Raw genomic sequence first — 72089 nt, forward strand, 5'->3', positions numbered from 1 at the left:
ATGTAGTAAACATGAGTGTGGGCAATCACTTTAAATGGAAAAAACAAGCAATATCATGCAGGCAGGATTTAAACTGCAAAGGGAATGACTGAAAAATACTTCCTAAAAATGAAAAAAATGTTTAAAAGAAATACCATCTCTGACTATGGGTAATTCAGAATGATAACACAAAATTCTACTTAATTTATCTATATTAGGGACTCACTTCCTACTCCACTGAACTATTTTTCCAGCTTGTGTACACTTATGTGAGGAAAGCATATTCTTTTGTTCACATCACTTGATGCAACACCTTGTCTAACAATAGCCCTAGATTTACTGGGCTACAGGTGTTTGCTTCCTCCTAGAGCACAAAGGCCTACCTGTTGGCCCGGGACTTAGCCTAACGGTCTCAAGTTTTTCACTGATTGAAAAGAAGGGGTCTCAGATCATCCCACAAGGCACACACATGTGCTCACACATGATGGACACCCACACATATACCCACATTCACAAATATATAAATATATAGTGGAAGTATATAGCGGCACTATATTTACATTCCTTATTGTATATTCAAGGGATGAGAGCTTACTTCCTTTAAGCAAGAACAACTTGTGGGGATAAATCTGAAACATGTTAGATGGCAAGGGAAGTTCAATCTCATGATAAAAGAATATCCTAAATGAACTCAGTAAATTGTTGAATGTCCTTCTTGTTCAAGGTTGAACAATATTCGCTTGTGTGCATACATATTTTCTTTATCCAGTCATCCATCAACACTTAGGTTGTTCCCACACCCACAGCTATCATGAATGATGCTGCCATTGAACATGGGAGTATAGATACTTCTTCAAAATGGTGATTTCATTTCAATTGGACACATGCCCAAAACTGGATTGCTGGATCATAATAGTGGCTCTATTTTTAATTTCTTAAGGAAACTCTATACTGTTTTCCATAGTGGTGGTGCTATTTAACTTTCACATTAGCATTGTACAAGGGTTCCCATTTCTCCATTTATTCTCACCAGTCTTTGCCATCTCTTTTTTCTTTGATAATAGGTATCCTGATAGGTGTGAGGTCGTGTCTCACATGTGGTCTTGATTTCTATTTCCTAATAATTAATGATGTAGAACACCCTTTCATATAGCTGTGGTCATTTCTATGCCTTCTTTGGAAAACTATCTTTTCACATTCCTTGCTTATTTTTAACTGAGTGATTTATTTATTGTTATTGAGTTATTTGAGTTCCTTGTGTATTTTGGATATTGGCCTCTTATCAGGTATGTGATTTGTAAATATTTTCTTCCATTTCATAGGTTATCTTTCCATTCTGTTGATGGTTTCCTTTGCTGTGCAAAAGCTTTGTACTTTGACATAGGTTCACTTGTTTATTTTCTGCAGGATGGGCAGAAGGAGAAGCTGACCCACCGTGCAGGGGTATCTGAGGCTCAGACACCTTAGACCAGACTCCGAGTTGATGGCCTTTCCAAATGAAGGCAGGAGTCCCCTTGTACCATCATTGGTCACTGTGTATTATTTTTCTAAGGGAGATTTAATAAATGTCATTTTGAAATGCTAACCTTTATTTAAAAGAAACATTCAAGGTGTATTGATGATGATTTCCCATCTTGTGTTCTAGATATAAAGTATTCTTTAAGAAAAATACACATGATTAGGAGATGATTTGAACTGTTATTTTTTTAGCTCTTTGTCATCATTTGTTAGATGTTTTTCTGTCACTAAGACTTTTGGGGTTCAGCTGCACCTTCTGGTCCTTCTCTTTCCTCTCTGTGGCTCCTTGCAGTTCATTTCCCTGGGGACAGCACTGGTACCTCCACTGTATTTACCAGTGGAGAGGACTCCTTGACAGTTTCCCTGCACAAAATGAGCAGCTCTCTTGTCAGGAGGCTGTTTGATCCTCTCACAGCCTGGCCATCTGTTGAATAAACACAGGCTACCGACAGTTCAAAGTATAAACATACGTGACAAAGCGCAGGACTTCTCTGTGTGGACCCCTGTGAAGCAAATGGCTCTTGAATAATATTACACCATTTGGAAACATCTTATTAGGCATGAAGTTTAGCAAACAAGGTATTTTAAAGTTTGCTTTTCTGATTATTTTCTCTGAAAAGTAATAAGCATAATATTTTTGGCAAAAACTCCCACTATTTCCCTTTCATTTTTCCTTATCTTTTCTGTACCCTCTCTCTCTCAATGAAGGCTGTATCCACATACCTTCCTTCTCCTGGGGAGGTAGGTGTATGAGAAAGAAGGAAGATAGGAAGGAATTTTAGGAGTTTGGTCTCCAATGCCAGTCTTCAAATCTAAAATAGACATGTAGGTCCCATTCCTTGAGTATAAAACTGATTTCTTGGTTTCTTGATTTTTTTCCTCTACTGTTTCAAAATCATAATTTCTTTTAAAATATATATATTTTTTCTTTTTAGTTTTTGGCCATGCCACTTGCCATGTGGGATCTTAGTTCCCCAACCATGGCCCATGGCCCCTGCATTGGAAACACAGAGTCTTAACCACTGGACCATCAGGGAGGTCCCCAAAGCCACATTTTCTGTGTACCCACAATAATGATCTTTTTGAGAGAAGCTAAACACTGCTTATGGAACACAGGAGCCCAGGAGACTAATTTTAGCAAAATCTCATTAATACTTCCAGTTCTCTATGTCAGATTCACTTAGACTAAGTTTTATCCTAAAGATGCAACATTAACTAATCCTCTTGCCCTTTTCCTTCCTGTGTTATCAATGTCAATAGCAAACGATGAATCAAGTGTAAGATGAAAGCCCAAGTAATCACATCAGAACAGGTTGTCTCCGTGGTTAAGATCCTCTTGCTTCCCAACTTCTTGCCTTAATTTTCCAAGCATTTTCCTTATATGACTTGTGAACCAAGAGCAAAGTATTTTAAGTCCAGTAATACAGACCAGTAACTATATCCAGTATCCGTCTTAATTTTCTGAGACTTGGCCTTTGAGTTGTTACTTTATATTTGTATTCATGAAAGTGAAAGTAAAGTCACTCAGTCGTGTTCGACTCTTTGTGACCCCATGGACTATAGCCTGCACCAGGCTTCTCCGTCCATGGGATTTTCCAGACAAGAGGACTGGAGTTACATGTAAAACATAACAGAAAATTTTGTTGACTATTTTAATACCCCTGGCAATCAGATACAGTGTTTGGTATAATAAAAGCACAGAACATTTTGTGATTACTCCTCTATGCCAGGCACTATTTTAAGCATTTTATATCCATTAAATCACTTAATTATCACAATTTATGAGGTGGGTAATAATATTAAACCAAGGCACAAAGAGATAACTTACTTGCCTCAGGCTACACACCTAATAAATGGTAGCATCAGAATTAGAATATAGACTATCCAATAGAGATAGGGGATTTATTATTTTTCCTCCCCCAGAACATACTTTAAGTGTTGTTGGTAAAGGCCATTGCATCTTTCCGCTTCACCATGCTTTCCATCATAGTTGCCCTAATGTCAGCCTGCTTTGAAGTCACCCTGCACATCAGGGGGAACTGTCTAAGGAGGAGCTGAATTACAGATACATTAAATTTGGGGTTTTAGTGATATGTTTACATGGTTTGAAGTTACTGTTAAGTGTCTACTAGCTCTCCTGGTTTAGAAATGAGCTCTAGAAATAACCTTACTGTCCACTCTGCCAATTCACTTGTCACTGTAGCACAAAGGATGTAGGTCAGCATGCACCAGAACAGGCCCACCAGAGCCCAGGGTGCAAACTCTAAAGTAGGTCACATGTACAAGAAACAGATTTGAAATGTACACGGACAGAAGCTTGTCTTCCAAACCTTGCAGCTCATAAATTAAATAAACTCAGTAGAGTTTTTCCTAAACTTGACAGCAATCCTAAAAATTTACTTTACATTACCATTAGCAAGTTGTGAAGCTGAAATATAAGCTTTTTCTAAACAGTGAGAAATAAGAAGCACATTTTGATCAACTCTGCCAGGAGGAAGACTAATTTATCTTTCTACACTCTAATAGAAAATGCTATGGAAATAGAAATCAGCAATCAAAGGATATACAGCCAAAAACATATGGGGGGAAATTAATATGACAATGTTTCAATTAAAAAATAGAAACATACTGCTTTTCTAGATTTTTCTGTTCATAAGCTTTCATCAGTGTGTAACCTGTAGTCATTTCTTTTTACATTTTAAATTAGTATTGACTATTATACCTACTTTTGAAGTCTTAATTCTGTGTGTACTTTTTAAAGAGACCCTTTTTCTGTAGTAGCTTCAGGTTAATAGGGTGAAAACTATATTTGCTGGAAGGACCAAAGTTTACTCAGATACATATGTTTTATAGCTCATGACACAGGATAATTATTCACTTTTGGAACTCTCTTCTTTCAAGATATTACTTAGTGACATAATGGAGTTCTTGAACTCCATTGGAACTAGTCAATGAGACTAGAGAACCAAAAAGAAATTCTTTCAATGTGAATCTTTTGAAGTAAACAAAATATAATTTCCTGGTTACCTAATAAAACATGATAATCCTGTGTCATGCTTTTAGTAAGATTTCTGGGATTTAGAGGTATTGCAGAGTGATACCACAAGAAGACGAGAATCCAAATATGGGGGGCTATGGTCTACAAACAAATATTCAATAGGTCCCCATCATGGTTAAACTGCTTAGTAATCTGTTTAGAGAAGACTTTATTAAATCTTATTATCTTTTTCTTGGTTTTGTCATTGTTGTTGTTCAATCACTAAGTTGTGTCTGATTCTTTGCAACCCCATGGACTGCTGCACTCCAGGCTTCCCTGTCCATCACTATCTCCCAGAGTTTGCTCAGACTCATGTCTATTGTGTCAATGATTCCATCCAACCATTTCATCCTCTTTCTTGGTTTATCTATCTGAATAGGCTCAGGATTGGTTCAGAATTATAGGAATGGTCTGGAATAATATTTATTCATTTAAATAATTATTATGTGCCAGCTGTGTATAAACATTGTCCCAGGTGCTGGTGATGCACCAGTGAAAAATCACATGGGTGTCTTCTGCCCTGGAGCTTATATTCTATGGAAGAAGATAGGCAATCAAGAAGGATCCCTTACATGAGGATCAGGACAGGATTCTGGTTCCAAGGACTCAAAGCTCCTCAAGTACTACCTATCTGAAACACCCTCAGATGGCCATCCATGCAAGAAGCAAAAACTGAGGGAGCCACACTTGAAGGATGTTCAAATGCAAATACACACAGTTGGTCATCAGGATCAGTATTGCAAACACAGAATCTTGCCTGGGTCAGTGAAGAAAACCGTGCTGTGAATTTTATATCTTTATTCCACCTGACTTCCTCTCAGGATCCTTTCTACCTTTGAAGTTACTTGTGGATTCACAGTGTTATGTTTAAGATGTGTCAGATCTTATACAAAATTTCAGTTTTATCTCTACAATTCAAAAATAAATGAGACTCACACCCTGTATCTCTCTCACTTTGTCATTTTTCTCTGAAAGATCTTATAGGAAAACTGAGATAGGATAGCATCCATTTTAAGACTAAGATGAGCTACAAAGAGAGGATTCTGATATCCAAAATATCAAGATAGCATTACCACAAATTGAGAAAACACAGTCTGTTGTTTTATGCTAGCCTCCATCCTGCTCAAGCGATACTCATTGATGGTAGAGAATGTGCCCTCTGCCATGGCTTCTCTGAGTAAACTCAGAAAGTGTAGTCATCATAAGAAAATTGCCTGACATCATTCACAGTGAAGCAAAGTGAGAGATATAGGATAAATCTAAGTTGTTTATTTGAATTGCAGATATATATCATCCACTCTCTTGTTATGTATTATTCCACTGATGATATTATTAGTAGAAGTGTATGTGCAACATTGGTGAATCAGTGAGGATGTAGAATATAATTCTTTCCAAAATTTCAGTTCTTAATGACAAAGTAATTCTCAAAAGGCTTCCCTGGCAGCTCAGTGATAAAGAATCCACCTGCAATGCAGAAGACACAGGTTTGATCCCTGGGTCAGGAAGATCCCCTGGAGAAGGAAATGGCAACCCACTCCAGTATTTTTGCCTGGGAAATCCCATGGACAAAGGAGCCTGGCGGGCTACAGTCCATGGGGTCACAAAACAATCAGACATGACTTAAAGACTAAACAATGAACCAAACAACTCTCAAAAGCAATACAAATGGAAAGAGAGAAAGAAAGAAAGAAATGGAAAGAAGAAAGAAAGAAAAAAAGGGAGAGAGGGAAAGCAAATAAGCAAGCAAGATAGAAAAGAGCCTAATAGATAATTATGACATGCAATTTAAACAATAACAACATACCATGTTCTACATTTCAAATTGTTAAAGAATTTAAGCCACATACACAATGTTCTCATCAGCTATTGCCTATAAAAATCAACCCCCAAATTTAGTGGCATAAAGGAACCATCATTTTATTATGTTCATGGATTTTGTGGGTTGGGAATTCAGAAAAAGCCACAATGGACACAACTTGTTTCTGCTCCCCAGTGTCTGGGAGCTCAGCTTGGAAAACTCATGGTTCACAAGTTGACCTCAGATTGAATGTCAACTGAATATCTCAAGATGACCTCTTCATGTGACTGAGTTCCTCACAATGAGGAGGCTAATTTCCCAAAGCAAGTGTCTAAGAGAAGTCAGATGGAAATTCTCTATTTTATGACCTGGCCTTGGAAATCACATTGCATCACTTTTGCCAGTCAAGATTCCACCCATATCCAGAGAGGGAACAAAGACTTTATTTCTCAAGGGGAGGAGTGTCAAAGGCACATTGTAAGAAGATTAGAGGTGAGAGGAGACATTTTCCAGGCATTTTTGGAAAATACAATTGGCCACCACACTAGTAACCAATTTTTAAGAGGATTTAGGAAAATGAGAGTTTAGTGGTCCCTGAACACCATGGGGAATTGGCTCCAGGACCCCCCATAAAACCAAAATCTGGGGATATTCAAGTCCCTTATAGAAAAAGTCATAATATTTGCATATAACCTACACACATCCTCTGTATACTGTAAATCATCTCTAGATTTCTTGCAATATTTAACACAATGTAAGTACTATGTAAATAGGATTTGGTGAGTGGCAAAGTCAATTTATGCTTTACTGTAACTCTTTGAGATGTCTTCTTTTCTGAATATTTTTGATCTGCTAATGGCTGAATCCACAGATTCTAAGGAACCATAAGGTTTACAAATTAAACTTAGTGTTTTCTTTAGTCATTTGTCTCTGTACTTCCTATAGTCTCTTAAGCGCTGCCTTCCAACTGAGCAATTTATTATACACTTTCTTGAATTCCTTTCTGTTTTATAAACACTAGCCTTGATTCTTCTACCAAACTCAAAACTCACTGAGGGTGAGACCCACATCAGAATACTTATATTCATGAATATAAATACACAATATATTCTTTTTTTTGATGTGAACCATTTTCAAAGTCTTCATTGAATTTATTACAATATTGCTTCTATCTTACACTTTGTTTTTTGGCTATGAGCGAGTCATATGGGATGTTATTTCCCTGACCAGGGTCTGTACATATACCCACTGCATTGGAAGGTGAAGCCAACCACGGGACCACCAGGGCAGTCCCTACAACATATTCTTGTAGGTAATTTGATAAAATCTATCATTCTAGGCACTGGTTAGATATTCTGGGGGAGTGTTGTTCTGGTTGTTGGCAAAGCTGATTTAGAACAAGTCAGCCAGTCCTACAAAACTCTTTGGAAAAGGTCAATTTTTATTCCCCAAAAGAAAGAGAGAGTAAAATAAGTCTTTATATATATATGTTATCATCCAAATCTGCCTGCATTACATTTTTCAACCCAGGAGTTTCTCAAGATAAAAACAGCGCCATGGATCCTGTTCCTTCCGTGGGGAAAAAACCCAAGTGCCAAGCTCTCGGTGGGTTCCAGTCCTACCTCTTTCTGATGTCACCATGATTTGCACGCCAAAGGGAAGCCTGCGGGGCAGACTGGTCCTCTCTGTGGGTGGGCGCAGGCCAGAGCTGGAGACTGACACCGCCTGGTCAAGGTGCAGAGAAAGGCTTGCAGGGTGAGCAGTCCTGACACCTTCACTAGGGCTCCTTGGAAGCGGCTGGATCCCGAGAGTGAGCTGAGGATGAAGGTCAGGGAAGTTGCCGGTTCCAAAGTGTAACTAAAGGCAGAGCTAGTTTCTGCTAGAGGAAAATTAACTTGCTGCAGTGCTGATAGTCAGTCATTAAGTCCCTCTTCCTTGTGCCTTACTTTCTACCTGGCATGGAGTATTGTCATTTTAGAATTATTTTCTTCTCTCAGATGAAGATCTGTTTAAGAGCGAGGTAACCATTATCAAGTGGATGAACCTCTCTGTAAACAATATGAAGGGACTCTTCGTAGCTACCATTTATGAAAAATATATTTGTCAAAATTATAGGTAACTAACTTGACACAGGGATTTGACTTCATTTAGGTCATACCTGAATGGTCTAGTGGTTATCCCTACTCTCTTCAGTTTAAGTCTGAATTTGGGAATAAGGAGTTCATGATCTGAGCCACAGTCAGCTCCAGGTCTTGATTTTGCTGACTGTATAGAGCTTCTCCATCTTTGGCTGCAAAGAATATAATCAATCTGATTTCGGTGTTGGCCATCTGGTGATGTCCATATGTAGAGTCTTCTCTTGTGTTGTTGGAAGAGGATGTTTGCTATGACCAGTGCGTTCTCTTGGCAAAACCCTATTAGCATTTGCCCTGCTTCATTCCATACTCCAAGGCCAAATTTGTCTGTTATTCCAGGTATTTCTTGACTTCCTACTTTTTCAGAATATACAGTGGAAGTGAGGAATAGATTTAAAGGACTAGATCTGATAGACAGAGAGCCTGATGAACTATGGACAGAGGTTCGTGACATTGTACAGGAGACAGGGATCAAGACCACCCCCATGGGAAAGAAATGCAAAAAGGCAAAATGGTTGTCTGAGGAGGCCTTACAAATAGCTGTGAAAAGAAGAGAAGCAAAAAGCAAAGGAGAAAAGGAAAGATATTTCATTTGAATGCAGAGTTCCAAAGAATAGCCAGGAGAGATAAGAAAGCCTTCCTCAGCTATCAATGCAAAGAAATAGAGGAAAACAACAGAATGGGAAAGACTAGAGATGCCTTCAAGATAATTAGAGATACCAAGGGAAGATTTCATGCAAAAATGGGCTCAATAAAGGATAGAAATGGTATGGACCTAACGGAAGCAGAAGATATTAAGAAGAGGTGGCAAGAATACACAGAAGAACTGTACAAAAAAGATCTTCATGACCCAGATAATCACAATGGTGTGATCACTCACCTAGAGCCAGACATCCTGGAATGTGAAGTCAAGTGGGCCTTAGGAAGCATCACTAGGAACAAAGCTAGTGGAGGTGATGGAATTCCAGTTGACCTATTTCAAATCCTGAAAGATGATGCTGTGAAAGTGCTGCACTAAATTTGCCAGCAAATTTGGAAAACTCAGCAGTGAACACAGGACTGGAAAAGGTCCGTTTTCATTCCAATCCCTAAGAAAGGCAATCTCAAAGAATGCTCAAACTGCTGCACAATTGCACTCATCTCACACGCTAGTAAAGTAATGCTCAAAATTCTCCAAGCCAGGCTTCAGCAGTACATGAACCGAGAACTTCCAGATGTTCAAGCTCGTTTTAGAAAAGACAGAGGAACCAGAGATCAAATTGCCAACATCCACTGGATCATAGAAAAAGGAAGAGAATTCCAGAAAAGCATCTATTTCTGCTTTATTGACTACACCAAAGCCTTCGACTGTGTGGATCACAATAAACTGTGGAAAATTCTGAAGGAGATGGGAATACCAGACCACCTGACCTGCCTCCTGAAAAACCTGTATGCAGGTCAGGAAGCAACAGTTAGAACTGGACATGGAACAACAGACTGGTTCCAAATAGGAAAGGGAGTACGTCAAGGCTGTATATTGTCACCCTGCTTATTTAACTTCTTTTTTTTTTTTTTAATCTTTTTTTTTTAATTAAATTTTATTTTATTAGTTGGAGGCCAATTACTTCACAACATTTCAGTGGGTTTTGTCATACACTGACACGAATCAGCCATAGTTACACGTATTCCCCATCCCGATCCCCCCTCCCACCTCCCTCTCCACCCGACTCCTCTGGGTCCTCCCAGTGCACCAGGCCTGAGCACTCGTCTCATGCATCTCACCTGGGCTAGTGATCTGTTTCACCATAGATAATATACATGCTGTTCTTTTGAAACATCCCACCCTCACCTTCTCCCACAGAGTTCAAAAGTCTGTTCTGTACTTCTGTGTCTCTTTTTCTGTTTTGCATATAGGGTTACCATTAACATCTTTCTAAATTCCATATATATGTGTTAGTATGCTGTAATGTTCTTTATCTTTCTGGCTTACTTCACTCTGTATAATGGGCTCCAGTTTCGTCCATCTCATTAGAACTGTTTCAAATGCATTCTTTTTAACGGCTGAGTAATATTCCATGGTGTATATGTACCACAGCTTCCTTATCCATTCATCTGCTGATGGGCATCTAGGCTGCTTCCATGTCCTGGCTATTATAAACAGGGCTGCGATGAACATTGGGGTGCACGTGTTTCTTTCAGATCTGGTTTCCTCAGTGTGTATGCCCAGAAGTGGTATTGCTGGGTCATATGGTAGTTCTATTTCCAGTTTTTAAAGAAATCTCCACACTTTTTTCCATAGTGGCTGTACTAGTTTGCATTCCCACCAACAGTGTAAGAGGGTTCCCTTTTCTCCACACCCTCTCCAGCATTTATTGCTTGTAGACTTTTGGATAGCAGCCATCCTGACTGGCGTGTAATGGTACCTCATTGTGGTTTTGATTTGCATTTCTCTGATAATGAGTGATGTGGAGCATCTTTTCATGTGTTTGTTAGCCATCTGTATGTCTTCTTTGGAGAAATGTCTGTTTAGTTCTTTGGCCCATTTTTTGATTGGGTCATTTATTTTTCTGGAATTGAGCTTCAGGAGTTGCTTGTATATTTTTGAGATTAATCCTTTGTCTGTTGCTTCATTTGCTATTATTTTCTCCCAATCTGAGGGCTGTCTTTCACCTTACTTATAGTTTCTTTTGTTGTGCAGAAGCTTTTAAGTTTCATTAGGTCCCATTTGTTTAGTTTTGCTTTTATTTCCAATATTCTGGGAGGTGGGTCATAGAGGACCCTGCTGAGATTTATGTCAGAGAGTTTTTTGCCTATATTCTCCTCTAGGAGTTTTATGGTTTCTGGTCTTACATTTAGATCTTTAATCCATTTTGAGTTTATTTTTGTGTATAATGTTAGAAAGTGATCTAGTTTCATTCTTTTACAAGTGGTTGACCAGTTTTCCCAGCACCACTTGTTAAAGAGGTTGTCTTTTTTCCATTGTATATCCTTGCCTCCTTTGTCAAAGATAAGGTGTCCATAGGTTCGTGGACTTATCTCTGGGCTTTCTATTCTGTTCCATTGATCTATATTTCTGTCTTTGTGCCAGTACCATACTGTCTTGATGACTGTGGCTTTGTAGTAGAGTCTGAAGTCAGGCAGGTTGATTCCTCCAGTTCCATTCTTCTTTCTCAAGATTACTTTGGCTATTCGAGGTTTTTTGTTCTTCCATACAAATTGTGAAATTATTTGTTCTAGTTCTGTGAAAAATACCGTTGGTAGCTTGATAGGGATTGCATTGAATCTATAGATTGCTTTGGGTAGAATAGCCATTTTGACAATACTGATTCTTCCAATCCATGAACACGGTATGTTTCTCCATCTGTTTGTGTCCTCTTTGATTTCTTTAACTTCTATGCAGAGTACATCATGAGAAACACTGGGCTAGAAGAAACACAAGCTGGAATTAAGATTGCCAGGAGAAATACCAATAACCTCAGATATGCAGATGACACCACCGTTATGGCAGAAAGTGAAGAGGAACTAAAAATCCTCTTGATGAAAGGGAAAGATTAGAGTGAAAAAGTTGGTTTAATGCTCAACATTCAGAAAACTAAGATCATGGCATCTGGTCCCATCACCTCCTGGGAAATAGATGAGGAGACAGTGGAAACAGTGTCAGATTTTATTTTGGGGGGCTTCAAAATCACTGCAGATGGTGACTACAGCCATGAAATTAAAAGACACTTACTCCTTGGAAGGAAAGTTGTGACCAACCTAGATAGCATATTAAAAAGCAGAGACATTACTTTGCCAAAAAAGGTCCATCTAGTCAAGGCTATGGTTTTTCCAGTGGTCATGTATGGATGTGAGAGTTGGACTGTGAAGAAAGCTGAGCGCTGAAAAATTGATGCTTTTGAACTGTGGTGTTGGAAAAGACTCTTGAGAGTCCCTTGGACTACAAGGAGATCCAACCAGTCCATCCTGAAGGAGATAAGTCCTGGGTGTTCATTGGAAGGACTGATGCTGAAGCTGAAACTCCAATACTTTGGCCACCTGATGAGAAGAGTTGACTCATTGGAAAAGACCCTGATGCTTGGAGGGATTGGGGGCAGGAGGAGAAGGGGACAACAGAGGATGAGATGGCTGAATGGCATCACTGACTCAATGGGCATGAGTTTGAGTAAACTCTGGGAGTTTGTGATGAACAGGGAGGCCTGGCGTGCTGCGATCCATGGGGTCGCAAAGAGTCGGACACCACTGAGCAACTGAACTGAACTGAACTGAACTTGACACAGAGGCATCCAACCTCAGAAAGGAATGCAAATAACAGTATCTTTCTCACTGGAGCAATGGGATTTTCCTTTTCACATTGAGTTGAATGAACACCTTGTAAACAACACATGTTTACTGATGAGTGATGCAGTTTCTGTTGTTGTTTAGTTGCTAAGTCGTGTCTGGAGCCCACGATGCTACCCTGTTCATGCATTTCCCAGGCAAGAACATTGGAGTGGGTAGCCATTTCCTTCTCCAGGAGATCCTCCTAACCCAGGGATCAAACCCATGTCTCCAGCATTGCAGGAGGATTCTTTTATCACTGAGTCACCTGGGAAGCCCAAGTGATAACAGAGCTCTGTTCAAATTCATAACAAACAAATGAGGAAAATGACAGGACCATGACTAGATATTTTAGTGATCTTTGGTAATGGGTGATAGGATTAATATAATTTCTAGAAGCAATCCAAATACTAAATAATAAACTCTTTCAGTCACTACTCTCTTTAGGTAAAAATATGTATGATGAAATCAACTTGATTAAATTTGACCCTGCTAGAATAACTTCTCAGAATAGATGCACTCCCAAACTGACTGATACAGATGCATGTGCTCGTCCTTGCTGTTGAACACACACGCATGTGTACCTATTGGGGCTTTATGAGAGACAACTACATTGAGTGGCAAGTGGCAGCAAAGAAAGAGAGAACAAAGGGCTTCGATCAGCAAAAGTCAGTGTTCGCAGTCTCAGTGTTTCAAGCTGCATCATTACTTGTTGCGAGGACTGCCCTAAGAACTGTAGGAGTTTAGCAAAATGCTTGGTCTCTACCTACAAAATAGACTTCCCTGTGACTCAGCCAGTAAAGAATCTGCCTGCAATGCAGGAGTCCTGGGTTCAATCCCTGGGTTGGGAATGGCAATGCCAATCCCCTGGAGAAGGGAATGGCAATCATTCCAGTATTCTTGCCTGGAGGATGCCATGGACAGAGGAGCCTGGTGGGTTACAGTCCATGGGGTCACAAAGAGTCAGACACAACTGAGCTGCTAACACACTACCTACCAGATACTAGTAGCTAGCCTTATCAGTTGTGAAATTCAAAACTATCTTCAGGCATATTGTCCAGGGTGACATCACAAAAATGGCAACATAGGAGACCCCAGCCTTTGCCCCCCTACAAAGATCAACAGTTAGAGAGCTACCTACTAATGAAAACAGCCTAGGAAATCTCTCAAGCCCACTTGAGAAACTTCAGCAACACAGTGGGGGGGAAATTTTTTTTTAAACCTAAGAATAATCTCACAAGAAGAGACGAAGAACATCTTCTTTTTGCCTGCATCAGCCTATGCCCCGAGCCTTCTCTGCTGAGATCCACAAGGGAATTTACTGGCTACAAAGAGCTAGCATAGTTGATTCACAGTGTTGTGTTAGCTTCAGGTTAGCAAAGTGGTTCAGTTATACATACACAGTAGCTATTTTTTTTTCAGATTATTTTCCCTCATAGGTTATTACAAAATATTGGGTATAGTTGTCTATGCTATGCAGTAGGTCCTGTTGTTTATTTATTTTACATAAAGTGGTGTGTATCTACTATTAGTAGATACAGTATGTATCTGGGAGCTTCCCTGGTGGCTCAGCAGTAAAGAACATGCCTGCAATGCAGAGAAGTGCTGGTTCAATACCTGGGTCGAGAAGATGCCCTGGAGAAGGAAATTGCAGCCCACTCCAGTATTCCTGCCTGGGAAATCCCATGGACAGAGGAGCCTGGCGGGCTACAATGCATGAGGTTGATAAGAGTCAGATATGGCTGGATGACTGAACAACAATAACAAGGGTATATCTGTTAATCCCAAACTTCTAATTTATCCCTCCTCCACCCCTTCCCCCTTTGGTAACCATAAGTTTGTTTGCTATGTCTGTGGGTCTCCTTCTGTTTTGAATATAAGTTCATTTGTATCATTTTTCTGATTCCACATATATGCAATATCATACAATATTTGTCTTTGACTTACTGCACTTAGTAGGATAATCTGTCTCTAGATCCCAATGGGCTCTTTTTATAAAGCTTATTTTATGTATTTACTGGGTCTTCATTGCTGTGTGCAGGCTTTCTCTAGGTGCGGTGAGCAGGCTTCTCACTGCTGTGGCTTCTTCTCTCATTGCAGAGCGTGGGCTCTAGAGTGCAAGGGCTTCAGTAGTTGTACACAGGCTTAGCTGCCCGAGGTATGTGGGATCTTTTCAGACCAGGGATAGAAGCCCTGTCCCCTGCCTTGGCAGGCAGATTGTTAAACACTGGAACACTAGGGAAGCCTTCCCAGTGGGTTCTTAAAGAGTTGATTACATCATGTATTTTCTTTTTCAGGTTTAAAGTCCATTCATTTAAGTTTTTGAGTTTGCAGGGCTCTCCCACCTGGCTCTGCCATATGATCTGTTTCAGCCACATTAGCGAAATGGCACAATAAAGGTCTGGAAAAGTGTCTGTATGTTTCTTCTGACCCTTTCTTGTTCATCTGCCTTTGACATGAAGAAGATGAGGTTCATAAGTTGAAACTAAATTTCCACCGAAGAATCAAAATTACTCCAGCCAAACCAGATATCTGGCCAATTTCCAGTCAGGAGAGACTCCAAGATCTTGTTTGAGGTCAGTCTAACTCATTGACTCTAGAATTGTGGCCTTGGTAAAAGTTGTGGACCTAAAGTTGAACAGTCATCTGTTTGGTAGCTTTATTTTGTCAATGGAGAGCTGATACACTTAACACATTACTTAATGACCAGGGAATTTTTGCAGAAACTAACACCTGTGGCCATAATATGTCTCAGGCTAAAAATGTGTTAACAGATCCAGTAGACTTTAATTGTGTACTAGTCATTGTATACAGTAAATTCTAGAAGGATCAGTTGATATTATCTTCCACCAGAGGGGCTTAACTCTTGACTCTGCTAGTCAGAGACTGGAGGCTCATTATGTGTGCTTAGTCACTCAGTCATGTCCAACTCTACGACCACATGGACTGTAGCCTGCCAGGCTCCTCTGTCCATGGGATTTCCCAGCTAAGAATACTGGAGTAGGTTGCCATTTACTCCTCCAAAGGATCTTCCTAATCCAGGGATAGAAACCTGTGTCTCCTGCATTGGCAGGTGGATTCTTTACCACTGTGCCAACTGGGAAGCCCAGTTGGAGTTCATTATCTCAAAGTCTAATCATGAATTTAGCTGGATCAAGGGATTAAGTTTTAGTAAAAGTTCATCTATCTCTGGCTTTTTCCTGTTGCCAAGAGCCTGGATTTTGAGGACTTTTGTTTGAACCTCCATAGTACCCAGAAACTGCAGGAACTTCTGCTTTGCTTCTTGAAGGTTTTCTCCTTAAGTCCCTAGCCTGCCTGCCAGAACAGCTTCAGAATGTAGCAAATCTATTAAAGGGATGATTCATTATGATTCTAAAGCCCCTCAGATCTTCATTTTGTCACTCCAGCTGTGTATAATCACCAAGACTGCTAATTTTTAACTTCCCCAACAGTGTCACTGGCAAACACCCCAGGAAAAAGTGATTGGAGATGGAGATGTTCATTTGTAACTCACTCTTTCAGGAAGGGAGGCTCATCTCTCCTCACAGTTGATAGAGGGCTCCCTGGAAGGCCTTTGTCTCCTAAGTGTGGAGACATTGACCCCTGCAGTTATTAGGACTTGGCTGTTCAGCTACCATCTCTGCTTCAACCTTCAGTGAATGGTTTAAAGAAGAAGCTGATCATGTGTTTGAGGCCCCGCAAGACTCCTACTTTGCTGCCTAGATCCACGGGGTTTCCAAAGGTTGTTCTGGTTTCTTTGTCCTCTGGTCCTACACTGAGTCAGTACATACTCTGGAGATGCCTTCGGGTTTCAGTCCACCTCTGAAAGCTTCTTCTCAGTGGGAGTGGAGGTAGGGGAATTGGTTCTCCTTCTAGTCCTGCCTGTCCATCTCCTGAACCCTCCAAGTAGAAGATTTACAATTTCTACCTTCCCTAATGCTTCTCACTGAGAGCACAGGTCTGCTCTGGACGCTCTACCATACCTGCAAGTTCAAGTCCAGGCCAAGGTTTTAGCTGGAGTAAACTGAATGGATTTCTGAAAGTTTTATGCATAGAGAGAACTTAGCTCAAGGTATCTTTCCTGTTCTTATTAATACTGACTGAAATTCCTTACAGAAATTGAAAACAGTCACTACAAACTTCCATACAGCTTAAAACCATCTTGATGACTCATAATTTAAGAGTAAGAAATCTCTGAAAGCAAACTCATATTTCTGGAGGAAAACATCATATAATGTGATTTAGAGAGGAAGAATCTTTTTAACTTGGACATTTAACTGAGAGGGAAATAACAGTGTGTGGGGCAAACAACCAAAGGAGGAATGAGTGGAGAGAGAAATGTTTGGTTAATTCCCTTTTATCAGTATGTGGGGTATGAGAGATAAATGCCCTGGCTACCCATTGTTCAGGTCCAATTTCCTTTCCGAGCGTCCTGGAAACTCTCTGGGAAACATTTACAATTGATGGAAGTTAAGAAAGCAAGCAACTTCATTTTTTGATTTAGAAACAAAAATTTTCTAGCGTTTGAACAATATGATTCACTGGATTTCCTCTTTGCATCTCCAGGTCACATCCTGCAGGCTGTGAACAGCCCACACTAGAGCCATGTCATGGTTTGTTGGTTGCTGTTGGTGGGGTCTTAGATTCCACCTCTGCAATCAGCCCCTTGCTTAGATAACATCAGCCTCAATCCCGGGATTTGGAGGCTAAATAACCATCATCTTTTCAATGCCATCATCTTTTTCACAAAGGAAGTGAAAATCCATTTCACCCATGAGACATTAGCCAAATAATATTCAGTGAATCATTGAAATTTTAAAAAAGTTTCAAAACCTCTAAAGGAAAACATTTTGCAACACCTTTCATGGTTTGGTATGGCTGGACTGGCAGAAGAACTAGGACAGCACTAGAGCCTGGGGTTTAGAGTCAGAAATCATTATCTGAATATAGACTTGGATTCTACAACCTCTGAAAACCTGATTCCTCCACTGGTGAATTATGAAGTTGTGATGGAAAGATTGAAACATGAAAATACAAACAATATATGGTATGGTACATCTGTTTATCTGGGGTAAACATATTAAATATAAGTTAAAATGCAAAAATACTAGTTTAACTGGGTTCTACAGTGCAAGTAACATACACATGGTTAAAGACAATATTTTATGTGCATTAGCAGAGCGACCATGAGCTTGACTGTTTCACTGGTTGGACAGGGCCACACTCAGAGCCATTTTTAGAAAGAGGTAGAACAAAATTCACATAGAATTGTCTGTATAGCCTAACTACAAAGTGCTTTAGAAAATGTCCATCACCAAATATGGATTTTACTTTGACTAATTTTCAGGAATTTAACTTCTGAATATTCCTTGGGAAGAAGAACAGCTTCAAAAAGAAAAGGGGGTAAAATGCCTGATCCAGAATGGCAAAGGCAGCCAACCTATGAACTCTCTACTGGCTCATGGATACTCATATTTCAGGAGACACATGGGAGTTACAAAGTTTCACTGATGCTAACACTTCCACCTTTCTGAATAATGGTGAGTTTGACATATTCTAAAATGCATTTTCCTTGGTGACTGTGAAACATGAATAAATTAGGGTACAACCCTATAGGCAGTGGATAGTGCTTCAAAATATTAAAGATTGAATTTTTACAAATTAATCATCTATAAAAGTGATTCAGGGTGTAAAAATATTTTAAGTATATAATTGTACTTATCATTGCCTGCATAATACTCAGTCAACTAAACATTTATGTTCTAGGACTTAGAGAGTTAGGGTGAAAAAGACCTCGACCTTGACATGTAAGACCTTTACAGTCTCATGTGGGAAGTGAATATAGTGGTAGAAAATTTCAATAAAGATAGTGGGTCAGGGAGGGACCTTCTCTAGTGGTCCAGTGGCAAAGAATCTGCCTGTCAATGCAGGGGACATGGGTTCAATCCCTGGTCCAAGAGGATCCCACATGCCTTGGGGCAACTAAGCCCATGGACCTCAACTACTGAACCTGAGCTCTAGAGCCCATCCTTTGTAACAAAAGAAGGCCCCACAATAAAAAGCCTGAGCACCACAACTAGAGAGTAGCCCCTGCTTGCAGGAACTAGAGAAAAGTACATATGCAGCAACAAAGACCCAGCCTAGTGAAAAATAAATGGATCAAATGAAAAGATGATGAGGGACTGGGTTCTAAAAGAAGAGTTAAGCCTAGAGAAGGGAAATCTTCTATGCCCTACAAAGCACAGAAGTGAAAAGGTAAACATAGGCTCTGGAGTAAAAGATGCCTGAGTTTCACAGATGAAGAAGGTTTGGGAAAGGCTAAGGGTTAGGGCGAGAAGCTTTGAATTTGCACAGCTGTAGTGTATTTGGAGAAGAAGAATAAAAGATGGCAAGAAATGGAAGAGACCAAAACATACAGGTTTATGTCTAAACATAACCTTTTTAGAAACTTGTGCAAGAAAGGTTATAAGAGAGGCTTTATTTTTGACAGTCCCAAACTGGAAACAACCAAAGTGTTCATCAACAAGTGTGTCTATGCAATGGGACATTGTCAGCATCAAAGAGAATTCTCATGTGACAATTGTCTCAGGATAATTATGCTGAATGAAATGAGCCAAACACAAAGGGTGACATTGCCTATGATTCCATCTACAGAAAATTTTAGAAAAACAAATCTGCACTTTGAGAAAGAAGACTTCTGGGATACTGTTGCTTATGGAATACTATTTAGCCATACCAAAGAATGAACTCTTGCCATTTTTGACATGGATGAACCTGGAGATTTTTATATTTAGTGAGATAAGTCAGACAGAGAAAGACAAATATTGTCTGTTCTCACTTATATGTGATTCTACAAAAATAAATTGAATAAATATAACAAAACAGAAACAGATTCACAGGTATAGGGAACAAACTAGTGGCTACCAGATGGAAGGAGCAAAACAGGTGAAGGGGATTAAGAGCTACAAAGTACTAGGTATAAAATAAAGAAGTTACCGGGATGTTATGTACAGCATTGTACTTCAAAAAGAAATTTTAGAAAACATTTTTTCTTTATGAACACAGATGTGTAAAATTAGAATATAATTTTAAATTTGATTTTCCCCCCATGGGATTAGAGGTGATTTTTAACTTTTTCTGTCTGACTTTCTTTTTGTTTTCCCTCCAATATTATGTATACACTTCCATTCCTTTAAATTGGGAGACAACCTGCTTCTACAGCAGCTTTGGCACCCCTCTGGGGTGCACCTTCCTCTTCCCCCCACAGGCCCCCAATTGCCAACAGAGGAGCTTCTTCTGAAAGCCTTCTTTCTCTTCATTCTTTCAGTACATGCTTTGTCACTCAGTTGTGTCTGATTCTTTGAGACCCCAAGGATTTTTCTTTAATTTTAATTGGAGGCTAATTACTTTACAATACTGTAGTGGTTTTTGCCATACACTGCCATGAATCAGCCATGGGTGTACAAGTGTTCCCCATCCTGAAACCCCCTCCCACCTCCCTCCCCATCCCATCCCTCAGGGTCATCCCAGTACACCAGTCCTGAGCACCCTGTCTCATTCATTGAACCTGGACTGGTGATCTGTTTCACATATGATAACATACATGTTTCAATGCTATTCTCTCAAATCATCCCACCCTCTCTTTCTCCCACAGAGTCCAAAAGACTGTTCTTTACATGTGTCTCTTTTGCTGTCTCGCATATAGGGTCATCGTTACCATCTTTCTAAATTCCATATATATGCATTAGTATACTGTTTTGGTGTTTTTCTTTCTGACTTACTTCACTCTATATAATAGGCTCCAGTTTCATCCACCTCATTAGAACTGATTCAGATGCATGCTTTTTAATGGCTGAGTAATATCCCATTGTGTATATGTACCACAGTTTTCTTATCCATTCGTCTGCCGATGGACATCTAGGTTGCTTCTGTGTCGTGGCTATTGTAAACAGTGCTGCAATGACCATTGGGGAGACCCCAAGGATTGTAACCCACCAGGCGTCTCTGCCGTGGGATTCTCCAGGCAAGAATACTGGAGTGGGTAGCCTTTCCCTTCTCCAGGCGATCCTCCCAATCCAGAGGTCCAATCCAGGACTCCTGCAATGCAGGAGGATTCTTTACTGTCTGAGCCACCAAGGGAGCCCACATTCTTGTAGAAATACCTGTGTATTAAAATCCTCAGAGGTGTTTTTTCTGGAAATGGAGTTCAGAACGTACTCTTAGTGGTCGATTGTGGAAAACTCTGCTCTAGCTGACTTTAAAAATTGTGAATTGTGTGCAAGGAATGCACAGATGAACAAGGGGGCATTCATAACCTTAAACACCTCATTTGAAATGTCATGAATGTGGTGGAAACATAAGTGATTGGTTTCTAATTACTTTATCAGATTCTTATTTTACCATTACTAATTAATACTTCATAAGTTTCATAATTCCCTCTTTTCCCCCTTCCCATCTCCCTTTTCTCCCTTCTTTTCCTTCTTCCTCTTCTTCATCTCCTTATAGTCATCATCATTATAATATTATTATTTAGCTTAAAAATAGGATATTTCATTTGTTCACTCTTACAGGAAGCTTTTAGTCTGAAGGTTCTGGCTGATGTTACCCCACGACGAACCTGGTATTTTATGTCCAAAGTGATTATTGTTTCTGTGTCAGTTGGAAGTGGGCATATTGAACAAATTTCTCCATAATGTGAATACGAGATTCTTGGGGAAAAGGATGGATTCTATTCAATGCTTCATTCTCTGCCTTTCCTCATTGTTGCTCAGATCAAGAGAGTATAAGAAGCCCTGACAGATGAATAAAACAAATTTTTTTGGAACCATTTCAACAATTCATTTGGTTCACCCAGCAACCATATAAAAGACACAAGAAGAGTGTTGCTGTCCTTATTCCCAAGGTCTTTAATAAGGCCCAAAGATGCTGAATTACTTCACTAAAGTAGCCAGTTAACATAGAGAAGAGGCAAGGATTCCCAGCTCAGAATTTTCTACCACTGAGTACTCTACAGTTTTTTTTAGCTATAAGATATCTGAGTTGACACCCCCCAAAAAATGTAATTTCCATGAACATGAATTATTTGCAGCATTTGCATCCTAAAGAGTTCCTGGTCACAGAAAGTTTCAAAGGCAATAATGTTTGTCAAATCTTCTAAAGGTCAATGGTTATTTTATGTAACTCCTACCATGACACATGAGATAATTATTATGATATCTGTTTTACAGATGAGAAACCATGAGACAAACTGATTCATCCAAAATCATGCAGTGTCTGAAGAGTAAGCATGGGATCAGTCCCACACCATGTCCTGTGTTACTGATCCCAGAACACTTGGAAGAAATGCCAGAGATTTTATTGAGCATGTCAGGACTGTCAGAGTTTGAAGGGATGAGACTGAGTTATTTGCCATGCCCTGATAAAAAATCTTCAAGTCTCAAGGGCTGCAAACTCAGCTTTACACAATCTAATAGAATCATTAGTGGAATTCAAGAATCTTGTAGAAACTGATAGAAAGATACTCCTGCCAACTCATCATCTATTCATAGGCTTTCCCAAATTTGGGCTTTCCAAGTGGTGCTACTGGTAAAGAATCCTCCTGCCAATGCAGGATACATAAGAGACAAGGGTTTGATCCCTGGGTCAGTAAGATCCCCAGGAGGAGGAAACGGCAACCCACTCCAGGTTTCTTCCCTGAGAAATCCCAGGGACAGAGGAGCCTGGCAGGCTACAGTTCATGGGTTTGCAAAGGTTCAGACACAACTGAGCATGAATGCACACACACTGAATATGAATTATTAAGATTCCAAAGATTCCCTCAAAATACCTGAATATTAAAGCCTTAAGATGTACCCTCTTCCTAGAATGTATGCCCCAGACTGGCTATCTACATAGTTAGTACTCAATAAATGCTAATTGCTTAAATGAATGAACTTTATTTTTCTGAAAATTAGAAAGCATAAAAACGACTATAGTACACAAACTATGTGAAGCCTAACTGCTGAAGTCAAGAACCTTGCCTACCACTATACAAACAGCCATTGTCAGACGTCAGCATGAACTTCTGACTTTCTATTCCCTGGCTACAAGTATGAATCAAGAGAGTTCTTCCACTTCTGTTATTTCACAAAATAACTCATATGTAATAAATGGTCAATACGCACGTAAACATGAATCAAGGAAAATGCCAGCTGTAAGCCTCACATGGTTTTCTCTGGAGAAAAGGAGATTCATATACGAGATCATTCTGGGTCAGGTCTCACTAACACTCCGGCCATTCATACGTGTGTCACTGGCTTCACAACCTGTACATTTTCATTGCTGCATTCAGGGCATAAAGAACAGGCTTCTGTTTCACAGATAAGTTCCCAGGAGAAACTGCATATTGTTCATAATGCAATGTTTGTTCCAGTACATTTTTTAAATCTTTCTCTTTCCTCCCTTTCGTAACTTCCTTAAGCATCTCTGTGAATACAGTAAGTACGTTCTACTTATCAGGACATCATGTAAATCCTGCAAGCACTTCTTGGATAGGAAACCAAGATGTAAGTGCTATGAAAACAGAATATTTCAGTTTATTCATGGATTATGTAATACAATGTGTAATAGGAAACAAATAAAATTCACGACTAAAGACATACAAAAGAAGTTAGATTGCTATAAGTCAATCATTTTTTCTGAGTTTTACAAAGTTATCTTTCAAACTTTTATGAGATAATAATTTATACACATTGGCTCAATTTGTACTCATTTTTTAACTGAACATTTCTGTTATTCCACAATTTCTAGCACTTCCAATAATCTGTTTTGGTCTACTTTATCATATTATTTTATCAGACTGATATTTGACTAATTCAGTTAGAAATTAAGTTATGGTCCATTATGTAGAGACCAAATACTTGGACCCACATGAACTCAAAGTTGATGTCATTTTATTTCAAAGGCAAAAAAAAAAAACCCTCATTATTAATAAAGAAAAAAATTTCTAAGTTTATTATATTCTGTATTCATACATATCAGCATGTGTGTTGTGGGAATGAAATATGAGTTTTTGAAAAAAAGTTCTTCCATATAAACAACAATAATAACAAAGCACAAGAGAAAAAATATGGTCTTTTCAACTTATATTTTGGTACAGGATTTTCATTTTGTTACTCTGAAATCTTGGAGAATATTCACACACACAGATTTGAAAAAAATTGGTTGGGTAGGCACACAACAAATTGTCAGATAGATGAGACAATTTACTTAGAGAATTCCTTTTTCATGTTTGTGTCTCCAAGGCTAAACCCTGGGATATACCCTGCCTCATTAAAAATGTTATTTCTCAAATGTTAGTGACATGGTTAGGCATGTATTTTAGAAAAACTCCTTATTTAAGAATATCGAATGAAGGTGACTCAGACTGAAAAAAGAGGGTGACAAGAAAAGATTCATGTGGTAATTGATGTAAAATGTGTCATTGGTTTAGACAATGGAAGTGGTCATGTACTTGGAGAGGAAGAGACAAATTTAAAAATCATTTAAAAATCACTCCATATACAAAAATTAATTCAACATAGAGTATAGGCTTCAATGTAAGAGTGAAGATTCTAGAAATCCTAGAAAAAATATAGTAAACATTTGTGACTTTGGCTTAGGCAAAGTTTTCTTAGCTGTCATATATACAGCACAGGCAAGAAAAGAAAAAAATTGATAAATTAAAATTCATCAAAATTAAAAACTTTTTTGCTTCAAAGACTACAACAAGAAAGCAAAAATTCAACTCATAGGATGGGATACAATATTTGCAATCATAGACCCTATTAGAAACTCGTAGCTAGAATACATAGAGGATTCTTACAAATTAACAATAAAAGTTCAAATAACTCAGTTTAAAAATGACCAAAGTATCTGAATATATATGTCTCTAGGAAAGATGTACAAATGACCAATAAGTCCATTAAAACAGGCTCAACCTCATTAACCATCAGAAAAAGGCAAACCAAACCACAAGATACCACATTACATCTTCTAGGACAGCTTTGAGAAAAAAGACAGAGAATCACCAGTGTCGATGAGAATGTGAAGAAAATAAGCAGTCACACAAGATAGGCAGAAGCATATCATGATGCATCTACTTTAAACACAGCCTACCAATTCCTCAAAAGATTAGAATTACACATGACCCAGAAATTTCACTCCTAGCTATGTATCCAAGAGAAATGAAAACATATGTTCAAAAACTTGTACAAAGATGTTTATTATGGGCCTTTCCTACTGGCACAGCAGATAAGAATCCTCCTGCCAATACAGGAGACATGGGTTTGATATCTGGTCCAAGAAGATCCCACGTGCGGTGGAGCAACTAAGCCCATGAGCCACAAGTACTGAGCCCGAGCTCTAAAGCCCATGAGCCACAAGTACTGAGCCCTCACACCACAACTACTGAAGCCCTCATGCTCTAGGGCCCGTGAGTCACAGCTAGTGAGCCCCTGTGCCGCCACTACTGAAGCCCATGCACCAGGAGCCCGTGCTCCACAAGAAGAGAGGTCACCACAATGAGAGGCCTGAGCACCACAACGACAAGGTAGCCTGCTCTCTGCCCCTGGAGAAAGTCCTTGTGCAGCAACAAAGACCCAGTGCAGCCAAAAATAAATAAATATGGCAGTCTGTACATGTCAAAAAAATTCTTTAAAAGAATGTTTACCAGAAACTATAAAACTCCTAGAGGAGAACATAGGCAAAACACTCTCCGACATAAATCTCAGCAGGGTCCTCTATGACCCACCTCCCAGAATATTGGAAATAAAAGCAAAACTAAACAAATGGGACCTAATGAAACTTAAAAGTGTCTGCACTACAAAGGAAACTATAAGTAAGGTGAAAAGACAGCCCTCAGATTGGGAGAAAATAATAGCAAATGAAGCAACAGACAAAGGATTAATCTCAAAAATATACAAGCAACACCTGCAGCTCAATTCCAGAAAAATAAATGACCCAATCAAAAAATGGGCCAAAGAACTAAACAGACATTTTTCCAAAGAAGACATACAGATGGCTAACAAACACATGAAAAGATTCTCAACAACACTCATTATTAGAGAAATGCAAATCAAAACCACAATGAGGTACCATTACACGCCAGTCAGGATGGCTGCTAACCAGAAGTCTACAAGCAATAAATGCTGGAGAGGGTGTGGAGAAAAGGGAACCCTCTTACACTGTTGGTGGGAATGCAAACTAGTACAGCCACTATGGAAAACAGTGTGGAGATTTCTTTAAAAACTGGAAATAGAACTGCCATATGACCCAGCAATACCACTTCTGGGCATACACACTGAGGAAACCAGATCTGAAAGAGACACGTGCACCCCAATGTTCATTGCAGCACTGTTTATAATAGCCAGGACATGGAAGCAGCCTAGATGCCCATCAGCAGATGAATGGATAAGGAAGCTGTGGTACATATACACCATGGAATATTACTCAGCCGTTAAAAAGAATTCATTTGAATCAGTTCTAATGAGATGGATGAAACTGGAGCCCATTATACAGAGTGAAGTAAGCCAGAAAGATAAAGAACATTACAGCATACTAACACATATATATGGAATTTAGAAAGATGTTAATGATAACCCTATATGCAAAACAGAAAAAGAGACAGAAGTACAGAACAGATTTTTGGACTCTGTGGGAGAAGGTGAGGGTGGGATGTTTCAAAAGAACAGCATGTTTATTATCTATGGTGAAACAGATCACTAGCCCAGCTGAGATGCATGAGACGAGTGCTCAGGCCTGGTGCACTGGGAGGACCCAGAGAAGTCGGGTGGAGAGGGAGGTGGGAGGGGGGATCGGGATGGGGAATACGTGTAACTCTATGGCTGATTCGTGTCAATGTATGACAAAACCCACTGAAATGTTGTGAAGTAATTGGCCTCCAACTAATAAAATAAAATTTAATAAAAAAATAAAAATAAAAATAAAAAAATAAAAAGAAAGAGAAAAAAAAAAAAGAAAAAGACACTTGCTTCCTATTGTTCATTGCAGCACTATTTACAATAGCTAAAACATGGAAGCAACCTAGATTTCTATCAACAGATGAATGGATAAAGAAGTTGTGGTATATGTTACAAGCAACTCCTGAAGCTCAATTCCAGAAAAATAAATGACCCAATCAAAAAATGGGCCAAAGAACTAAACAGACATTTCTCCAAAGAAGACATACAGATGGCTAACAAACACATGAAAAGATGCTCCACATCACTCATCATCAGAGAAATGCAAATCAAAACCACAATGAGGTACCATTACACGCCAGTCAGGATGGCTGCTATCCAAAAGTCTACAAGCAATAAATGCTGGAGAGGGTGTGGAGAAAAGGGAACCCTCTTACACTGTTGGTGGGAATGCAAACTAGTACAGCCACTATGGAAAACAGTGTGGAGATTTCTTAAAAAACTGGAAATAGAACTGCCATATGACCCAGCAATACCACTTCTGGGCATACACACTGAGGAATCTAGATCTGAAAGAGACACGTGCACCCCAATGTTCATTGCAGCACTGTTTATAATAGCCAGGACATGGAAGCAACCTAGATGCCCATCAGCAGATGAATGGATAAGGAAGCTATGGTACATATACACCATGGAATATTACTCAGCCGTTAAAAAGAATTCATTTGACTCAGTTCTAATGAGATGGATGAAACTGGAGCCCATTATACAGAGTGAGGTGAGCCAGAAAGATAAAGAACATTACAGTATACTAACACATATATACGGAATTTAGAAAGATGGTAACAATGGCCCTATATGCAGGGCAGAAGAAGAGACGCAGAAGTACAGAACAGACTTTTGAACTCTGTGGGAGAAGGGGAGGGTGGGAAGTTTCGAAAGAACAGCATGTATCAAGTGCTCGGGCCTGTTGGGCTGGGAAGATCCAGAGGAATCGGGTGGAGAGGGAGGTGGGATGGGAGACCGGGATGGGGAATTCGTGTAACTCTATGGCTGATTCACATCAATGTATAACAAAACCCACTGAAAAATAAAAAAATTTAAAAAAAAAAAAAAAAAAAAGAAGTTGTGGTATATGTACACAATGGAATATTACTTAGCCATAAAAGGAACACATTTGAGTCAGTTCTAGTGAGGCAGATGAACCTAGAACCTATTATACAGAGTGAAATGAATCAGAAAGAGAAAGGTAAATACCATATTCTAACACACACACACACACACACACACACACACACACACACATATATATACATATATGGAATCTAAAAAAAAATGGTACTGAAGAATTTACTTACAGGGCAACAATGGAGAAACAGACATAGAGAATAGACTTATGGACATGGGGAGAGGGGAGGGGAGGGTGAGAGGTATGGAGAAAGGAATGTAGAGACTTACATTACCATATGTAAAATATATAGCCAATGGGAATTTGCTGTATGGCTCAGGAAGCTCAAACAGGAGCTCTGTATCAACCTAGAGGGGTGGGATGGGAGGGAGATGGGAGGGAGCTTCAAAAGTGAGGGGATATATGTATACCTATGGCTGATTCATGTTGAGGTTTGACAGAAAATAGCAAAATTCTGTAAAGCAATTATCCTTCAATAAAAAATAAATTAATTAAAAAAAAAAAAAAAGAATGTTTTTTAGGGCATTATTTATAATAGTCAAAAAGAAGAAGCAGTCTTAATGTCCAGTCATCAGTCAATAGGCAAATATCCATACTGTTGAATATTATTCAGTGATAAAAATGATCAAGTATTGATACATGCCACAACATAGATGAACTTGGAAAACATTATTCTATGTGAAGGAAATTGGTCACCAAAAATGCATATTGTGTTATTCTGTTTATATACACTGTCCAGAAAAGGAACATTTATACAGGCAGCAAATAGAATAGTGGTTGCCTAGTACTAGAGAGTTGGGGAGAAATAGGAATTGGCTGCTGATGGCTAAGAGTTTTCTTTGGAGGTTGATGAAAATGTTCCAAAATTGTGTGTGGTGATGGTGACACAACTTTGTGAATATACTTTTAAAAAATCGAGCTGCACAATTCAAGTGGATGGATTGTATGGTACATGAATTATATATCGATAAAGCTGTTATATGAAAAACAGATTTAGAAAATAAATGAATGAATTATGATTGCTTTTGAGATGTGAAGTAGAATATAGAAGGGTGAGATAAAAAGGCTTATTGGTCAGTTATTGTGGTAGAAGAGAGAGATAAGGAACATGGAAAAAAAGGAGAAAGTTCATTAAAGAAGATGGTTAGCACAGTCTGGGACACAGCAAATTTGAGAGGGAGATGAAGTCACAGCAGTGAAGCCCAAGACCAATGCCTGGGCTGGAGAGAGTAAATTCAGGAAATGGGGTCACAGAGGTGATCACTGAAGTCATTATTGTGGGTGAGAAAAGGGCCCAGACTAGAAAAACCCTTGGAGCTCCAATGCTTAGGAGCACAGCTGAGAAGACGCATCAACTAAAGAGACCAACGAGTTCTTTTTTTTTTTTCTCTCAATGTTTATTTATTATTTGGCTGCATTGGGTCTTAGCTGTCCACACGAGATCGTCATTGTGGCATGGGCTTCTCTAGTTGTGGTGCTAGGCTCTCTGGTTTCCCGGTAGCATGTGGGATCTCGGTTCCCAGCCAGGGATCGAACCCAAGTCCCAGTAATTAGAAAGTGGATTCTTGACCACTGGACCACCAGAGAAGTCCCCAGGCAGAGTGACTTCTTGAAGTGGCTCCTTTCTATAAGCTGATGTGTGACATTTATCACATGAAAAGCAGGATTTCTAGGAATTTGCATGTCATTAATATGCTTGGATACTCTGAGTACTGGTAATGAAAATGAGAGCCTTAAAATAAGAAAAAATACCTCTTTTTCTTCTGTCTCCAAGTGACTGACAGTTCATAGCAACCGTGTTATTTGAGGGGGGAGTACTTTTAACACATAAAATCAGTATAATTTAAAAACCTAACCTTCTTTATACCTAAAATTATGCCCTGACTGAACTTGTCACCACACTTTAAAGTGCTACTAGATTATTTATTTCATTACTCTGCTATAAACTCTTTGAAAGAAGGATGCTGTGTTATTTTTTCCCTTAGTATTCTGTATCTTAAAGAGATAGTCTATAAATACAATTTTATCTGTTATTAAAGCAATGATTTCCTACAAACAGGTTAATTTTCAAAAGGAGTCAGTTATTGTAAGGTCTCCTATGACTGGATAATTCAGATTGTTTCTACTACAGCTTATTGTTTGGAGTTACTTCATTACTGTTTATAATACACTGCCTGGAATGCCCTTTTCCTCAAGATGAACTCAGCAGAACTGTTGACTTGGCAGCCAGCTGCTTTTTAAAACTAATGTACAAATGAGATAAGAAAAATCAACTTAAATATTTACTTGAACACTTTCCAGAATAATTATTGAAAGTCTCAAGCCAGAATAACAGAATTTGAAGAGCAATTGTACATACACCTTGCTTTTACATACTTCTGAGGACAAAGGACAGAAAATGCTTACATAATGTACATGTTCCATGTGTTGTATATTTCAGTTAACTTATTTTCCAGAAGTTTTAATTTTGCTCTGGACTTACAAAAATATTCTCAGAGCTCCAAATGGTAAGAGGAGAACAGTTAGAACAAAGAGTGCCAGTGTGATGGTCCCTGATGGATATTTGCTAGGAGATCATCTGTTACAAATATTTTAAGAATTTGGTCTATATTAGGATCTAAGACCAAGTGAAACTAGTGGTATAGAACCCCCCTGCCAAGGTAAGAGACATAGAGACATAGGTTCGATCCCTGATTCAGGAGGATCCCTTGGAGAAGGAAATGGCAACTCACTTCAGTATTCTTGCCTGGAGAATCCCATGGACAGAGGAGCCTAATGGGCTATAGTCCATAGGCTTGCAAAGAGTCAGACACAACTGAAGCAACTTAGTATAGTATGTATGTAGGACCTAAGACCAGGAGCTTATTAGTTACAAATTGTCATTAAAATATCTCTTTTGCTTCAACCTAAAGCAACCCAGTTGAACGTTTGTGTTTCATTATCCTTACAAGGTCAGTAGTATTTCTTATCCTAAAATTATGACCTGGAATATTACTTGCAATTTCACATTATTATTTTTTTAATATTAGGGAAGGTTTTGCAAGGTCTCCCTATGCAAGAGAGTCGTAAAGAGTCACTGTAGGGAATTCCTCGGGGGTCTAGCAGTTAAGAATCTGCCTTGCAATGCAGAGGATGCAGGTTCAATCCCTGGTTACGGAACTAAGATCCCACATGCAAATGAGTTAATAAGTCCACATGCCACAATTTCTGAGCCCATGTACCACAAGTAGAGAGACTGCTCGCCGCAATGAAAGATCCCAAGTGCAACAACTAAGAACAGACACAGCCAAGTAAATAAATATGTTTTTAAAAGAAAGAGTGATAGACCACACACAAAAATAAACTCAAAATGGATTAAAGATCTAAATGTAAGACCAGAAACTATAAAACTCCTAGAGAACATAGGCAAAACACTCTCTGACAGAAATCACAGCAAGATCTTCTATGACCCACCTCCCAGAATATTGGAAATAAAAGCAAAAGTAAACAAATGGGACCTAATGAAACTTAAAAGCTTTTGCACAACAAAGGAAACTATAAGTAAGGTGAAAAGACAGCCTTCAGAATGGGAGAAAAAAATAGCAAATGAAGCAACAGACAAAGGATTAATCTCAAAAATATACAAGCAACTCCTGAAGCTCAATTCCAGAAAAATAAATGACCCAATCAAAAAATGGGCCAAAGATCTAAACAGACATTTCTCCAAAGAAGACATACAGATGGCTAACAAACACATGAAAAGATGCTCCACATCACTCATTATCAGAGAAATGCAAATCAAAACCACAATGAGGTACCATTACACGCCAGTCAGGATGGCTGCTATCCAAAAGTCTACAAGCAATAAATGCTGGAGAGGGTGTGGAGAAAAGGGAACCCTCTTACACTGTTGGTGGGAATGCAAACTAGTACAGCCCTATGGAGAACAGTGTGGAGATTCCTTAAAAAACTGGAAATAGAACTACCATATGACCCAGCAATCCCACTCCTGGGCATACACACCAAGGAAACCAGATCTGAAAGAGACACGTGCACCCCAATGTTCATCGCAGCACTGTTTATAATAGCCAGGACATGGAAGCAACCTAGATGCCCATCAGCAGATGAATGGATAAGGAAGCTGTGGTACATATACATTATGAAATATTACTCAGCCATTAAAAAGAATTCATTTGAATCGGTTCTAATGAGATGGATGAAACTGGAGCCCATTATACAGAGTGAAGTAAGCCAGAAAGATAAAGACCAATACAGTATACTAATGCATATAGATGGAATTTTAAAAGATGGTAACAATAACACTATATGCAAAACAGAAAAAGAGACACAGACATACAGAACAGACTTTGGGACTCTCTATGGGAGAATGCGAGGGTGCGATGTTCTGAGAGAACAGCATTGAAACAAGTATACTATCAAGAATGAAACAGATCACCAGCCCAGGTTGGATGCATGAGACAAGTGCTCAGGGCTGGTGCACTGGGAAGACTCAGAGGGATGGGATGGAGAGGGAGGTGGGCGGGGGGATAGGGAAGGGGAACACATGCAAATCCATGGCTGATTCATGTCAATGTATGGCAAAAACCACTACAGTATTGTAAAGTAATTAGCCTCCAACTAAAAAAAAAAAAAGAGTGATAATGACACCAACATATCTGCAACAACTCTTACTCTTTCCCTAGAGAAAGTGATGACTGCCTTTTCACTGCCACTCAACTTCTCATCTTAGGGGAAATATCACCAAATTCTGGTGAGGAGGAGTCTCATAGAAGAAGTGAAAGGAATATGAATAGTCTTCATCCTTCTCTTCATGGCTTGGAGCGGTGCACCAGGGTCAGGATGTATTTGGACTTATGTGGGCTCCTTTAACACTGGAGAGAGAAACAGAATCAGGGTAGATTTCAAGGTGAGGAAGTGACCAGCATGTAGCTTTGATCAGACCTTCAGTAGGGAGAGATTAAAGGAGTGTTTGATGCTCTCCTTGAGTTGTGTCACCCTGGTCAGTAAGAGAAGGGGGTGCCAAGTTTGGGGGCAGAGGCTCAGTAGTGAAGCTGTCGTGGCTGTGGTGGTTGCAGTCTGAGATCAGAAGGAAGCTTAACTGAATATCATGAATTTGAGTTTTTATTCTGTTGGATGTGGGAGGTGGACGAGAAGAAGGCTGCCAGGAATTTTCTTGAACATGATAACTTTTCCCAAGAAGCAGACTTCTTGATCAGCAGCTGAAACCTATGTACCATTTACATTTCCTATGTTGGAGGTTTAAAGCTTTGAAGTCAGGCATTGACTTCTCCTCTCTAACTGTGAAAGACCTCGATTGCATCTGCTTCCAATAGAAGGCTGTTTTGTTCCACACTGAAAATCTGTTGTTTAGTGTTGGCACTAAATGATCTTCTGGATAATTTGCTGCAGCTTCCACTTCAGCACTTGCTGCTTCACCTTGCACTTTTATGTTATGGAGGTGGCTCCTTTCCTTTAACCTCATGAACCAACCTCTGCTAGCTTCAAATTTTTCTTCCATAGCTACCTCATCTCTCTCAGCCTTCACAGAATTGAAGAGAGTTAGGGCCTTTGTCTGGATTCAGCTTTGGCTTAAGAAAATGTTTTGGCTGGTTTGGTTGTCTATCCAGACTGCTGAAACTTTCTCCACACCAGCAGTAAGGCTGTTTCACTTTCCTATTACTGGAATATTCCTATTCCTATTACCATGTGTTTACTGGAAAAGCACTTTTGATTTCTTTAGAGAACTTTTCCTTTACATTCACAAAACTTGGCTAAGTGTTTGGCCCAAGCATTCTAGCTTTTAGCTTTTGGCCTATCTCAGCTTTTGACATGCCTTCCTCACTAAGCTTAATGATTTCTAAAACAAGAGACTTAACTTTTGTTAAGAGTGAGTGGTCACTTTTGCAGACCCAGCAAGTTCAAGGGAATGTGGGCGTTTAGGGTTATGAATTGTGTCTACTCAGATAACTTCAACCTCAAGTGTCAGAATTTCCCTGATTCTCTATCTGGACCTTCATACTCGCATATGAAACCTGGCAGGACTGAGAAGTTTCTCTGAAGTTTTATTACTTTAAAAATTCAATCCTGAGCCTGATTTTCTGCTCTATTTGCCCTTTAGCTATAGGACAGTCATATCAAGAGGATTCACTGGCTTTTATATTTTGCCTGAATTACTAATTAAACCCATTAAGTCTGATGGTATCTCTTTTAACAAATCATTGATGCTTAGCAACTGCTAGCAAATTCCCCAGTCCTTACAGTTGACATTTCTCTTCTGCTGGGTATATTGCACTAGCCAGCATATTTCCTTTCACTTATATTCCCTCTTGGTTTACATTTTGAAAATTTAAAGAGTTAGACTGCTATAACTTAGCAATCACTGTCCATGCACCTACCTCAAATGTCAAGGACCCCATTGCCAGGTAGGCAGGTCCGCAATCACATTTTAGGGTCTATTTCCTAAGAACACTCCTGGTGTCAGGAAGCCAAACATGAGATGGGTGGGTCAGCTGTGTAGTGGAGACTGTAGTGTGCAACCTGGTCCTCCCTTCAGGAGGACCCATTCCTTCAGCTGCTGTGATCTGCCTGCTGGTGGTTCCAAAGGGAGCTCCTTCTCAGTATGTTCCCTTTTGTGGAAAGGAAAAAAGTGATGCCTCACTCAAACCTATAAAATCCTTGTCAGCAGCAGCCTACACTCAATGATTGTTCCATGTGGACCCAGGGGCAATGGCTTAGATCCCTTGCTTCAATTTAGGTCAACTATGAACTTCTACGTCTGCTACGAACTCCATGTGTGATTGGGTAAATCTTCGGTGGCAATTGCATCACAGTTCAACTCTTTCCCCAACTCTTAACTCTGTTAAAGGTATTGAGTTGGCCAAAAAGTTCATTTGGGTTTTTCCATAATATCTTATGGGAAAACCCCATGAACTTTTTGGCCAGCTCATTATTTTTGTTCAGGACACTTACCAACACATCTCCTGTAATCAAATATCTGCATCCCATAGATAACAGACCTAAGACATGTGTGCTAAATTTGTTGGGAAATACTCTGAAGAAATAGAGCCCTAAGGATATAAGAAAGGCAGGATTGGACAAAAGAGAAGTTGACTTATGGTGCATCCTCAATTGTAGCTCCAGGCACACCTATGAGGAACTTCAAAGGAGCTAGAATGGCCCTAAATTGTTGTAAAGGAGTTAGGCTTGTCCCCTAGTTCCAACTTGCTTCAGTCATGTCGAACTCTTTGTGACCCCATGGACTGTAGCCCTCCAGGCTCCTCTGTCCATGGAATTCTCCTGGCAAGCATACTGGAGTGGTATCCCAGTATTATGGAATAGTGAAGCCATTCCCTTCTCCAGGGGATTTTTCTGACCCAGGGATTGAATTCAGGTCTCCTGCATTGCTGGTAGATTCTTTACCATCTGAGTCATCAGGGAAGCCACAAACTTGAGTGAGGCTGCTCCTGAATTTGAGAACACTGTCCAATGAGGGACACAGAATACCCCCATCAGGCTCACACATCCCTAGAAGCTAGGGGATGAGTCCGTGAGCATCCAAGGGGTGTGGGAAGAGTATCACAATATTCACTAGAGTGTGCATTTTAATATTTCTATATTAGCTAACCAAATATCAAAATGTATATAAACTATCAAAGATTATAGCTCAATTTCAGTTTCTCTGCTCTTAAGATCTATAAGTATTAGCAAGCACTCTGCTGAAGTATTTGGGAAAAATCTAATGATCTCAACAATATTTCTTGAGAAGGAGCAGAGCATGTTCCCTTGGTTAATTATGTTTCTGGTCTGACTTCTTTGCCATCTCACCACGTCTTATAGAAGGGTTAATTTTTTTTTTCTTTCTTTTTTTATTTATTTATTTATTTATTTATTTTTCAGTGAGTTTTGTCATACATTGATATGAATCAGCCATAGAGTTACACGTATTCCCCATCCCGGTCCCCCATCCCACCTCCCTCTCCACCCGATTCCTCTGGGTCTTCCCAGCCCACCAGGCCCGAGCACTTGACTCATGCCTCCCACCTGGGCTGGTGGTCTATTTCACCACAGATAATATACATGCTGTTCTTTCAAAACATCCCACCCTCACCTTCTCCCACAGAGTTCAAAAGTCTATTCTGTACTTCTGCGTCTCTTCTTCTGCCCTGCATATAAGGTCATCGTTACCATCTTTCTAAATTCCGTATATATGTGTTAGTATGCTGTAATGTTTTTTATCTTTCTGGCTTACTTCACTCTGTATAATGGGCTCCAGTTTCATCCATCTCATTAGAACTGAGTCAAATGAATTCTTTTTAACGGCTGAGTAATATTCCATAATGTATATGTACCACAGCTTCCTTATCCATTCATCTGCTGATGGGCATCTAGGTTGCTTCCATGTCCTGGATATTATAAACAGTGCTGTGATGAACATTGGGGTGCACGTGTCTCTTTCAGATCTGGATTCCTTGGTGTGTATGCCCAGAAGTGGTATTGCTGGGTCATATGGTAGTTCTATTTCCAGTTTTTTAAGAAATCTCCACACTGTTTTGCATAGTGGCTGTACTAGTTTGCATTCCCACCAACAGTGTAAGAGGGTTCTCTTTTCTCCACACCCTCTCCAGCATTTATTGCTTGTAGACTTTTGGATAGCAGCCATCCTGACTGGCGTGTAATGGTACCTCATTGTGGTTTTGATTTGTATTTCTCTAATAATGAGTGATGTTGAGCATCTTTTCATGTGTTTGTTAGCCATCTGTATGTCTTCTTTGGAGAAATGTCTGTTTAGTTCTTTGGCCCATTTTTTGATTGGGTCATTTATTTTTCTGGAATTGAGCTTCAGGAGTTGCTTGTATATTTTTGAGATTAATCCTTTGTCTGTTTCTTCATTTGCTATTATTTTCTCCCAATCTGAGGGCTGTCTTTTCACCTTACTTATAGTTTCCTTTGTTGTGCAAAAGCTTTTAAGTTTCATTAGGTCCCATTTGTTTATTTTTGCTTTTATTTCCAATATTCTGGGAGGTGGATCATAGAGGATCTTGCTGTGATTTATGTCGGAGAGGGTTTTGCCTATGTTCTCCTCTAGGAGTTTTATAGTTTCTGGTCTTACATTTAGATCTTTAATCCATTTTGAGTTTATTTTTGTGTATGGTGTTAGAAAGTGTTCTAGTTTCATTCTTTTACAAGTGGTTGACCAGTTTTCCCAGCACCACTTGTTAAAGAGATTGTCTTTTTTCCATTGTATATCCTTGCCTCCTTTGTCAAAGATAAGGTGTCCATAGGTTTGTGGATTTATCTCTGGGCTTTCTATTCTGTTCCATTGATCTATATTTCTGTCTTTGTGCCAGTACCATACTGTCTTGATGACTGTGGCTTTGTAGTAGAGTCTGAAGTCAGGCAGGTTGATTCCTCCAGTTCCATTCTTCTTTCTCAAGATTACTTTGGCTATTCGAGGGTTTTTTTGTATTTCCATACAAATGTGAAATTATTTGTTCTAGTTCTGTGAAAAATACCGTTGGTAGCTTGATAGGGATTGCATTGAATCTATAGATTGCTTTGGGTAGAATAGCCATTTTGACAATATTGATTCTTCCAATCCATGAACACGGTATGTTTCTCCATCTGTTTGTGTCCTCTTTGATTTCTTTCATCAATGTTTTACAGTTTTCTGTGTATAGGTCTTTTGTTTCTTTAGGTAGATATACTCCTAAGTATTTTATTCTTTTTGTTGCAATGGTGAATGGTATTGTTTCCTTAATTTCCCTTTCTGTTTTTTCATTGTTAGTATATAGGAATGCAAGGGATTTCTGTGTGTTAATTTTATATCCTGCAACTTTACTATATTCATTGATTAGCTCTGGTAATTTTCTAGAAGAGTCTTTAGGGTTTTCTATGTAGAGCATCATGTCATCTGCAAACAGCGAGAGTTTCACTTCTTCTTTTCCTATCTGGATTCCTTTTACGTCTTTTTCTGCTCTGATTGCTGTGGCCAAAACTTCCAACACTATGTTGGATAGTAGTGGTGAGAGTGGGCATCCTTGTCTTGTTCCTGATTTCAGAGGAAATGCTTTCAATTTTTCACCATTGAGGGTGATGCTTGCTATGGGTTTGTCATATATAGCTTTTATTATGTTGAGGTATGTTCCTTCTATTCCTGCTTTCTGGAGAGTTTTAATCATAAATGAGTGTTGAATTTTGTCAAAGGCTTTCTCTGTGTTAATTTTATGTGTTAACTTGTCTAGTCTTTGGCAGTCAGATAGTTGGTTGAACACCAGTCTACATGTTTCTGTGAAGGCATTTTTTAGATGAGATTAACATAAAAACCAATAGACTCTGAGTAAAATAAACCATCTTTTGCAGTATGGTTGCTGCTGCTGCTGCTAAGTCGCTTCAGTCGTGTCTGACTCTGTGCGACCCCATAGACGTAGCCCACCAGGCTCCCCCGTCCCTGGGATTCTCCAGGCAAGAACACTGCAGTGTGGTTAGGCTTCCTCTAATTGGTTGAAGGTATTAAAAGACACTAAGGTCCTCTGAAGGAGTTTTGCCTCCAGACTGCCTTCAGACTTCAAGGGCAACATTATCCTCCTCTATGTCTCCTGCTACTGACCTGACTGGCAGGCTGTAGACTTACCAGCCCCCACAACTTCATGAGTGCATGCATGCTAGGTCACTTCAGTCATGCCCGACTCTTTGCAACCCCACGGACTATATAGCCCACCAGGCTCCTCTGTCCATGGGATTCTCCAGGCAAGAATACTGGAGTGGGTTGCCATTTCCTTCTCCAGGGGATCTTCCAGACACTAGGATCAAACCTCACACAAAGCCAATTCCTTAATACCTCTCTTTCCCTCCCTTCCTCTCTCTCTCTCTCTCTTCCCTACCTCCTACTATGATACTGTCAGTCACTCTAGTTAACAAGCTGAATACTCAGTAGGATATGATGTTACAGTTCAGAAATAACCCACAACCTGTAATTTGAAATTTAGCAGAAAATGCCCTTTAATGACACTACATTTTCAGTTGTATTGAACTGAAATCATTATAATTTTATTTGAGTTTTTAAAACGTGTGTGTGTGTGTATACATATATATTCATTCCTGACACACCAGACCCTATTCAATACTACATCAACTGAAATAAAGAACTGAGTCTTTTTCTTTGATTTTCACATGCGTACACACATACAAACATACATTCATATAAGACTTTTGTATAAATAGCATATTTTATTAGAAGTTCAAAAAGAAAAATAGTATTTTTTACAACATAAATATACTATTGAAAGTTTCTCTAAAATATTTCATATGCAATGTTTAACTCAATCAGAAAAATGATAATTGACCACATGTTTTTAAAAAGACAGTAGAAACAGATTCATAATTCTTTTTTTAAAAAACATTATCCGTGACTAATAGGTCAAGAAATTAATGACAAGAACAAGAACTTCATCAGAGAACTGGAAATTATAAAAATGAATCCAATGGAAATTTTAGAACTAACAGATATAGTAGGAAAATTATCAAATAAGTAATTTTAATATCAGATTAGATAACTGAAAAGAGAACTTATAGAAAGTTCATTTAAGTTTTTCAAACAAACTTTTTGGATAAACCAATAGACCAGATGAAATTTCTGAGTCTCTAGCACTGAAAGGCAAATGGACGGAAAATGTGGAGAAGAGGATAAAAAATGTCCAAGACATTGTGAAAGATCTAACATACATATAACTGGAATCTGAGGAGAAGAACGGGGAAGGAGTAGCAGTAATGAATGAAGAGACTTTTTCTTAATTGGTGGGACACATAAGCCTCACCTTTTTTAATTGGTTGGACTTCCCTGGTGGCTTAGACAGCAAAGAATCTGCCTACAACGCAGGAGACCCGAGTTCAATCCCTGGGTTGGGAAGATCTCCTGGAGGAGGAAATGGCAACCCACTCCGGTGTTCTTGCCTGGAAAATCCCATGGACGGAGCAGCCTGGTAGGCTACAGTCCATGGGGTTGCAAAGAGTCGGACACGACTGAGAGACTTCACTGTTAAGCCACAAGCTCAAGAAACACAGAGAACCTTAAACAAGATACATACAGAAAAAGCCATAACTAGGCAAAAACAGTAAAACTGCTAATCAGCAAAGGGAAAGAATTTCTTAAAATAGCAAGAGGACCAAATATACTTTTACTTTCAAAGGGCAATAATATGTCCAATAGCTGATTTTGCAACAAAAACAATGGAAGCCAGAAACCACGTGTTAAGGAGCCCATTATACAGAGTGAAGTAAGCCAGAAAGATAAAGAACATTACAGCATACTAACACATAAATATGGAATTTAGAAAGATAGTAATTATAACCCTATATGCAAAACAGAAAAAGAGACGCAAATGTACAGAACAGACTTTTGGACTCTGTGGGAGAAGGCGAGGGTGGGATGTTTCGAGAGAACAGCATCAAAACATGTATATTATCTATGGTGAAACAGATCACCAGCCCAGGTTGGATGCATGAGACAAGTGCTCGGGCCTGGTGCACTGGGAAGACCCAGAGGGATTGGGTAGAGAAGGAAGTGGGAGGGGGGGTCGGGATGGGGAATACATGTAACTCCATGGCTGATTCATGTCAATGTATGACAAAACCCACTACAATATTGTAGAGTAATTAGCCTCCAACTAATAAAAGTAAATGGAAAAAAAAAAAGAAATTAAAAGAACAAGTAAGAATTAGCTCCTTGCATATTCCCCAAATACTAAAAACATTACTCAGAAGTATATTTCTAGACAGAGGCAAAGGATGTAACAAGGAATCAATTAAGAGAACATGTGGGATAATCTAAATGAATATCATTTGTATAAAAATAAGTTTCATATCATTTTAAAATGCAGAGAGAATACACATAATTGAAAAACTATCACACAAGAATCCTGAGAGGGCAACACAGAGTGAAAAGGATATTTTTTTCATTGTTTGGGATGCAAAGTATTGATTTATAATAATTCTAATAACTCAACAATGCACACCATCATGACCCAAAAAGTGACTGAAGTAACAGAAGAATGCATAACTAACAAGCTAACACAAGAAAAATCTAGGTTAGTAAAGCATATAAATTTACCTAAAAGAAGACAAAAATGAACAGCGAAAGAATCTTGCAAAGGTAGTCAAGTAGAAGACCAATAATAAAGGGTTGATTTAAAGCCAAGTTAGAAAGCAAAATGAGAAAAAGATACACCATGCAAAAGCCCTTTAAAGAGCACTGACATAGCTATACTCACAGCACACAAAGTAGATTTCAAGGAATGCACATTAATTTTGATAAGAAGGATACTTTAAACAGTCAAAAGAAACAACTATCAGGAAGAGATAAAATTGTACATTTGAATGCTCCTAACAATATAGCCTCACAATTGGTCAACTCAAAATTTTCAGAAATAAAAACACAAATCCACAGTTATAGTTGGGAAACTGTATCACACTTCTCTCAGTACTAATTTAAAAAGCAAACATTAAAATATGTACATAGTCAACCTCAGTGGATGCGTGCATGCTCAGTCACTTTAGTTGTGTCCAGTTCTTTGCGATCCCATGGACCATAGCCTGCTAGGCTCCTCTGTTCATGGGATTTACCAGGCAAGAATACTGGAGTGGGTTGCCATGCCCTCCTCCAGAGTATCTTCCCAATCCAGGGACTGAACTTGTGTCTCCTGCATCTCCTACATTTCAAGTAGATTCTTTACCACTGAGGAACGGGGGAAGCCCCTGTTCAACCTCATTAGTCACCAGAAAATGAAATTTAAAACCATAATGTAAAACCTTACACACCCAACAGCTAATTTTAAAAAATCAGCACCACATGTTGGCAAGGATGGAATTCATATGTGCTGTTGGTTGGCAAGAAAACAGTAACGATTATTCTGAAACACTTTTTGTCATTATTCACTAAATTTGAATATACAGGTGTTCAATGGCCCAGATATTTTTACTTCCAGGATTTGACCAGCAGAAGTGTGTGTATATTCAAGAAATATGTACAAAATATTCAATATTATAGTAGCAATAGTTGTAAGAGGCAAAGATAACACATAGCTGAAATACGATCTCTAGCAGAAAAAGGAAACTCATTTTGGTAAGTTCAGTTCAGTTCAGTCACTCAGTCGTGTCTGACTCTCTGCGACCCCATGGACTGAAGCACGTCAGGCCACCCTGTCCATCACAAACTCCTGGAGTTTAGTCAAACTCATGTCCATTGAGTTGGTGATACCATCCAACAATCTCATCCTCTGTCATCCCCTTCTTCCACCTCCATTCTTTCGCAGCATTAGGGTCTTTTCCAATAAGTCAGTTCCTCACATCAGGTGGCCAAAGTATTGAGTTTCAGCTTCAGCATCAGTCCTTCCAATCAATATTCAGCACCGATTTCCTTTAGGATGAACTGGTTGCATCTTGCAGTCCAAGGGACTCTCAAGAGTCTTCTCCAACACCACAGTTCAAAAGCATCAATTCTTCAGTGCTCAGTTTTCTTGATAGTCCAACTGTCATATCCATACATGACTACTGGAAAAACCATAGCCTTGACTAGATGGACCTTTGTTGGCAAAGTAATGTCTCTGCTTTTTAATAAGCTGTCTAGGTTAATCATACTTTTCTTCCAAGAGGCAAGCATCTTATAATTTCATGGCTGCAGTCATCATCTGCAGTGATTTTGGAGCCCAGAAAAATAAAGTCAGCCACTGTTTCCACTGTTTCCCCATCTATTTGCCATGAAGTGATGGGACTGGATGCCATGATCTTAGTTCACTATATGTTGAGTTTTAAGCCAACTTTTTCACTCTTCTCTTTCACTTTCATCAAGAGGTTCTTTAGTTCTTCTTTGCTTTCTACCATAAGAGTGGTGTCTTCTGCATATCTGAGGTTATTGATATTTCTCCAGCAATCTTGATTCCAGCTTGTGCTTCATCCAGTCCAGCATTTCTCATGATGTACTCTGCATAGAAGTTAAATAAGCAGGGTGACAACATACAGCCTTGATGTACTCCTTTCCCGATTTGGTACCAGTCTGTTGTTCCATGTCCAGTTCTAACTGTTGACTCTTGACCTGCATATAGATTTCTAGGAGGTGGGTCAGGTGATCTGGTATTCTCTCTTTAAGAATTTCCCACAGTTTGTTGTGATCCACACAATCAAAGGCTTTGGCATAGTCAATAAAGCAGAAGTAGATGTTTTTCTGGAACTCTCTTGCTTTTTCTATGATCCAACAGATGTTGGCAATTTGATCTCTGGTTCCTCTGCCTTTGCTAAATCCAGCTTGAACATCTGGAAGTTCATGGTTCATGTATTGTTGAAGCCTGGCTTGGAGAATTTTGAGCATTACTTTGCTAAAATGTGAGATGAGTTCAACTATGTGGTAGTTTGAGCATTCTTTGGGATTGACTTTCTTTGGGATTGGAATGAAAACTGACCTTTTCCAGTCCTGTGACCACTGCTGAGTTTTCCAAATTTGCTGGTATATTAAGTGTAGCACTTTCACAGCATCATCTTTCAGGATTTGAAATAGCTCAACAATTCCATCACCTCCACAAGCTTTGTTCATAGTGATGCTTCCTAAGGGCCCACTTGACTTTGCATTCCAGGATGTCTGATTCTAGGTGAGTGATCACACCATCATGGCTATCTGGGTCATGAAGATCTTTTTTTGTGTAGTTCTTCTGTGTATTGTTGCCACATCTTCTTAATATCATCTGCTTATGTTAGGTCCATACAATTTCTGTCCTTTATTGTGCCCATCTTTGCATGAAAATTTCCCGTGGTATCTCTAATTTTCTCTCTCTCTCTCTTTTTTTTTTTTTTTTTGACAGTTAACAGTCCATTTAATTTCCAAATTAGTAATACAAGCAATCATATATTTATGAGTTTGAAATTTTTAAAGTCAGTTGGCATTGGTTATAAGTGATTCTTTTCATTTATAATGACACTATCCTGTCGTACATAATTTTTTTTGGTATAATTTTTTTTCCATTTATTTTTATTAGTCGGAGGCTAATTACTTTACAATATTGTAGTGGTTTTCTAATTTTCTTGAAGAGATCTCCAGTCTTTCCCATTCTATTGTTTTCCTGTACTGCTTTGCAGTGATTACTAAGGAAGGTTTTCTTTTTTTTTTTTTTTAATTTTTTTTTCATTTATTTTTATTAGTTGGAGGCTAATTACTTTACAATATTGTAGTGGTTTTTATTATACATTGACTTCAATTAGCCATGGATTTACATGTATTCCCCATCCCAATCCTGAGGAAAGTTTTCTCATCTCTCCTTGCTATTCTTTGAAACTCTGCATTCAAATGGGTATATCTTTCCTTTTCTCCTTTGCCTTTCACTTCTCTTTTTTTCATAGCTGTTTGTAAGTCCTCCTCAGATAGCCATTTTGCCATTTTGCATGACTTTTTTCTTGGAGATGGTCTTGATCCCTTTCTCCTGTACAATGTCATGAACCTCCATCCGCAGTTCTTCAGGCACTCTGTCTATCAGATCTAACCCCTTGAATCTATTTGTCACTTCCACAAAGGGAAGTGTCATAAGGGATTTTATTTAAGTCATACCTGAATGGTCTCCCGGTTGTCCCTACTTTCTTCAATTTAAGTCTGAATTTGGCAATGAGGAGATCATGATCTGAGCCACAGTCAGCTCCCAGTCTTATTTTTGCTGACTATATAGAGTTTCTCCATCTTTGGCTTCAAAGAATACAATCAATCTTATTTCAGTATTGACCATCTGGTGATGTTCATGTGTAGAGCCTTCTCTTGTGTTGTTGAAAGAGGGTGTTTGCTATGACCAGTGCATTCTCTTGTCAAAACTGTTAGCCTTTGCCCTGCTTTATTTTGTACTCCAAGGCCAAATTTTCCCATTACTCCAGGTATTTCTTGACTTCTTACTTTTGCATTCTAGTCCCATATAATGAAAAGGACATCTTTTTTGGGTGTTAGTTCTAGAAGGTCTTGTAGGTCTTCATAGAACCATTCAAGTTCAGCTTCTTCAGCATTACTGGTCAGGGCATAGACTTGGATTACTGTGGTATTGAATGGTTTGCCTTGGAAACGAATAGAGGTCATTCTGTCATTTTTGAGATTGCATTCAAGTACTGCATTTCAGACTCTTTTGTTGACCATGATGGCTACTCCATTTCTTCTAAGAGATTCCTGCCCACAGTAGTAGATAAAATGGTCATCTGAGTTAAATTCACCCATTCCAGTCCATTTTAGTTCATTGATTCCTAAAATGTCGAAGTTCACTCTTTCCATCTCCTGTTTAACCACTTCCAATTTGCCTTGATTCCTGGACCTAACATTCCAGGTTCCTATGCAATATTGCCCTTTACCTCATTGGACTTTACTTCTACCAACAGTCACATCCACAACTGGTGTTGTTTTTGCTTTGGCTCCATCTCTTCATTCTTTCTGGAGTTATGTCTCCACTGATCTCCAGTAGCATGTTGGGTGGGCACCAACCGACCTAGGGAGTTAATCTGTCAGTGTCATATCCTTTTGTCTTTTTATACTGTTCATGATTGATTTGGTATGGTCAAAGAAAGATTACCATTAAGAAGGGAAGTGAATGATTAATAACATGCATGATAACGTAAATAAATCTCATGTAATGGCAGATGAAAGAAGCCAATAAAAATAAGTCAAATAATATCAATTTATTTACATAAAATTCAAACATACAGTGCTAAATCAGAAGAGTAATCATCTTGAGGAGGCAAAAGCCAGTAGTTAATGGAACAGGACATAAATGGTGTCCCTGGGATATATATTTTTTAACTTGAATAGTGGTTTAATGGTGATTCTTTTCTGTGCTGGGGCTTCCCTGGTGGCTCAGTGGTAAAGAACCCACCTGCTGATACAGGAGATGCAAATTTGATCCCTGGGTGAGGAAGACCCCCTGGATAAGGGAAATGGCAATCCTCTCCAATATTCTTGCCTGGGAAATCCCATGGACAGAGGAGTCTGGTGAGCTATGGTCCATGGGGGGGCAAAAACAAATTGGACATGTCTTAGTAACTAAACAACAATCTCTGTGCTGAGTTGTTAAGCTGCACACTTAGGAGTTTTGTACTTTATTATTTGTATGTTTTTATTTAAAATCTATTTACAATATTAAATGAAAAGCGAAAGTGAAAATTGCTCAGTTATGTCTGACTCTTTGTGACCCCATGGGTCATGGAATTCAGTCCACGGAATTCTCCAGGTCAGAACACTGGAGTAGGTAGCTTATCCCTTTTCCAGCAGATCTTCCCAACCAAGGAATCAAACTGGGGTCTCCCACATTGCAGGTGGATTCTTTATCAGCTGAGCCACAAGGGAAGACCAAGAATACTGGAGTCGGTAGCCTATACCTTCTCCAGCAGATCTTCCAGATCCAGGAATCGAACTGGGGTTTCCTGCATTACAGGTGGATTCTTTACCAACTGAGCTGTGAGGGAAGCCCATTTACTTAAGTACATAATGTATAAAAATCTACTTTCCTGATTAGATTTATCCTGTTTTCACTAGAACCTCACATCTAAGTTTATTCCCCGGGCTCTTCTCCTGTACCCTCACAGGGTGTTGGACAATATTCTCCACTAAAGGGAAGCCAAACTGAAGACTCACTGTCAGGCCATCCTAGACGTTCTCTGGATGACTTTCTAAACAGTCAGCTTTCCTTAAATGCATAAGTTCTATGTAGCATGTGTTACCGCTTACTGGGTGGTCTGAGTCCATATTCAGTATCCAAAAAAGATCTCCTAGTCCTTTTTCAGGATTTCAGTCTTTTGACTACACCATGTGGCTTTAAGTTAGCAGTGAGGAATTATTCTTTTCTGCTTTAATAACTGAAATCTATATGTAAATCGCCTAAGAAATCTTGAGTGTTGTATATTTAATGTTGCTCCTGCCATTCACTAACAGGGGCTAAGAAATCTGTTTGTCTCCCATCTTTGATTATTTCTCTCCTGTCAGCTTTTATTTCTCCCTCTGCTATCCCAACTTGTTAGACTGAATGGCTTCCCTCTTCCCAAATCCAGAATGTTGAGTGAGAGTGCACTTCTGCATGCACATGTGTGTGTTCGTGTCTATGAGTCTGTGTGCACACGTAGCGGTGTGTGCTTCTGGGCAGTCAAAATTTCTCCTACAGTAGACATTCTAATATCCTTGAGTTTCTTTCTTATTTGGGGCTATCTTATTATTAGAAATAGTTAGTTTCTGCTTTTATGGAAGGACCCACTCCCATTTTAACATACAATTTTTCTATTTATGTTAGTTTTTGTCTGGTCTGTTTGGATAAAACATCTAGTCCGTTTTACACACATATGTGTGTGTGTGTTTTATTGCTTCAAAGATTCATCTATCCTAGAGGACAAAGACAGGTTTAACAGATGTCTGTTTTAATTCTCTGTCTGTAAAAACTATATTCATCGAAGACTTAAATTGGTGATTCTTTCTGTGTGTAGAAATAAAGTCTATGCAATTTACGTAAAATGATGATAGCTTTCAAAGTACTCTTCAAATTTTGCATAGGTGTGAATATGCAACCCCAAATTAGTTCTATTCTAGAGCACCAGTCCCCAATCTTTTGGGTACTAGGGACTGGTTTCATGGAAGACAATCTTTCCACAGACAGGGGGTGGGGGATGGGAGGGTTATTTCAGGATGAGTCAAGCACATTACCTTTTTTGTGCACTTTATCTCTATTATTATTATGACATCAGCTCCACCTCAGATCATCAGGCATTAGATCTCGAAAGTTGGGGATCCCTGTTCTAGAGCAAAGGGAAGAGGGAAAGTGTTGGCAGGAGAGCATTCTAAAGATGGCTATATTTTCAACTCCTTCCAAGGGCAGCAAGTATATTTCAAGAAATCACTTGCATAATCTGTTCTTATAATTTGGTGCCTTCTTTTGGCTTTAATATTTCTGAGAAATGCCATGTATGCAGGCTTGGGATAAAAGAAGTAAAGGCTTTTAATGAAGTGATAATGATTGACTTGTTCCTATTTAGACATGCAAATCAACACAAGAAGATTCACTGATAGCCAGCCAGCTGAGGAGCCGGGCTTTTTTGGAAATAATGTTTGAGTCTCCAGAAGAGCAGCCAAAGGTGGTTTATTCATAGAGAGTATCCCCTTTGTGTTGGATTCCGTTTCTTCTAGTTTTTAAAAGCCCTCCCTTGTTGAGGATTCTTTTTCACATGAGTATGTCTCAATACAGATACTAGAATCCAGGTTTTAAACAGCACACTCTGTAGCAGAGACAGAAAACAAAATGAGGTACAAAGAGGCTATCATCCTCAGTTAACTCATGAGCGTTTTTTGCAAAGTGATCTGATCTGATCTACTTTCTTATTTAAAGAGAGAGCTTCCAAGAGCTCAGATGGGCCCTGTCTTGTGTATCTGAATTAAGCACCTGCCCCAGTTCCCAGGGTTTGATCTATAGGACCTGCATTTTTGCAACAGGTATCAGGTACAATTGGGTGTAATAAGATATGCCCTGGGGTCCTTTCTCTGATCTTTCCTCCCTTTCATTCTCCCACATTCTCTGACTGACTTTTTCTCCTGAGTTTCATTTAGAGCAAGAATTGACCCTGTGTGCCCAGCCAGGGTGAGGGTTTGTCTGCAAAGCTGAGTTGTTCTTATAATATGGTGACTTCCTTTGGCTTCAACATTTCTAATATTTCAGTAGCCTGGCTTGAAATTGACCAGAAAAACCATGTCCCAACTTCCTCATTTTTGGTAGAAGAGGACAATCTCTACATTTGTTGTTGTTCAGTCACTCAGTTATGTCCGACTCTCCAACCCCATAGACTGGAGCATGCCAGACTTCCCTGTCCATCGCCATCTCCCGGAGCTTGCTCAAATTCAAGTCCATTAGTCAGTGATGCCATCCAACCATCTTGTCCTCTGTCGTCCCCTTCTACTCTTGCCTTCAATCTTTCCCAGGACGATGGTCTTTTCCAAAGAGTCAGTTCTTCACATCAGGTGGCTGAAGTATTGGAGCTTCAGCTTCAGCATCAGCCCTTCTAATGAATATTCAGGATTTATTTTCTTTAGGATTGACTGATCTCCTTGCAGTCCAAGGTACTCTCAAGACTCTTCCCCAACACCACAGTTCAAAAGTATCAATTCTTCAGTGCTCAGCCTTCTTTGTGGTTCAACTCTTACATCCATACATGACTACTGGAAAAAACCATAGCTTTGACTAGACGGACCTTTGTTGGCAAAGTAATATCTCTGCATACTGTCGACTTTAAAAAAATGCAAAACATGAAAGCTGCAAGTTAAATTTTATTTGGGGCAAAATAAGGACTAAAAATGAGGACTAAAGCTCTGGGACACAGCACCTCAGATGGCCCTGAGAAACTGCTCCAAAGTGGTAGCGGGGAAGGTCAATATATACATGATTTTGGTGAAGGAAGAGTACATGCAATCACACACATATTTTTCCAGAAAATTTCTGTTAGTCTCATGAAGATTTCTGCTGGTCACAGGAAACAGTCATCACCAAGAAAGATTATTGTGCTTTTCTAGGTATGAGGAGATACAGGAATTGGGCTCATCAATTTCCTACTGAGACTATCTATCTGAAGACTTGTTCTTCAAGTCTTTCCTGCCCCTTCCAACACAGAGTGCCTCATTTCTGCTCTCTGCCATGAACTCCTTTTAGCAGGTGTTGAAGGTCAGCAGCTGCAGCAGCATATGATTTAATCCTTATAGAGGTAGATGGCAAGCACCTTTGGCAAGTGCCTATTTGCAGTTGACAACACTCAGCATGGGTCTGGAACCACAGAAATGGTCCATGAACTGTTACAACCTCAGCCTCTCCAAGCTCAGCTCTTGGGAGGCCTGCAAAGGCGCCCTCTCTTGTTTGCCTGTAGTTTGTGACCTCCTCCCTCCTGGTCACCAACTCACCTCCCTTTCACGCCCCTTTATCTCTACCCTAAATTCAAAGTGCTTATGTGTTCCAGAATATTCTCTACATCCCTCCACCCCAATTCCTTCCATATTCATTTATTTCTTTCCCTTCTCTTATGATAAGAAATATGACTGAATTAATATAATTCATAGGGTTGAAAAACAAACAATGTGGGACAGAAATTCAAGCTGCCTTCTCTTAAGTCAGCAGACTTCTTTTTTATTATTTCTACATAATTCTGAATAGCCCCTTTTTCATCATACCCTCGACATGAATATATAACTGTTTCCATTCCCATGTTTGTTGTATGCTCTGTACTGGACCATAATTCACTTTGGCAATAAGAAAACTGTGAACTTATTCTATAAAAGTTTTACATCATCTTTCCACTGTAAAACAGTTTCTGTTCTAGTTGGAGAAAAGTTGTCAAAAGTTGGTCCAACTGGATCTCATATGATCTTAACACTTACTGAAAGTGACAGTCACTCAGACCTGTCTGACTCTTTGCTACCCATTATCTATACAGTGCGTGGAATTCTCCAGGTCAGAATACTTGAGTAGGTAGCGGCTCCCTCCTCCAGGGTATCTTCCCGATCGAACTCAGGTCCCCTGCATTGCAGGCAGATTCTTTACCAGCTGAGCTACCATGGAAACCCAAACACTTATTAGCTTTACCAAAACATCGCCACCAAGAGGAACCAAACTTGAAATTGAGAAATTGGCCAGATGTTCAGAAAAGCTGTGCAACTAGATAAACCTGGAAGTATGAGGACACTGTAATTGGGGGGAAAAAAGCTTTTCTTGAATTTTAACTCTAGAATTCAGTCACCCCTAATCTCAAGTATCTTGCAGTGTCTTGGAGACAGTAGGTTATCATGAGCAGACCAGTAGGAGAGTTTGCTGCACAAGCTCATGTAGAAATAACAGCTTCAGGACGCTGCAGATATTTATGAGGCTTACTGTGTTTCAGTTCTTGTTTAATGGCAAGTCCCTACTTGGGCAGTGGAATCCCACCGATTTACTACTTATCAGGAATACATTACAGTTTAGAATTTGGATTCTTCATGGTTTTCTTTGTGTCAGCATAAACAAACTTAGCTAATAGGGCTATGTCTCTTTGCCTTTTAGACTGACTGTAAGTAAAAGTCTTCTGGCTTGTGAGGACTAGCAGCGAGACAAGAGGACTGAATTGATTTACCTGAAAGTATTTGTCATCTCAAGGGCTTTGGGATGGAGATGTCAAATGCTGCAAGCTATCAGCACTTCCTAACTCCTATTTTGAGCTTATATGTTTTATTATTCCATCTAATGTTACCAATGGGGCTTCCCAGGTGGCTCAGTGGTAAAGAATTCACCTGCTAATCCAGGAGAGAAGGGTTTGATCCCTGGGTCGGGAAGATACCCTGGGTAAGGAAATGGCAACCCACTCCAGTATTCTTGCCTGGGAAATCCCATGGACAGAGGAGCCTGGTGGGTTACAGACCATAGGGTTGCAAGAGTCCAACATGACTTAGCGAATGAGCACACACACACATGATATTGTTAATGAGGAAGCCATTATCCCTGGAGAGTGGGAGCTCACTCTTGATGAATTAAGGAGTCAGAGATGCCCACTCTCCCAGAGAGGCTGCCCAGGACCATCTCCATCTCTGTGTATGGTTCACTTGATAGAATCTAGAGTGATGCCCTCACAAGCTTTGAGGGAAAGTTCACAATTCTACAATTACTGAGAAAGAAAGTGAAATGCCATTTCTAGATCTTCATCCAGAGCAATTTCTTGGCTCCAATTCCCCTAGTTCATTTGCAGAAACAGCTTTTTGGTATTAGTTAACATTCAAGGAATAGTTTCAAGTTTTACAACGGCAAAAGGGTCATTATTTCTATCAGTGGGCTGGAGGTTATTTTGAGTCCGACGGTGGAGGGCCTGATTCAATAAAATCAGCCTGAGTCTCCCAGCAGGATCCTCAAACCATGGGAATTCAACGGGAGAGCCCACATGGGCTTCTGTGATACTGAACCAGGGCTGAATTTCCATTTAATCATGCTCAAGAAATCAAAAGACACTTTGGGATTAAATGGCAAACCTTTTAGCTAGGAAATCCTCAGCCAAAATGGTCAATTAGCATTTAAACTGCAGAACTACCTTAGTAAGAGGGAATGAGTCACTGAAGAAATAAAATACCTTCCTTATTAGTTAAAAAGGTAAACTAGAAACATGGAGTTATTGTGAAATATGCATTCTCTTCTAAAACAGGGGAAGTATCACAGGGCTCTTCTTGCAAAGGGGAATAAAAAAAGACCTGAATTATTTACTTATGCTCCTGCTTTTAGCTTTAATTGGCAAAATTGGCTCAAGTGAATGATATTTGAAGCTTCTATCTAATTATATATTTTTGCATCACGTTTAGCAAATGACTCAACAACTCAGTTTTTCTGTCTTAAAATTGATTTTTTAAAAGAAGTTCTTCTATGTACTGGAAAATAAAAATAATACATTAGAAATGTCCTCGATTCAATTTTATGTATTCATAAAATCCTTGGCCCATTGAAATCTTCTTCCCAATCTTCTAGTATGCACCTCAGGGACTTGGAGGCCAAGTAGAGTAAGAGTTGGCTTAGGGGGAAAAAAACACACAATTCTGTCATGACTGCATATAAGGAAAGCTTAAAACTGTCCAGAAATGGAGTTGAAAATGTCTCTTAAACAATTGTTTATAATCACCTGTAAATGACCATCTAATTTTCAGTTTCTGCTCTCATCAAACTTACAGAATATGTAAATTTCAACTGTTGGTTCTCCACCAACATTTAGCAATAGTATTATTGTTATGTATTAGTATGTTGTGGTTGTCGTTCAGTCACTAAGCCATGCCCAACTTTTTGTGACCCCATGGACTGCAGCACACCAGGCTCCTTCATCCTCCACTATCTCCCGGAGTTTGCTCAAATTCATGTCCATTGCATCAGTAATGCTATCTAACCATTTTATCCACTGCCATTCCCTTCCCCTATTGCCTTTGGCCTTTCCCTGTATCAGTCTACTCAGTTTTTAAAAATTAAAATGGTAAAGTAAATTAGACTGTAGTTGTCCTTTGCAATGATCTTCTCCCTGCCAGGCTCTCCCCATTGCACCCCAGATTCCATTGCACCGGGATTCCATGACATGTCACACTTGGGGCAGACAAGCTGTTGTGGACTGGAAGGGATCTGACCAGTTCTTACTCTGGTAGCTGTGTTTTCAAAATGGCTGATACATTTAGGAAATTATAGGTGTGTGGTTGGATGTTCCCACAGATTCACTGAGGATGCATTTGAAGGTAAGAGTCAGCAGCTGTTAAATATCCTGCAGATGACCACTGAGGAATTCTTCATAAACTCATGCAGGCTAAGAGTGATGGGTTTATATGTGACACTTCTAGGTAATATTTTTATTTTTAAAGAAAGTAGAATAGGAACGAAAATGGTGTTGGAGGCGTTCTTTGGCTTTATAGTTCTTTACTTTTTCTTAAGGAGACTATAAAAACATTACCCAAACAGAGAAACTGGTTTTAGTTAAAGCCTCAGAACCTGTTTTAATCTGTTGTGAGCATGATAAAAATTAAACCAGTCATCTACTTTGAGAAAATATTATTTTAAAAATGTCTGTTACTGAAGACAAGTTTAAAAATTGATACAAGAAATCCTGTTTCCATTGACAGCGCCCATCGTCCCAAGCAGTTATAACATGGAAACTAAAGTCATCATTATTCAGATTTATGTTTTCTCTGCTACTTCGGTCCAAGAGGTATTGATTTTTTTCGTGATTTATACCCAGAGTTTTTTTGGATTTGCTTTGATTCCTCCTTTGTGTTACCATTGTAACTGTATTCACTTTATTTTATGGAATGTTTCAGTAGCTTCACATACTCTTGTCTTTCTCTTATCCATGGTGTTGTCATCAATATTATTCCTTTGAAACAATAAATCTATCCTTTCACTCTCTTGTGCAAAAGCATTTGTGACCCCCAATTGCCTCAGAATTGAATACAAACTTCTGGATTTCACAAATATGCATTAACATACAATATTTATTTTTCTCTTTCTGACTTACTTCACTCTGTCTCTAGGTCCATCCACATCTCTACAGATGCCATAATTTCATTCCTTTTTTTCTTGGCTGAGTATTATTTCATTGTATATATGTACCACATCTTTATTATCCACTTCTCTGTTGATGGACGTTTAGGTTGCTTCCATGTCCTAGCTACTGTAAATAGTACGAACATTGAGGTGCACATATATTTTTGAATTATGGGAGTCCAAAAGGGAGGTGATGTATGTATAAGGATGGCTGATTGATTCTGCTGTATAGAAGATAACACAACATTGTAAATCAACTCTATGCCAATAAAAATTAATTTTAAAAAAAGATTGCAATCTTCTTCCCCAGCATCATTCAAGTTGCTCCTCAACTTGGCTGCATCTTTCAAGGGTTTAGTTGCTACTCACTAACTATCCCACTCAGTTCTGCATCATGACAATACCTTTGTTTCAGTGAAATGTCCTGCCCCACAATCGCTGAGGCCCAAAATTCCTTATAATTTTTAAGAGCTTGCAGGAATGCCGGTTCTCTAAGATATTCACATCTTTCTCCTCATATCTATCCTAACAACGTGATCTTTGCTTAATGTTGCTTGGATTCTGTTTTACCTTGGCTGTTGTCTCTTTAGCTGTACACATTTGCTTTAGTTTTAAAAGTTGCTGTATATTTTTAAAAATGCAATTAACTTATCAAAGGCGACCTTGTACAACTGTATACTATACACCACTTCACATATAAGGCGATACATTCATGCATGCATGCTAAATCGCTCTAGTCATATCTGACTTTTTGTGACCCCATGGACTGTAGCCCACCAGGCTCCTCTGTCCTTGGGGTTCTCCAGGCAAGAATACTGGAGTGGGTTGCCACGCCCTCCTCCAAGGAACTTCCCAACCCAGGGATTGAACCCGCATCTACTGTGGCTCCTTTGCAGGAGGATTCTTTACCACTGAGCCATGAGGAAGCCTGATACAATCATAGCAACATACTTTTACAACTCCTCACCTTCTTCATGTCATTATTGTTACATAATTTATTTCTTCGTCTGTTATAAACTCCATAATGCATTGCTATTATTTTGTTTTAAATACAGCTATCCCCCGCCACATTATCTGCAATTTCACTTTACATGGTTTCAGTTACCCAAGCTCAATCATGATCCAAAAGTATTAAATGGAAAATTCCAGAAATAAACAAGTCATAAAATTTAAGGTTACCTGTGGCTATTTGAGTAGCATTATGAAATCACGTGCAGTCTGCTCTCTCCTGCCTGGCACGGGGATAACCTCTGCATCCACAGGGCACACACTACCTGCCCATTACTTACTTAGTGGTCTTCTCGGTTAGATTGACTGTTGCAATACTGTGGACAGTTTGTGTTCAAATGACCTTTATCTTACTTAATATTGGCCCCAAAGCATAAGAAGAGTGATCTGGCAACCCAGACATGCCAAAGAGAAGCTGTAAAGTGTTTGCTTAAGTGAAAAGGTAAAAGTTCTCAGCTTATTAAAAAAAAAAAAATCATATGCTAAGATTGCTAAGATTCATGTAATAAGCGTGAATCTTCTATCCATGAAATTGTAAAGAAGGAAAAAGATATTGGTGGTACTTTTGCTTTTTACCCCAAACTGCTGAAGTTAACTCCACAAAGCATGGTTAAGTGCTTAGCTGAGATGCAAAAGGCATTAAATTTGTATAATAACATATACTGAGAGTGTGCTCACATAACTTTTATTACAGTATGTTGTTTTAATTGTTCTATTTCGTTAGCTATTGTTAACCTAGTACTATGTGTAATTTATAAATTAAACTTTGTAATAGCTATGTATGTCATATCTCAGTTGGTAAAGAATCTGCCTGCAATGCAGGAAACCCCGGTTTGATTCCTGGGTTGGGAAGATCTCCTGGACAAGGGATAGGTTACCCACTCCAGTATTCCTGGGCTTCCCTTGTGGCTCAGCTGGTAAAGAATCCCCCTGTAATGTGGGAGATCTGGGTTCGATCCCTGGGTTGGGACGATCCCCTGGAGAAGGGAATGGCTGCCCACTCCAGTATTCTGGCCTAGAGAATTCCAAGGACTGTATAATCCATGGGGTCGCAAAGAGTCAGACAGGACTGATCGACCTTCACTTTTACTTTCAAGTATGTGTGTATAGGAAAAAACACAGTATACAGAGGTTACTATCCTTCAATCCAGGCACCCACTGCAGGGGTATTGAAACATATTCCCCACAGACAAGGGGAGACTACTGTATTCAACTTTTTAATACATTTTTTAAGAGGGAAAATGTCTTTTCTGTTTATCCACGTATTTCCCATTTCCATTGCTTTCATTTCTATGTGTAATCCAAATTTCCATCTGGCACTATTCTACTTCAGCCTGAAGAACCTGACTTGACATTTCTTTCAGAGCAGGTCTGTGGTGACAAATTCCTCTAGCTTTTGTTTATTTTAAAATGTCTTTATTTCAACTTCATTTTTGAAGAATGTTCACTGCTTACAGAATTCTAGCTTGACATGCTATTTTTTTCTTTTAGTATTTTTAAGATGCCAGTCCAACGTCTTCTGGCTTGCATTGCTTCTGATGAGAAATATAATCTTTATCTTTTTACTTGTTTTTTTCCCCCTCTCTTTGTGATGTATTTATTTTTTCCTATTGCTTTTTAAGATTTTTCTTTTTATCATTATTTTTAAACAATTTGACTATGGTATTAATAGTTCTCTAGGTAGCTTGTGCGTGTATTTAATCTATTATTGAGTTTTTTGGATCAGTAGTTAATATAATTTGAAGTCATTATTTATTCGAGTGTGTTTTCTGCCCCAATTTCTCTTTTTCCTCCTAGGACTCCACTTTTATATAGTTGAGAATTACTATTTTCCCATGTGTCAGTGACACTGTGTTCATGTAATTTTTCAGCAGTTTTATCCCATGTGCTTCACTTCAGATATTTCCTACTGCCATATCTTCAGGTTTTCTGGTATTTTTCCTATACAGTATCCAGTTTACTACAAAGCACAACAAGTGATTGTTTAGTTTTAGATATTTTATTTCTAGTAGAATTTCCATTAACTGTTTTCCAGTTTCCGTTTTCCTGCTGTCCTTGTCCTGTTTCTTCATTACGCCCATCATTTCTTTTGTCTTTGTTCACTAATTACAACTTCTCTGCCATCTCTGGATCTGTCTTAATGGCTTTTTGGAATAAAATTTCCATGATTATGAATCACATTTTGTTTCTTCTCTGCATATCTAGCAATTAATAATAAAATTTTAGTGGATATTGTCAATGCTACTTTTGTTAAATGCCAAGTTGTTGCTTTTTTAACTTGGGTATTGGCTTTATTCTGGCAGATATTTACTTTACTATCATTTCTGCTTCATTTTGCAATGATTTTTAAAGGTGAGGTACATATAAACTAGCTCTTACAGATCTAGAATAGTGTAACTTCATATCTGAGCTTCGAGATCTCAGATAAATGCCTCAGTTTTTCAGTGCAATCTCTATGTGCTGCACGTTTTTGTCCAACAACTCAAAGAGATTCCAATGTAGATTTCAATGGTTTGTTCTCAGCACAGTTCCCTCCTGTGGTTTTTCTTTTTCTGACAAATCCCAGCCTCCCCAGCAGCCCTGAAATCTGATTTTTGCCATCTTAGTGCGATTACTCTTCCTGCTTGGACATCACGTTTCGTTTCCAGAAAGTATCCCCAGGTAAAAGGCTGGAGCAATCATGGGGCACACTTCACATGTTTTCATTCTCTGAAGGATCACAGTCCTGCACTGTCTGTGTCCCATCTTTACAGTTGTTTATGGTGGCAGGGTTACTCTGATATGAGTTACTCTGTCATGATGAGAAGCAGAGGTTGTTCCTGATCAGATTTTACTTTGCATTGGAGCTATTCTTGTATATGCCTCTGCTCTTTTGTGAGACTGAAAGCATCCCAAGGGCAAGCTATGCATTATTCATTATTGTTTATCATGCAGAGCATTGTATACAACCTGATTAGGTTAGCTGTTTAATATTATTATATCCAATCAGTAAATATTTTGAACAAGTAATTGAAATGAATGAAATAAATCATCACAGGAATTTTAGGAATCATCTCAAAGACCTTAAAATTCTTCACACATACTGATTTTCTGTGACTCATCAGTCCTTATATTCTGCAACAACCATGCAGATACCTGAGTTTCTAATCATCCCCTCTACTCCCTCCTGATCAAAATCTTTTATTACAATCAGAAAATGTGTGAAGGACTAAGAAACACAGAGAAAACAATCACTGACAACTATTTGGTAGTGTGAGTGTTTATCGGGTGCCAACTGGAACATTTCTTTTCATCTTTGGGTTGCTATGCAGATTGTTATTCTCTACAGCTGTTTAAGTCCAACTGGAGTCATCTTTCCCAGCGACACAGGCAAAGTCAACATTATTGATAACTGTGATAGCTCAGTGGTCCAGGAAACCCTGATGGAGAAAGGTCAACATGAGAGAATCTCATGTTCCTTGTAATATGCACCCAATCAAAAATCTGCTGCCTGTGAGCATGGAGATATCCGTTTAAGCTAGAAAACTTATTTCATTTTCTCTTTTTTCAGATTCTTGATTTGGGATTTCCCTGGTGATCCAGGGGTTAAGAATTCACCTTGCAATGCAGGAGACAAAGATTGCTGGTTGGGGGACTGAGATCCCACACGCCTTGGAGCAACTAGACTGTGCACCACAACTAGAGAACCTACAGGCCACAACTGCTGAAGCCCACATGTGCTGGAGCCTGAGAGATGCATCTGCTGAGCCCACACGCCAGAGTCTGAACACGGCAAGGAAAGATCCTACATGCTGCAACAAAGATCCCAAGTGCTGTAAATAAGACCAGATGCAGCCAAATAAATAAATAAAAGATTATTGTTCTTATCAACAGGTAAGAAGCTCGAAGAAAATATCACAGCTTCATATTACATAAATTCTATTTTTTTCATGATTGAGTTGCTACAAAGCAATTGCCCTACTAATGTCAAACAGTTCATCTCAATTGAATTATCTAGACATTTCTTCTCCTGTCCTGTGATGCTCTCCATCTGCCTGAACACCTGCTACTTGCTGATGCTCATCCCTGTGTAACTCCTAAGGACTCTTTTCTCTTCCTTTGTTTGTAAGAATACAAAAAACCCTTGTAAATGGAGCCTATTTCTCAGGCACTGCATCTTACCTGGGCCCTCACTTCTGCTTCTTCTGTTGACTATGGTCAATTTTCTGATAAATTCCACATAGCAATTGTCTTTTATGCCTGAACTATCTACTGGATCCCAAAGCCATATTTTCTGCTACTTACTGATTTCTTTTGCTTTCTAACGAGAAATTTTTCTTCTATGTGTCAAGTCACAAACCAAATGGAAGCAGACAATAATATTGGGGGTTTTTTTCCCTTTTTCCCTTCTTTCCCATTCTATAAACTAGCTGAGGTTAGCTTTGTAGGACTGAAACTCCAGAGTCATGCTGAAAAAGATTCTTCCTCTGTTTTCTTGTTCTAGTGACTTTCCAGTCCCTCTAGAGCCTCTGCCAAATGTCCCAGCTACCTATCCTCTCCAGTATTATTCATTTCCTTCCAACTTTTGACTAAATCATTGTTCTAGGCTTCTATTGCATCTAATGGGTTCTGCTGCCTATGTTACTACACCTATATATGACTTTCATTTTGTAAGATAGTTCTTGACATGAGTACTGATGCTATTTTCTGCTTGGAAGGTTAAAAACTTCAATGTGTTTCCATAGTTAAGTCCAAGACCCTGAATATGAGTTTCAATGGTTTCCAGAATTCTTCCTTAAAACAGCTCTTTCCCCTTACCCTCACTAATGTCCTGTGTCATAAACATCAACTATATGCAGGTGCCTAATTTCCCCCCAACTTTCCTATCACTGTTCTATGGTTAATTGTCTTCTCTTTACCAGACATGTCTCTCCCTTCCTCTTTACTCTGTATCAGTCTACTGAGGTCTTGCATAACCTTTGAAAATACCTTATTTTTCTAAGATCTTTAGTTAAAGTACAGATGGATAGACTTTCATCCTGCTTTGAAATTCACTATTCCATTAATGGTATATCTGCAGTGATACTTGCTCATTTGAACACATTCACTGATGCTTACCCCATATAAATATCTGTGCTTATTCCTTGTATGTGCTTGTATTTGCCTTTTCTCAGCTCCTTGAAGGTTTGTACTATGTTTTACTCTTCCTCTAGTGTTGAAATTATAGCCTTTATCTTAGTGGGTGCTACACTATAGCTACTGCACTTGCCTCTCCAGAGTAGTGTTTATATTGACATCCCTCATGAATGCACAGTGCTTACCTTGACTACTACGTCCAGCAGTCATTTGCATAGCAATTACTCCAGTCGTCTCTATAAAGCACTTCAAGTCTCCACCACATTCACAGTCCCTGTGATCTGCATTAACCTGGAATCATGCAAAATGCCAGCGGTAGCGCTCCTTTAAGGTCTCACTGTCTGTAAAAGAGCTAAAGCATCATAATGGGTTAATATGCTTCTCCTCCAAAAGTAACAACTGTTGGTGTTCGACAGAACTTCGGGTAGATAAAGAGTGACTCACCTCTAGGGAATTTCTGACTGAGTGGCAAGCTGATAGAGGTGATATTTTGGGGCTGGTACAATTTTCAGTACCTCACAGATCACATCCCACAAGTGGCTGACAAGTTTATCTATGTCTGGGAAGGGACATGAACTAGTCATGTACACACACAACCACAGGCAAATGTGCCATGCCTACAAACCATAGGAATAGAAGCTACACGGCTCACCTGCCTTTGGGTCCACAGGGAGTTGACTCATCCACGGCAACTGGACGAGTCTTGATCCCTACAAAATAACTTTTTAATTCTGAAACATATCCTCAATTTTGTCTTGTTCTGATTGGAAAATATAGAGAGGACTCAGAAAAGGAATCCCTAGCAACCAACTGGAATATTAATATTTTGAAACCCCCTTCATTTATACCTTTAATTATAAATTTACCTTTGTCTTTAGACTATTCCCTAGGCTTAATAATAAAAAAGAATATTTTGAAAAAAATAGGACTTTTAGTCCTGACTTGGGGGAAAGACTGAACCCTCAATATGGTACTATCAAACACCAAATTTTTACTGCTTTAAGTCCTGGTAGAACTCTTCCAATAAAAAATGAAGACATTTTTGCTTATTGTAACATAACTATAAATGGATTCAGTTCAGTTCAGTCATTCGGTCATGTCCGACTCTTTGCAACCCCATGAACTGCAACATGCCAGGCCTCCCTGCCCATCACCAACTCCCAGAGTTTACTCAAGCTCATGTCCATTGAGTCAGTGATGCCATCCAACCATCTCATCCTCTGTTGTCTTCATCTCTTCCTGCCCTCAATCTTTCCCAGCATCAGGGTCTTTTCCAATGAGTCAGTTCTTTGCATCAGGTGGCCAAAGGATTGGGGTTACAGCTTCAGCATCAATCCTTCCAATGAATATTCAGCACTGATTTCCTTTAGGATGAACTGGTTGGATCTCCTTGCTGTCCAAGGGACTCTCAAGAGTCTTCTCCAACACCACAGTTCAAAAGCAGCAACTCTTCGGTGCCCAGCTTTCTTTGTAGTCCAACTCTCACATCCATACATGACTACTGGAAAAATCATAGCCGTGACTAGATGGATCTTTGTTGACAAAGCAATGTCTCTGCTTTTTAATATGCTGTCTAGGTTGGTCATAACTTTCCTTCCAAGAAGTAAGTGTCTTTTAATAAATACATTAGCATAATATAAATATAAATGTACATCTCTCTTTTTCTTTCTAGAACTCTGATTCCCCCTTACTGTTGACAGTTAATAAATTATGAAGGATAGCCTTTACTTTGCCAGCAAAGGTCCATATAGTCAAAGCGATGGTTTTTCCAGTAGTCATGTATGGATGTGAGAGTTGGACCATAAAGAAGGCTGAGTGCCGAAGAATTAATGCTTTCAAACTGTGGTGTTGGAGAAGACTCTTGAGAGTCCCTTGGACTGCAAGGAGATTAAAACAGTCAATCCTAAAGGAAATCAGTCCTGAATATTCATTGGAAGGACTGATGTTGAAGCTGAAACTCCAATACTTTGGTCACCTGATGCAAAGAGTCGACTCATTAGAAAAGACTCTCATTCTGAGTAAGATACAAGGCAGGAGGAGAAGCAGGAGACATAGGATGAAATGGTTAGATGGCATCACTGACCCAATGGACATGAGTTTGAGCAAGTTCCAGGAGATGGTGAAGGACAGGGAAGACCGGAGTGTTGCAAAAACGCCATGGACCCCAGTCCATGGGGTCGCAAAAAGTCAGTCACAACTGAGCCACTGAACAGAAACAACAACAAAAGATAACCTTGGTGATAGCAGTTAACAAGTTAAGTCGGAAAATATAGGCAACTTTTCCTTTAGAACTGCTGAAGACCATTTTACATGAAAATAACACTGCAAGACTTTGATATGGTAGACAGGTGGTGTCAATCATAACTTATAAAAGGTCAAATAAATCTGATAGTTTCACCTTGTCTTGTCTTTGCCCTAAATCTTGGCTCAGTTTTATTGAAATTAAAAATGTTGGGTTAGTGTACCATAGATAGAATTTTATATGCAAATAATCACTTAGGTAAATGATTAAAAAAATCTTTGTCTTTAAAAATACTTCAGAAAGTTACTGAAGAGCCTGAAAATACAACTAAATGTCTCACTGAGAACAAGTACAAAAAAAAAAAAAAAAATGCTCCATGATTAGGAATTAAACAGTATAAATAAATGTCAAGATTAAAAGCAAACACACACATATGTGCACGTGTCTATATAGATTTTATTGTATTTTATCTTAGTATGACTTTGGAAATATTGAGAAAAATTTCAACAACATTACCAGATGCATTCTTATCAATATAAAGACAGTTTGGATTTTTGTTGAAAACAAAACCAAATGAAACAAACATGAAATTACAAAAGAATACATATATACCCACAAATGAGAGAAAGGATTTTACTAAGACATAAATCCATGACCATCCAGATTCTATAAGATATTTGTATATCTTATGAAAAAGAAAACTATTCTTCATTACCTCTCCCTCCAATGAAGAAAATAATGAACTAAAACGAAGGTAAAATATAAAAAGAAGAAAATGAAACACAATCAGATAAATTTATTTACTCACTTATTCAGTACATAATTATTGAGTATACACTATGTACCTGCACTTCATGTTATTAATGTAGCATCTAAGATAAACTCTAATAGTACAGACTTCTTCACTTTTGCTTCTTTTTTATTGAAAGAATGGTTTTCTCTACACAGTTCATATGTTTACATGATTGCAAATTCCATGAAAAAGTACATTTTATATACCTCAAAATGTTGCTATTCTAAGGAATATATAAATATAAGATATGGTTTTTTAAAGTAGTATAAAATCAATTTGGATAGATAAGATTAGCACAAATACAAAAAGAAGAAAGAAAGAGAGAGAGGGAGAAAGAAAAAGAAGGAAAGAATAAAGAAAACAGAGGGACAAGAGAGGGAGTAAAAAACATCCCAAGAACTAAAAATTAAAGATTAAGATGTATAATATAGATTCCCCATGATGCCAGAGTTGCCTGAAGTCTTGGAAGGAGGAATTTCAAAAAATAAGTTGGGATGTGAGCTGAGACTTGAAAATAAACTATGAACTGGATGCCATTCCAAAGTAGAAGAAAGTATATGTAATGGATATGGAGGGAAAAAAAAAAAAGCCTTTGGGATACATTGAAAAATGGTTTTCTTAAGGACTGGAGTAATAAGTCTGGAAAGAAAAAAATGTGCTAGGACTTGAATGACAGTTTAAAACTTTGGGTTTGTTTGAAAGGAGAGAAGAACTTATTGGAGGAAAGAATCTTACCAAAACATAAATCTAGATTTAAGAGGAAAAACCTACTAGTTTGACATTACCCTACTAGGAGCATTAGAAAATTAATACCGAATGGTATTATAATAACATGTTTTGTGAAAAATAAAACAACTGGATTAGACAAAGTTGGGCAGGTTTCTTTACTGCAGAACTTCCCAGAGCCCTTAATTTTCAAATATACATAGTAAAGTCCCCAACTCAGGAAAATGTATGCAGCATTTTGATGCTTAACTGACCATGGGGCAGAAGTGCAGTTTGTGAAATGCTGTTCTAGGTCTTCATCGAAACTAAGGTCCAAGCAACTCACGATCATTTGACATGACCACCTACTGTAGTATCATGGCCAGATGGTCCTGCGAAATCCACGGAGCATTTTGGACAGAAGACCTTATCCTCTCCAATGACAATTGCTCATTTATCTCCCAGGATGGCCCTTTCCGTCTTTACATAGCTCTGATATTAGGACAACGTTCTGTATGTTCTTTCTCTGATGTATAAGTACAGGTGGTGTGAGTGGTAAAGAATCCAGCTGCCAGTGGAGGAGACACAAGGGATATGGGTTTGATCCCTGGATGGGAAGATCCCCTGGAATAGGAAATGACAACCCACTCCAGTATTCTTGCCTAGAAAACCCCATGAACAGAGGAGCCTGGCAGGCTACAGTACGTGGGGCCACAAAGTCAGACAGGAGAGAGTACACACACACCATAGGCTCTCTTTCTCTAATAATCACTCATAGTTCTAGTTCTACTAATATCTCTTTTTCTATCAAAATGATTCAGTATCATAATATTAACATTCACACCATTTCATTTAAACTTCAGCTGGATACTTGCGAGAAAAATTATCCCGAACAACAAATTTGGGCCGAATTAATGTAGTATACTGGCCCAACTATATAGGGTGAACAGGAGTTTTATGTGTATCTTTGCCATAAATATCAAGATGGAGCTTCCTGCTTATGGCTTTATCATTATATATTTAGATACAGGCAGAAAGTTTATTGCTAAGGACGGCTGAAAAATTGAGCAATTCCTATTCCTGGATTGGATCATGAAGAGTATTCTGATTTAGCAATAATTTTTACCCCCAAAATAGACTCTGCTCCATGGCATCCAACCAAAGTGTGGACCAAGTAGGTCATGGTGCACCTCCTTGTTGTTTGTGACGTGAGCTGTGGGATGTCAGGTCCCCGGAGGTCTGTCTTTGTAAATTACTTCTCTGGCCCCACAGGAGTTTCAGAGATAACCTGATTTCACTTCTTTTTTGCTGGGAAAGACAGAAGACTTTATCCATCCCATGTCCTTAATGTTTCATTTCTGTTTAAGGATATCATTTTGACACCTAGAGAACAGCAAGCCTGTGATGGAACTAGGTAAGGATTATCCCCAAGAGAAAAATATGTGCCTCAGAAAAACAGGAAAACATCAACTTCATAAATGGGTGCTTTTTGACAACACTATTTTGAATTATTTCAGATGTTTTCATAAAATATCACCATGACTATCTCAAATGTGGATAAGAGTTTTATCATGTGGTGACAACAGTTTGTAAAAAGACTTACTATGTAACCAAAAGCTTATACCTGTAATTCATTTGAAGAATACCAGGATGAAGATAAAACAGAGGTTAACAACAATGACTTATATGGAAATATCTATCCATTTGAAAAACATTTTTTAAAATATTGAACACCAAATTTGTTCACAATATTTCATGATTCAGGTGACATGAGTTTATGTGTCATATGTATCATATACAGGATCATAGATAATATCATCTAACATGCAGACAAAGAGAAAAATGATAGTTCCACTTCAAGGATGAGGGAAATTCAAAAACCAGAAAATCCAAACTATTTGTATGACTTCATTAAACACCAGAGGAAATTCCACGGGTAAAATAAAACTGTCAGGTCTCTGCAGAGGGCCACAAGTGAATGCACCACGGACCAATCTGTTTATTTGGAACTTAGTGACGTTTATCATCAAACCCGCCTGCTTTTCTGAAAGAGGGAAACTTATGTAATCATCATGAAAACAGCAAGAAGCCAAATAATTATTGCAATGATGGCCATCGTTGGAAATGCAATAGACAATTTCATAGGAACTCAAAGTCAGAGTATTTTTTGGACTGGTTGGCTAACGCTTTCTGCAACCGTAAAATTTGGCTGCAACAGGGCAATACAATACTGGTGAGAAAACACTGGGACTATTATGACTTTTTTTTAAAGTAGAAATGAAGCAGCCAAAGGAACATAACCAATGCATGTAAAGCAGTGAGTGTTTACTCCCAGAACAATTGAAGAATCAGAGTTATTTTGAATTCAAACTGTGGCCTGTAGACAGGAGTATGCCTTTTGTGGTAATGTCCTCAGGCGCTGAAAGGCCTCACCTGGCAAGTGTCCGGAGGGCCTGCAAGAGATGCTGTCTGTGCTCTTGGCAGTGAACCCAGACTCACATTCATGGCTGCAGCTCCTTCTCACCCTGCTTTGGAGGGGATGAGACCAGGAAGCATCGCAACACGTGTCAAATCAAAAGAAAACAAACGCCCTACTTTCCTTCCTGATGTAGCTCCCATATTCAGTATTAAAGCCTAGAATTCATAACCTTAATGAGGGGTTTGGGGAATGAAAATTCAAATTCTCCCAGGGAACTTTTTCTTTTCCTTTTCCCAGCCTCTCTCTTGGCTGACATAGTAATGTTTTATTTCCATGAGAGACTCCGAAAAGAACTTGATTTCTTTAAAAATATTAAGTTTGTTTTTCCTCTTACTCTTCTTGGATTTCTTTTCTAAGAAAATAGAGAACAAAAAAATATATGCTTTGTGCAAAGCCATTGTTTTCTTGACCCTAAAAGCCTTAAAAATCCACATGCCAGTCTGGAAGTTTGGGGATGAGCAGCCAATTTGATTTTGAAAACTTGCTTACTTTTGTTCAGTTGCTCAGTCAGGTCCAACTCTTTGAAATCCCATGGACTGCAGCACGCCAGGCTTCCCTGTCCTTTACTATCTCCCGGAGTTTGCCCAAACTCATCGACTCATTGAGTCGATGATGCCATCCAGCCATCTCATCCTTTGTTGCCCCCTTTGGTGTGTCTTATCTTCAATAGAATTAATCTTGCCACAGTTTGTCCTTTCATTGACTTTTGAAAAACATGTGCCTCTTTTGAGTTCAAACTCTCTGTTTCAGGGACAATTTTCCTTGTGTCCCCTCTTCTGCCTAAGTTCTCTGTTCATAAAGCTGTCAGTTTGTTATCAGCTGACACATGAACAGTGTAGCAGACCCAGAGGTCTAATCCCTCTGGAGTTAAATTATTTTGAATTTCATGCCTTTAACTGTTTTCATAAACAACTTGAATTTGGGAACTGTATTTGGTTTTTCCTTCCCTAAATAAGAGATCTCTGAGAGCAAGAGTGACTACTGTTTCCACAGAAGACTGAAGTCTTTATTTGGTTGCTTCTTTTCCAGGAGTCAGATTAAAGGTTATCTCCCTCCAAACTTTGAACTGGTGATTTGGCTCTGTGTGATCAGTAACCTTGTTCTGCTGGCTTAACTTTTGTCTTGGTTAAACCCGGTCGCACTTATGGCCACACTGTTGTCATCTACATATGACGCTCCTCTGAGGGAGTGGGTCATAGTATATCACTAGAATCTATGGCTTCCCTGATGGCTCAGCTGGTAAAGAATCTGCCTGCAAAGTGGGAGACCTGGGTTTGATCCCTGGGTTGGGAAGATTCCCCTGGAGAAGGGAAAGATTATCCACTCCAGAGTTCTGGTCTGTAGAATGCTATGGACTGTATAGTCCATGGGGTCGCAAATAGTTGGACATGAATGAACAACTTTAACTTTCACAGGGAACATGAATCTATGGGGCTTCCCAGGCAGCTCAAATGGTAAAGAATCTGCCTGCAGTGTGGGAGACCTGGGTTTGATCCCTAGATCAGGAAGATCCCCTGGAGAAGGAAATGGCAACCCACTCTAGTATTCTTGCCTGGAGAATCCCATGGACAAAGGAGCCTGATGGGCTGCAGTCCATGGGGTCACAAAGAGTTGGACACAACTGAGCAACTTTCACTTTCAATGGGGAGCATGAGCTGCTATCTCCACCCTCTTCAGTCTTCAGGATTCCAGAGAGAGCTTTTCCAGTTCTTAAACTTTTGCACAATGATCATCAGTGTTTTGTTTTGTTTTGTTTTTCAGGTCCTTTCTTTCCAAACCCAGTTGGCACTGAGGGGGCTGTGTGCAGCCCACTTTCCTGTTATAACAATTTCCTCCCTTTTCTGGACTTAGTTGTGCTCTTTGTCAGTTTTCCACCCCCCTCCCGTGACCCCTTTGTGGGATGGTGCACTTAGAAGGTCAGGAAGGGCATCTGAGGGGCAGCCTTGGGAAAAAGGAACTATCATTTGCTGAGTCAAGAGCTAAGAAGGGCCCACTCAGATCATTCCACAAACTCTCTGGTGATCTCTCTGCCTTGAAGCGTCCACACTTTGGAAACCTAGAGTTAGGAAGATCCAAGCCAGTTCTTCTGTTGTATTCAAGGGATACAGAGAAGTGAACTCATTTGCCCAAATCCCCACACTTTCTTTGCTGGGGTTGTCCAGGGGGGTGGAGAATGAAACAAAGAAACAAATAAAAAATCATCCTCATCCTAAGAATAAGAACAATTTGTTCCTCTAATAGAACATATGCTTCTGTGTTTACCTTCATATCCCTTTAGCTGCAGTATAAGCCCAATTCTATATTTAAGTTCAGTAGCCAATTAACATCATTCCCATGTCAAAGTCCACCCAAGATTTCCTTTTAATTCATAGGTGGCCCACTGCAGGGCTGCCTACCATAGACCCACTGCCCACCTCACACACAAACAAGTGTGTTTAGTGTTAGAATTCTCTGCAGTGTGGGCTAGGCACACTTTTTGTAATGATCCAGATTCCAATCTGTTTTCTGCTCAGTGAACAAGGTTTCCCCGAGACAGTGTGGGAAGTGACCAGAGTGTCAGGTCGTGCAGAAGCTATTTGCGTCTGGGCTCTGCAGCCTCAGCTCAGAAAGCCAAAGGAAGCAGCAGGCACCAGTGGGAAGAAGTACTGAATTACTTGCAAGGAAAGTATGTGAGAAATGATTGAACAAGATGCAGTGGTGAGCAACACGGGGACTCTGATACTATTTTGAAGCAGATGCTTCTAGATTTCTGGTGCCGGGAGGAGAGGCAGAACATCCTCTACATTTTTTTTTTTTTTTAATCCTTCTATTTTCAAAACAATGGAAGCAAAAATGTGGTAAAATATCTTCTACCCACAGCATACCACAGAGACATAGCAACATACCACATCGCTGAGTGCTCTTTCTTGTTTAATAGGTTCTCTTCTACTACAAATTATTTACAATTTTGTCCTCCTTTTTTTCTAAATTATTCACAATATTTTAATCTCTTTTAGACTGAGTCCAGATCCAACTGGTCCAGGAGAATTCCTTCAGCAATTTGCTATCCTTGATCATAATATCCTTTTTCCTCCTATTTTGCTTGTCTAGAACAGACTTATACAATCTTTCACACACACACAAAAAATGTCTTTTTTCCTTTAGCTACCTCTTCCAAATCCTTAAAAATTTAAATTTTACTCCTCTTGGGATTTCCATGGCAATCCAGTGGTCAAGATTTCACGTTCCAATGCAGGGGGTGCTGGTTTGATCCCTGGTCGGGGAACTAAGATCCCACATGCCTCTTGGTCAAAATATCAGAACATAAACAACAGAAGTAATGCTGTAACCAATTCATTAAAGACTTTTAAAGTAGTTCATATTTTTAAAAAATCTTTTGAAAGAAGATCTTTGTTAAATAAATAAATAATAAATTTTACTTCTCTTACTGCACTTTCATTATTGTGTGTACTGGTGATTTGTGATCTGTGTTCATACCTACCTCTGCAATTAGATTGTAATCACCAAGGGGGATGTAACATCCTTGCAGCCACATCTTTACCCAAAAGACTCCATGCAGTGCCTTAGTGTCATGTTACTTCAACATATGCTGCAGAACAGATGAGGTCTTGGCTAATTACCTATTTTTATGGGTCTAACTCACATTTCCAACAAGATTATAACCTGCAAGAGCTGTGCATTTGACTCCCTCTTGCACTTAGGAAAACAGGAGATACTTAAAATAAATGTAAATGGGTTGACAGGAGACGAGAGACGACAACAGTGGGAAATCTGTGATGGGCATGTGCTACATCCTGCTTTCATTACCAGCCACCGACTCTGACTGGATATAAACTACCTGTTAGACACTGCCTCAAGTAGTTTACATGCATCTTGTCATTTAGTTATTTCTCTTACCCAATGACAGAGATGGAATTATTATGCCCATTAAGAGATAAGGACATTGAGGCATAATAAGTAATTTGCCCAAGTTCACAGGCTCAAAACTGAGAGAGCTGGTATTTGCACCCCAAGTTGTCTGACTCCAAGATTTAGCCATTAACCGTTAGTACTCTAAGTAAATTACGTCCCAGAGAATTCCATAATAAATATTTACATTTTTATTAAGTTAAAATTTATATACAGTAAACTTGAATCTCTCAAAGCTATAGTTCTATGGGTTTTGACACAGTCATGAAACCATCAACAAAATGAAGATGAAGATGTAGAATAGTTCTATCATCCAAAAACATCTCCCAGGATGCTTTGAAGGCAGCCTTTCTTCCCACCCAAACCCTTGGCCACCGCTGATCTGTTTTCCATCCTTATGATTTTGCATTTTTCAAAATGGAGCTAAATAATACGTGGTCTTTTGGATCTGGCTTCTTTCACTTAGAATATGTTTGAGGCTCATCCATGCTGTGACTTGGATTAGAAGCATGCTTCTTTTTGTTGCTGACAAGTACTGCATTGTACAGACTACCACCATCCATTCCCAGGTGAGACAACTGTGTGGGTTCCAGTTTTGGGTGATTATTTAAAAAGCTGTGTTGCAATAAAACTTTATAAAAATAGGCTGTGGGTTATATTTGTCCTAGGGGCTCTATTCTGTTCCATTTATTTGTGTCTATTTTTATGCCAATATAATGCTGACTTGAATAACATCTATTTGTAAAAAGTAGTGAAATTAGGTAGAGTGAATACTCTAACTTCATTTTTTAAATTGCTTGACTATCTGCCTTTCCACATACATTTTGCAAACAGCTGATCAATTCCTACAACAAATCTTGCTGGAATTTTGATTGGTTCTTGCAAATTTGATTGGTGATTGCAAATCACCTTAGAACCAATTGGTATCTCAGCAATTTTGAGTTTTTCCAACTAAAAACATGATACCTTTCTTGCTTTCTCTTTTGGTCTTTATTCATTTTTTTTTCATTAGTGTTTTATTTGTCACCATATATGTCTTTAACATAATCTGTTAGACTCATACCTGAGTTTCATGTTGTAGGTACTTTTAAAATTTTCAGTTTCAATTGTTCACTGCTAACATACATAAATATAATTGAGATTTGCATATTGACTCCATATCCTGTGGACTTGTAAGCACAAGCATTACTTTTCATAGCTAGTTTATAGATACTTCAGGATGTTTCAAGGAAATAATTACATCATCTACAAATAGAAAGTTTTCTTTCTTTCTTCCATATTCATTTTATCATTTTATTCTTTCTTTATTGTACTTGCTTGGACTTTCAAAATTAGGCTAATAGAAGTAATAAGAGTACAGAGCTTTGCTTTTTTTCCCCAATCTTAAAGGGAAAGAATTTAATCATTCACTATTAAATATGAGGCTGGCTATAGTTTTTTCTAGATTCCTCTTCTCTAGTTGAAGAAGTACGCTTCTATTCCTAGTTTATTGAGAGCTTTTATCATGCTGGACTTCATCAAAATTTTTTTTGGCATCTATGAAATTTTCATGTTTTTTCTTACTCACTATATTGATAAGGTGAATTACATTAAATCTTTAATATTTAATTGGTCTTTCATTCCTGGACAAGCCCTACTTGGAATTACGTATTAATATTATCCTTTTGTGGGCTTCCCTGATAGCTCAGCTGGTAAAGAATCCACCCACAACTGGATTCAGTCAGCCTGCAATGAGGGAAACCCGGGTTCAATCCTTGGGTTGGGAAGATCCCCTGGAGGAGGACATGGCAATCCACTCCAATATTCTTGCCGGGAGAATCCCCATGAACAAAGGAGCTTGGTGGGCTACAGTCCATGGGGTCACAAAGAGTCGGACATGACTGAATGACTAAGCACAT

Source organism: Muntiacus reevesi, chromosome 2, assembly GCF_963930625.1.
Source record: "Muntiacus reevesi chromosome 2, mMunRee1.1, whole genome shotgun sequence".
Classification (NCBI taxonomy): Eukaryota; Metazoa; Chordata; class Mammalia; order Artiodactyla; family Cervidae; genus Muntiacus; species Muntiacus reevesi.